The sequence below is a fragment of the Molothrus aeneus genome, chromosome W (assembly GCF_037042795.1).
Source record: "Molothrus aeneus isolate 106 chromosome W, BPBGC_Maene_1.0, whole genome shotgun sequence".
Lineage (NCBI taxonomy): Eukaryota > Metazoa > Chordata > Aves > Passeriformes > Icteridae > Molothrus > Molothrus aeneus.
The window spans coordinates 8253674-8325530 of NC_089679.1; the positions used below are offsets into that span (position 1 = coordinate 8253674).

The 71857-nt window shown below is 44.1% G+C and overlaps 1 protein-coding gene, 1 long non-coding RNA gene and 1 pseudogene across 4 annotated transcripts; 2 read left to right on the forward strand and 1 right to left on the reverse strand.

The window, feature by feature from the left end:
• Window positions 1–7046: 7046 nt before the first annotated feature.
• Window positions 7047–38133, reverse strand: LOC136568510 (transcription factor BTF3-like). 3 transcript variants are annotated; one of them, XM_066568519.1, is made up of 6 exons: window positions 38033–38133; window positions 37394–37462; window positions 16715–16828; window positions 16302–16503; window positions 8838–8900; window positions 7047–7421 (listed from the first exon to the last, which is right to left on the reverse strand). In XM_066568519.1, the coding sequence occupies exons 2-6, from the start codon at window positions 37460–37462 to the stop codon at window positions 7375–7377; spliced, it is 495 nt and encodes a 164-aa protein (XP_066424616.1). In that variant the 5' UTR covers window positions 38033–38133; the 3' UTR covers window positions 7047–7374. The 3 variants fall into 3 exon arrangements, with proteins under 3 accessions (XP_066424616.1, XP_066424615.1, XP_066424614.1); XM_066568518.1 differs by lacking the exon at window positions 38033–38133 and adding an exon at window positions 37797–37974; XM_066568517.1 differs by lacking the exons at window positions 37394–37462; window positions 38033–38133 and adding an exon at window positions 18162–18272.
• LOC136568511 (uncharacterized) lies at window positions 37842–47456 on the forward strand. Its single transcript, XR_010785228.1, has 2 exons — window positions 37842–38106; window positions 47131–47456. It is a non-coding gene; the product is annotated as an uncharacterized lncRNA (long non-coding RNA).
• On the forward strand, window positions 44467–47456 carry LOC136568497 (forkhead box protein D1-like; annotated as a pseudogene).
• Window positions 47457–71857: the final 24401 nt, after the last annotated feature.

The following is a 71857-nucleotide window of genomic DNA, read 5'->3' on the forward strand; positions in this document are numbered from 1 at the left end:
AAATCACAATAACATAACTATACATTAATAAAACTTCTCTTAACATACACATAATATTAATCTCTTAATTGCAAGAGCCAACCATTGCATTACCCATCTATAACAGAAGGCATGTTAAAGGGGAAAAAAAAGTAACTGATCTTGCAGTTGTTGGTGAAATCCATGCTACATTTAAGTGCCTATTATTTGTCTCTTAGGCTTTGATACTCTACTCATTTTGTATTAATTGATTTTTGGTGAGCAGGGAAGAAACCAGTCACGAAAGTTATTTTTCTAAGATAAGCTGCTAGCAGTTTGCTCCGTGCCTGACAAAACCAGTGACTAGTTTTGAATACTGACACCTTGTTAAACCACTAGAAAGCTGAACCCGCCTCTATGAACACACATGTTAGAAATGAATGAACCCCGGGAAACGCTCTCTTACTTCTGGCGTCTGAAAAGAGAAGTTCTTCCTCCCCCCGTGCCCAGTGGCTGGGTGGGGGAGGGGAGGCCGCTGGGCCCCCAGCCAAGGTAGGGCCGGGCCGCAGCTGATAATATCTTACCAACATTAAGTGCCGCCCTGCTGCCAGCCTGGGCCGAGCCAGGGTCCACCGGGCCCCAGGAGTGGCTACGGGCTGGGCCAGGCCCCCTCGGCCTCAGCCTGGTGGGGAGGGCCAGGCTGGGCCCCAGCGGCTTCCAAGCAGGAGGAGGGGAAGCTATCAACTCGCAGCTGAAATTTAATGAAGCAGGGGCCAGAGACCAGCCATGCGGCCAGAGCGGCCACCGCTGTTCTGGCCGGGCCCCTGAAATCCTGACACAGCCCCCACCCCCCCCCCCCCCCCCCCCCCCCCGCCATGCGTCCTGAAGATCCATCATCACGACTTCTTTGGCCACAGTCCGGCTGGGGTCACGTGACTATCTGCAGGCCCTGGGCGAGATAGTAACTCTTTCAGTGCACAGATGAAACTTACAAATATCAGTTCTCTCTCTCAAGTGAAAGAAAAGGAAAGAGTGAAGATACAGAGAGAACAACGTGAGACATGAAGGTCAGTACAAAGAAGTCAAGTCCCAGATGGGAGGTATTAAGGAGATGCCTCAGTCCTGGGCTGAAATCCTCTTGTAAGGCTGTGGAGAAGACATAATTGATACTTCAGACACTTTTCCCCTGTAACTCATTGAAAAGTATGGGGGATGGAGTGTTCAAATTGTAGATACGAGCAATGGCATCTATGTTAAAGCAAGCAAATTTTGAAGTAGCTGTGATCCCATAAGAAGTTTGAACAGAGAGAAGAGTGATGAAGACCCTTTGCCCCAGGGAAAGAAGAAGACCTCTGTTCCCAGAGATGAAGATGATCGCAAAGATAGACAAAGAGAACCTTTGCTCTTGAACAGCTCATACTTAAAATAGTACCCCATAAGTTGACATGGCCCATGAATGCAGATGTAGGAAGGCTGCAAGAGATGGGAGGAACTTCACAATTGCAGATTCCTGGGCATCTGCTATCTTTAAAAATTAAAAGCCACGAGAGAACTGTTTTCTTGTGGAGAAGTCTCCATAGCATGACAAGAGAGACTCCTCTCCCTAAGTGAACTGAAGAAAGACTATTCTAGAGGTGATAAACTGACTGAATTTTTCTGTATGTTGTTAGTGGGAAGGAAAAGGTTGTAGGGGGAGAAGTGTTCTGAAGGTTTTATTCTGATTCTTATTATTCTTTTGTTTAGTTTCTATTAATAAAGTTTTCTTTATACCCTTTTAAAGTTTTGAGCCTGCTTTGCCTTCCTCCTAATCCTATCTCACAGCAGTAAATGAGTAAATAATTCTAGAGGGTACATGGACATTTGGCCAGCACTGAACCCACCACATTAATTGGTGCATTGGCCAGGAAATCTCAAATTGGCAAACCAAAACCACTACAGTCACTTCCTGGTTTTATGTCAAGTTTACTCCAGTTTTATTGCCTCATATTTCTAGGTATGATTGAATCAGATGAAAGAAACAGTAAGTGTGACATGCCTTGAAATCAGTGAGGGAAATTGTTTCATAATCAAAATCAAGGGAAGAAAACTAACTGTATTAGTATAAGTAATTTTAAAATAAAATAATATAAAATGGCAATTCCTTTAAGTTGTCTATTGGAAATACTGAAATATAATGGTCTTTGGAAAAATAAATGTTCAACTTACAGGTTTGTTACAAATATAAAATGCAAACTGTTTTCTTGAAAAAATACAACCTGATCCATTTCTGATTAATTTTTAAAACATCCCATGTAAAACCATGCTATATTAGCATGAATGTCTTGGTTTGGAAAGACAGTAGTCTGCTAAGGAAGGCAGGAGCCTCCCCCAAAATGGAGAATGTAAACCCTCCCACCCCTCCGAATTGCTATAAATTTTAAATTAAGGGGCTCTCAGGCAAAAATATGGGAGCAGGAAATAACAGTTCTTTAACTGGGGAAAAGAAAAATAAAGAATAAAATAAACAATGCAGTACACTAGAACACCAACAGAGTCAGAACCCAACCTGACACCCTGTGGGGTGTTGGTAGCACTCCAATTGGAAATGTGGCTGCAGTCCTCCTGAAGTATCAGGTGTGGTTCTGTTGGAGCAAGGGGGATCTGTAGAGAAGGATGTATTCTTCCTCTGAAGATCCCGTGGGAGAAAAAGACAGCTGCTGTTTCTCTGGGGAAGCCCATGGAGAAAGCCGTGCCAGTGTCTCAAAATCTTCTGGATTATATCTGGGTAGCAATGCTTGGCTCCTCCCTCTGGGCGGAGCATCTCACAATGGGATGTTATAGTTTTTATCAGTCATGCAGTGACATTCAATAGTCTGTTATCAGCAATGTCCCCTCCCGAGGGAGGTGTGAATGTGGTCACTCAAAGAGAGAGATAAAGCAAACTGCCCACTTGACAAAGGTAATCTGCCATACAGATGGTAATGGAAAACAACTTGCATTGCAATCTTGCAATCTTCAACAATGAACAAGGAAAAAAATTTCCTTTTTCTGTACTAGTTGTCACAGGAAAGTACTTATTCTATATTATGAACATTCAATATTTGCTTGATATTGTCTTGAACTTCAGTCAGTGTTGAGTTTTATAGATAAGAAATAGTCCATTTGTTTCCTATATATAACCTGAAAAATGCATTTTCAAATTATATGGAAAGATGGAAAAAGAAAGGGACATAGATTAAGACAGCAAGATGTACAGTTTCTTCTGTCTTTATGCTATAAAATATTAAGCAATTGTCAGATAGTCATCACCATGCATCCCACAAAAATTAGTACAAAGGTGAAGATGGCTATCTTTCAGAAGCTGTTTCTAGCGTTAAAAGCCCTTTTTATAGCATAACCTTATGCTGCTAAAGCAATGAATATCAATGTTTTCCATGGCTCTTGAGTGCTTGTGAGAAACTGGAATGTTAATGTTTATTGACTCAAACAATCGACCATTTGCAAAAGCAGCAGAGTGCTTTGCTGATGATGTGCAAAGTAACTTCCCAGGGGCAGAGGGGGTGCACACCCACCACCACCACCAAAGAGGCTGATAAGAGGCAAATCCTTCGAGGTGGGATAATGCTTTTTATCATGCCAATGAGTTGCCAGATGAAGAAATGCTTGCACCTGGTGGGTTAATACAATAATAATTTTGCAAAATCATTAGCTTATCAAACTACACAATCAAAACTATGATAAACATTAACTAAGGAAAGGAATAAGAAACTACACTCCACTGATCTAAGGACTCAAATTAATGAACTATGCCAGTCATGCCAACTTTTCTTCTAATTTGGAAAGTAGCACCAAGTCCATTGAGCAGTCAAGTATAACTTTGGGGTCACTGACCACCAGAGACCACTGGAGGGAACCCCTGGGACAAGTGAATGCATGTGCTGATGGGAGGAAATATATGCTAATGACTTTGGGGAAATAGTTATCATATGTATCTTTCTTCTGGGAAAACCTAGAAGTATGTTTGTAAAATCTAGCATATAAACAGGAGCTTTTTCTGTACTCAGTATGCAAGACAGGTGGAGCTATCCCCCTTGCATCTGGCATTGCAATAAATAATGCCTGCTCCCTAATACTAAAATTATAGTGATGGAGAGTTTACTTTCTTACCATTTTTGGTAACAAATGTCCTTACACAGGTGGTTCAACTGTGAAAACTTCCCTCCAGGGAAGTACCTGAACATTCTCATGTAAGACTGAAGGTATTCATGCCTTCTGATGTGCCATAATTGACTCAACTGTGCTGACATAAGAGGCAAATGTAATGTCTTTGAAGGTGTCTAAAGTTTCCAGGAAGTGTCCCATGATCCACAGTATTACATCATCCAGTGCAAAACTCTCCACCCTAGGAGAGGTACCTGGGCATTCCCACCTAGCTTGAGTGTATATTAACCCACTGGACTTTGTATTTCATGGGCTTTCCCCCACTCCCAATGGGTCAAGACTGTGAGCATCACTTTGACCAATGAACATCGAAATTGCAACAATCAAGCCTTGTCACTGGATCCACGTGTGGTCATTATGTATCTTTCTAATCTTATACTTTCTTTCCCCTTATACATTTTCTTAAGTGTTATTTTTATGCTTTTATATTGAATTTCTAACCAAAATGGCTACATTTTAAAATTTGCCAAGTACCTCATTCTACCTTAATGTTCTAAAGTTTGCAAGTAAAGGTTTGTTATTGAACCTCCTGACAATGTTGTTGTTTCTCCCGTGCACCTCCCAGAGCAAATCAAACAACCCATCCCTAAACCTGCTAAGCAGACTGGGGCATAACAGTGCCCTACAGGGATCAGCCTGCAGTACTTCTTAAGCTATGATTCAGGCACCTTATGGAAAATTTAGAGCTAGCATGGGGGAAGGAGGCAGGGGAAGAGCGGGGAAAATCTCTGCAAAGAAAGAGCTTTACGCACTGGAAAAATCAGCATCAAGAAAGCACAGACAATTGATGATTATGAACTATTAACAACATACTTCACATACTTTGGTTTCTCTGAAACACAACAAAGAACTTTTATTTCTCTTGGTATAAATAATTATCAATATAAAAGTTTTAGGATTAAAAGACCCTAACCCCACATCACACACTTGTTTATAAAAATGTTAAAGGCCCTCATTCAGGGTTCATAATGTTCTGAAATGTCAGCCTGCTGATTTTGTTTGAGTGAACAATTTCTTTAGCCTCTGATGGCAGGGAGAAGATAAAGGTACTAGGAGCTACCTTTGAACCACACCCATGGATATGAAGGCAGCACAGCGCTTTCTTGCCCCAGCATGCCACAGGACTTGAGGAATTTGAAAATTCTCCAATCAAAATCTAATTCCAAGTTGCTTCTCTCCAAGCCTTTTGACAAAAGCACTTAGCAATGTAATTTCTTATGGGAGTGTTACTAAAATATTTTTACTCGTCCACAAAAGTTTAACAAAAGTATACTGTATTTCAGAGTTTAGCAAACAAGTTGCTTTTTCTGATTTACTTAATTATTTTTGCAAAATTGACTGTGCAGCATGTGATCACAGATGTAATGAACTCTGCCTCACCAGGGAGTAAGCTGGGGGTGCACAAGAAGTTGTGTGGGACAGCTGGGACACCTGACCTCAACTGATCAAAAGGGATATTTCAGACCATATGGCTTGTGCTCAGCAATAAAACTAGGGGGGAGGTTGGTGGAGGTACTGCTGCTTAGGGACTGGCTGGGCATGGGGCAGTTGGTAAGCCACTGTTTTTATTTGCATCACTTGTCTTTCTTGGGTTTTATTTTTCTCTCTCTATTTTTTCATTTTCCTTATTATTAAACTGTCTTTATCTCAACCCTCAAGTTTTCTCCCTTTTACTCTTCTGATTTTCTCCCCCATCTCACTGGGGAGGAGTGAGTGGCTGCATGGGTCTTAGTTGCTGGCCTGGGTTAAACCACAAGTCAGGCATGGAGGTAAATGAAATTTACAGAAGCGAACATCTCTATTCATAGAGAGTAATAATATACATGGGAAATATTTCTACCAAGGAGAAAACAAAACTTTATGCATCCACTTTCTAATTGCTCAAATTCTGGTTTCTCACAGCTAGGCAATGGCTGAGATAAAAACTGAACCAACAAAAACAACAGTGAAGAAACATAAACAGATTTTAAATCAAATATTAACAGAAGTAAAGATTCTGTCTTTAAAGCAATTCTTAAGGAACATAACTTTAAATCTACACATTTCCATCCAGACAGGCTTCAGTCAAAGGGTTACAGGTCCTGCTAGCAAACCTGCTTCAGCACGGGCTTCTCTCTCCACACGTCCTGCCAGAAGCCTGCTCCAGTGCGGGCTTCCCACGGGGTCACAGCCTCCTTTGAGCAATTGCACCTGTTCCAGGATGTGGTCCTCCATGGGCTGCAGATGCATCTTCTGTTGCCCCATGGACCTCAATGGACTGCAGGGGGGAGAGCCTGCCTCACCCTGGGCTGCAGGGGAATCTCTGCTCCAGTGCCTGGAGCACCTCCTACCCCTCCTTCTTCCCTGACCTTGCTGTCTGCAGTTGTTTCTCTCACATATTCTCACTCCTCGCTCTTGGCTGGTGTTACCCAGCTTCTTCCCCCCTTCTAAAATTTGTTGTCCCAGAGGTGCTACCACCATCACTGATTGGCTCGGCCTTGGCCAGCACCAGGTCTGTGTTGGAGCCGGCTGGCATTGACTCTGTCAGACATAAGGGAAGCTTCTGGTGTCTTCTCACAGAAGCCACTCCTTCAGCCCCCTCAACCTTGCCACATAAACCCCATACAATCATAAAGTAGTTGTAGAATACAGGTCTCTTTCTTAAATTCAGTACATTACAAAGTGTCTTAGGAACACAGTGCATGTGCTCTGACCCACAAACACTAGGAATTCACCAATGAAGTCTTAAATGCTCCATTATGCACTATAATTTTTTTAGAAGCCAGTTTTCTAATAGAGCAGAAAGGAAGATGCTCTGAAAAAAAAAAAAAGCAAGACTTTTATGATTGCTTAATAGTTATGGTCAATTTATTTTTCTTGCTTTTCTGACAAAAAGCCACACCAGAAAGTTCATTTTATATTCTTTATTGTATGGCAAAGTTCATTAAAGATGGGGCAGCTTGTAGACAAGATGCTCAATACTTGTGTCTAGGTAGAGATTGATTAGCAATCTGACTTATTTCGAAGCATAGGCTTGTTAAACTAGGCCACAAAAACAATACTGTGTACAAGCAATAACTGAATAAGAGCTGCAGGTTTAGGAGTTTCCAAATATTACACATCTTGAGATCTCATCAGGAAATAAAAATAAAATCAAATAAAAGTAGTCACAATATAAAATAGCAGCTCCATGTAGCTTTTTCAAGTTTTAATTTTATTCACAAAGTGTCACTTAGTTCAGTTTGCCTCATACTTTGAAGCTTCATCAAAGTTTTCAACAAGATCTAGAAAAAGAAAAATGTTGAAATTCAAGTCTGACCTACTTCAGCTTTGCCAATTCCCTCGCATTCCCCCCCCAAAAAAAAAAGTTTCAGGTTATATTAAGTGGTTACATGGTAAAAAAAATAAAATCAGCTTATAAAGTACAAACTAAACAACATTTAAGAGTTTCATGGTTCATTCTTCTTGTTCAAACAACTAAGTTTGAAATAGTTAATTATAAAGCACAATTTTAGGAGCATTTAACTTCACCATATCCACAACAGAGCAGTGATACTGAAAAGGCAGTTTCTTAGCAGTCTTCTTATTGATTATTAAATAATTATCTTAGCCATAGCTATTATTCCTACATGGGAAAAAAATACTAGCTCAAACCAATGATCCATCTAAGTCTCATATGGTATCTGAAAACAATGCTCACAGAAATTCTATAAAAGAATCACAGAATGGCCTGAGTTGGAAGGGGACCTTAAAGATCATCTCATTCCAACCCAGACATGGGCAAGGACACCTTTTACTAGACCAAGCCCCTTCCAACCTGGATTTGAACACTTCCAGGGATGGGGCAGCTACAGTTCCTCTGGGTAAGCTGTGCCAGTGCCTCACCACCCTCACAGTAAAGAATTTCTTCCTAATCACAGAATCATTCAGGTTGAAAAAGACTTCCAAGATCATTGGGTCCAGCCTTTGACTGAACACTACCTTGTCAACTAGACCAGAGCACTAAGTGCCACATGCAGTCATTTCTTGAACACTTCCAGGGATGGGGACTCCACCACTTCCCTGGGCAGTCTGTGTCAATGCTTAACCATTCTTTCTGTGAAGAAATTCTTCCTGATGTTCAACCCGAACCTCCCTTGGCACAGCTCAATGCCGTTTCCTCTCATCCTGTCACTTGTTACCTGGGAGAAAATGCCAACTCCCACCTTGCTAGAACCTCCTTTCAGATAGTTGTAAAGAGTGATAATGTCTCCCCTGAGCCTCCTTTTCACCAGGCTGAGCCCCCCCAGCTCCCTCAGCCCACTCCTCATAAGACTTGTGTTTTAGACCCTTCCCCAGCTCTATTGCCTTTCTCTGGACACACTCCAGCACCTTAAAGTCTTTCTTGGAGGGGTTCAAAACCAGACACAGTATTCAAGGTGCAGCCTCACCAATACCAAGTACGGAGGGACAATATCTAAATAGTATCTAATTAATATCTAATGCATATCTACCCTCTTTCAGTTTAAAGCCGTTCCCCCTTATCCTGTAACTCCATGCCCTTGTAAAAAGTCCCTCTCCAGCTCTCTTGCAGCCCCCCTTCAGGTACTGAAAGGAATGACCAGTCAATACTCTTACTGTCCTTGGCCCAATCTTATACTACATATATTATGTCTCAGCAAAATTCACTTCCTTTTCCTCTACTGCATGCATGTTCTTACCTGGAACTTCATCATCATCATCATCATCACCACCAGTAGCGAGTGGTGCTTTTCCATCCATAGCTGCAAGAGCAAGCAGTTCAAAAGCATCAGTCAAGCTCACCATAAGCATCTTGATTACAAAGGTGCTTTGCTTTTTGAAAATATTATCAAAGAGTCTGAACTAAATTTCAATTCTCTATCCAGTTCCCCTGCTAAATAAAAATCTACAACTAATTATATGTTACTAATAATTCTCAAACAAATCAGCTGAAAAATGAGAAGATTCATGTCAAACAAGTTTACTACTCACCATCTTGGTTCTAGATATATAGAGTGCTTTGCATGGTAATAATTTTCAGCTAAAAGCAAAGAGACCAATTTTACCAATTTCTCTTAAAAGCAGCTTGGTTTATTGATTACTCAGTGGTTCTTGAGGCTTATATATTTTACAGCATTAGCAAGGTATAAGGAAATCTTAGGATCTTATGATCCTAGGCCTTCAAGAAAACTAAGGTGCAATAGTGAAGCTGCAAGTAGACACATGACTAGAGACAATTAAAGATATTGTTCCCTGGCAAAGCCAGAGGAATATGGAACTGGATACACAATTTTATACTTCAGTGATTAAGGTAACCACATGTCCTGGTCCACATCTCTACTGACTCAGTAATTTCTTAACTATTCCCATTATATTTGCCAGTGCTAGTGAGACTTAACCCTGTCCATTGTAGTAGACCAATGAGCATCTGTGAAACTGAAGCAGTATAATGCTAAGAATAGATATCTCAAGTCCTGAGGTGTTTGTGCCACTACTTTTACTGCTATTCTTAACTGTACTACCTTAAGAATATGAGACAGCCCATGACCACCATTAAATCCTAATTAATCCTTCTCCGTTTTCAAGAAAAGCATGAGCAAAGAGATGGGTTTATACTAGACTTCTGGAATTGCTGCATCCTGATATCTAGAGAACGAAAATAGATGAATGCATAAGCTTTGTTCTGAAAGGGTTTAAGGACAAGGTCACCACTGTCAGTGACCCATGGAGGTCCATGATGGAACAGAGATCCACCTGAAGCCTGTGGAGGGCCCCACACCAAAGCAGGTAAATGCCCAAAGGAGGCTGTGACCCTGTGAAAAGCCTGTGCTGGAACAGGCTCCTGGCAGGATCTGCAAAGAGAGGATCCCATGCTGGAGCAGGTTTGCTGGCAGGACCTGTGACCCCATGGGGGAACCATGCTGGAAAAGCCTGTTCCTGAAGGACTGTACCCCATGGAAAGGATGCTGGGGCAGGGGAATAGTGAGGAGAAAGGAGTGGTAGAGACACAGCATTAGGAACTTAGCACAACCCCCATTCCCCCTATGTCACTCAGGGGTAGAAGAGTTTGAAGTGAAGTTAAGCCCAGGAAGAAGGGAAGGGTGGGGGGAAGGGGTTTTAAGATTTGTTCCTATTTCTTATTATCCTACTCAATTTGATTGGTAATACATTCAATTAATTTACCCAAGCTGAGTCTGTTTTGCCCATAATGGCAATTGGTGAGTGATCTCCCCCTGTCCTTATCTCAACCCACCAGTCTTTTATTGTATCTTCTCCCCATCTTGCTGATGGATGGGATTGAGAGTACATCTTGGTGGGTACCTGGCAGCCAGCCAGCCAAAGTCAACCCACCGCAGCAATCTGCAGGCAAGTTTAATGTGGCAGCATTTAGCCAGGCTTTTAGCACAGTTGAAAAATGCGCAAGCTATGGCTAAACCCTATAAATTCCTGCAACTGCATTTGTTGCCATTAAGATACACCTAGCTTATCTTAAGCATTATAACCTAAAGAGCTCTGTCCTAGGGTGATGTTATGATGCTTGTATCCCCAATCATCTGTTCTGTTTATGCTGGATGTTATAATCTGTGCCTTCAAGACTGGCTCTAACAGTGAAGGCGGGAAGAAGAAGAAGCACAGTTTCGTTATCAGCTGCACTCTCCCCCACAGTCTGCTGGAACACAGAACTCCACTGTTGTTGTCTGGGCATGGATGGGGCAGAACACAGTGCTCCTTTTGCTTTTTAGTTAGCTTAGCTAGCTGAGGCAGTCCGAATTTTCCCTGGACTGTTTTTCTTTCCCTTTTCTTGGAACCGTTCAAACCTGCTCCGGACTAGGATCCGGGGAAACACCGAGAGCTCGCACTTTGTAGCCCATCGAGGCCTATTCTGGGCAGCAGCCTTTCCCAGTGCCAGAGGGACTGATAACAGAGCGACCATCCCCAGGAGAGACTTTCTGAATCTGTTATCTCTTCAGAGTGGCGAATGAGTTTTGTCATCTGGTATTGTTCATTTCTTGTGCTGGGGAGTGCTTTGCCTGTTAAATAAGCAGGTTTTCTTCCACTTCTCCCCGAGGAAATTCTTCCTGAACTGATTGAGGGGAGGGGCCATGTGGGCTTGCTTTCTGGGGGGCCTTTTGGAGGTTTTCTTCCAAATTTGCCCTAAACCAGGACAGGCTCAAAGAACAGTTGCTTCCAAAAATGCACCACAAAAGCAGCTTGCCGAGCTAGTCTGCATATGTGGTATGATGTCTATCATTAACAGGCATAATAACATTCCCACTGTATCCAAAAAGGCTTTTGTTTAAAAGTGTTATGTTTCTTTGCTTACATAAAATGACAAGGTTTCAAGTAGATGTGCATCCTCCTAGAAAATATACTAGTGCATTTTTGTGCATTAATATATATATTTTGAAGCCACAAGTCCCCCTTGGAATTTAACTTACAGTCTGCTAACATAGTTTATCAAATATACTCTATTTCTTAATGAGAATAGAAAGCTACAGAAGTGAGACATAACTGAAAAAGAAAAGGTAAAAGCCCTTCCATATTTTGAAACAAATCCGTGTCTAATTTACAAGGTACAAATAATTTCAATGCTTTATATGTGGAGCAAATATAATGGGAGTAGAGGGTCTGTCTATTCTACAAATGTGAGCAGGCTGACACACTAAAGCAGAATGATAATCCATCTAGTCTACCGTTCCTGACAGAGGTCTGCCTAGACACCAGTGTAGATGTGCACGAGGTCACATCTAAGGAAGTCTGAATTTTGTATGCTGGTGGAAGAAGAGGACTCAGTGAATCCTGGAACCTGTAGGCTACTCCAGCTTCTACCAACAGTAAAAACCCACATAAAACATCTTTAAGGCTATCAGTCTTGGGTAGGAATTACTGGAGCATGAAATGCTGCAGATGTGCATGGGGATTGTTTATCTGAATGCCACCCCCAACATATGCTAATGGAAAACCCTGACTGCATGAGCTAGCTATAATGGTTTTACTCTACTCAGAAACTTCCCTAAACCAGAAAGAACTGTACCATCTCCTGATGCCTAACATTAAAAGGTGTAAGTCAGCCAGAAGGGGAATAAATTAATTTTCATGGGGCTCAAGTAACCAAGCAGGGCAAGAGTGTCCTGAGTAATAAGCCAGCTGGACTTATAAACAGAGCTTTAAACTAGATTTATTGGAGGAAGGACATGGTTTTCTAGGCACTTGAGAAGAGCCAGGGCTGCCAAGGCATGAGGAATAAACAGAAAACACCTGTGAATTGCCTCAAGGGAATTAGGGTGAGCTCCTCTAAAAAGGGGATGTGGCTGACAGCCCAGCTGAAGTGCTTCTATACCTGTGTATGCAGCATGGGAAACAAACAGGAGGAGCTGGAAACAGCTGCCCAGATGGAAAACCATGACCTGATTGCTATCACAGAAATTTGGCGGGATGAATTGCATGATTAGAGTGCTATGATTGATGGCTACAAACTATTCAGAAGGGACAGACAAGGAAGGAGAGGTGGGGGAGTTGCTGTCTATGCCAAAACCAGGATTGATTGCATGAAGTGATCTTTGAAGAACAGCAATATGCAGGTCGAAAGCTTATGGGTGAAAATTAGAGACTAAGTCAAGAAAATAAACTTAGTGGTTCAACTGCAGCCTTCAAATAAAGATCCCCTTTTATATTACCTCCTTACTAAAAATATCTCGAGTTTCATTTCCAGGTTGAGAAAAAGGCAACAGCAGGAAGCATCATGCTCGCATGCCCTGATCCTGATAGGGATCTTTAACCACCCAGATATCTGCTGGAAAAATGTCACAGTGAATTGCAAGCAGTCCAAGAAATTAGTGGAGTGCTGAAGTGAGTTGACTGTGGCCAGACACCAAGTGCCCACCAAGCTGCTCTATCACTCCCCTCTTCAGCAGGACCTGAGAGAGGAGAAAATAAGATGGAAAAAAACTCATGGGTCAAGATAAAAGCAGGTTAATAAAGCAAAAGCAAAGGTCACATGCAAAAGCAAAGGAAGAAAAAAATTTATTTATTCTCTACTTCCCATCAACATACAATGTCTGACCACTTCCTGGGACAAGGGATTCAGTATGTGTAGTAGTTGCTCCAGGAGACAAATATCTTAATAATGAATGCTCCCTCCTTCCTCCTCCTTTCTCTTAACTTTTGTTGCTGAGCAGATGTTAATATCCTTTTGGTCAGTTGGGATCAGCTATCCTGGCTATGTCCCTTCCAAAGATATTTGCCCACCACCAGCCTACTGTTCTTGGAGGGTGAAGAGGGGGTATTGTTGGAGAGACAGCCTCAATGACAAAGCACTGGTATGTGATCAACACCTTTCTAGCTACCAATACACAGAACTGTGAGAGCTGCTATGGGGAAAGTTAACTCCTTGTCAGCCAGACCCAATACAAGTGCTTTGAGGACAACTTTCTAGTACAGGTGATGAAGAGCCCAACCAGAGGAGAGGCACTGCTGGACCTGTTGCTCACTAATGCGGAAGAACTTGTGGCCTTAACCTGAGACATGAGATTCAGATAAGATATTACAAAAAAAAAAAAAATTACTGTTAGGGTGGTCAGGCATTGGAATAGGTTGCCCAGCAAGGTGGTAGAGTCACCATCCCTGGAGGTTTTAAGAGGCATCTGGATCTGGTGCTGGGTGATACGGTTTAGGGGTTACAGTAGTAGTGTTGGGTTAACAGTTGGACTTGATCTTAAAAGGTCTCTTCCAACCTTGATGATTCTATGATTCTAAAGTCTCTCTAACTTATTGGAGAGGTCAAGATTGGAGGCAGCCTGGGCTGCAGCCATAATGCCTGGATAGAATTCTCAATTTTGAGGGGTACTGGATGGGTAAAACAGTAGTCAGGACCCTAAACCTCATAGGGACAAACTTTCAGCCATTTAGAGCACTATTGCGTGGTATTCCTTGGGAAACTGCCCTCAGAGATAAAAGAGCTGGGAGCTATTTATGTCATGTTTATATCAGATTGCTGCCTTAATTCAAACCACAGGAGTTGTATGACTTGAACAAGTTTCTCCATTCTTTCCCAGCAGCAATGACTTACACCATGACAAACATGCTTGTCAAGTCAAACACAGCCCCACCCTTTCCCAGACAAAAGTACAACTTTATCATAACTATAGCAAAGCTATTATTTGGAACAGTATTATTCCACATAAAAAAATGTGATGAAGTGAAAAAAAAATAACAATTGTAGCAGAAGAGTGGCAGGCACATTGATTTGAGGCATCTGTTACAAGCGTTTGTCCCTGGGACAGGTGGCATCCAAAACAACAGGGAGGAATTAACATGAATCATAGAAACACAGAATAGTTTAGGTTGGAATGGATCTTAAAGACCACCATGTTCTACCCCCCTGACATGAACAGGGATACCTTCCACTAGACCAGGTTGCTCCAAGCCCTGTCCAACCTCACCTTGAACACTTCCAGGGATAGGGCAGCCACAGCTTCTCTGGGCAACCCATGCCAGTGCATCACCTCCATCTGAATAAAGAATTTCTTCCTAATATCTAATCTCAACTTGCCCTCTGTTAGTGTTACCCCTTGTCCTATTATACATTCCCTGATAAATAGCCCCTCCCTTAAATAAATAGTTGTCTCATCTTTTTATAAGAAGAGAGATCTTAACAGGTTCATTTTAAATCCTTCAAGTTTTCTTTCTTTCAAGCCCCACTTCTACCAGAAGGAAACCACACAGCTGACACTAGGAAGGAGGGACCTGAGCTTCATTGGGAAAGCAGTTTACCTCACCTCCTGAACACTACTTCTAGCAGAATTTTTTTCAGTGGGAAGTTGAGAGAAGAGAAGCATCATCAGCTTTAGGAATAGAGTCTATCTTTGCTGGCAGCAAAGCACAGAAAGAAAAACTGTAACAATCAAGTTCATAACTGCCACAAGAAGCAGAAAGTAAGTAGGAAAACCCTACATGCAGGACATGAAACATGGTCCTGATGCCTTGCAGTGGCTACCTAGAACAGAGGCTAGACAGAGTTAAAAGAAGAAAGTGGGTATTTATTAAAGGCCTTCAATAGATACACCTTGGGCAGTGCAAAAGCCTTGCAGAGACTACACCCCAGATGGGTGACGGTCATGAGTTTTTCAGACAGATATAAGTTTGGTCTATTTGCATATCAGAGGTTAATTCTCCAATTATAGCTTTAGGTAATGAAATCATATTGCTCCGGTTTGCTTCCCCCCCCCATTCACTTTTGTTTATACTTTTCGGGGCCTGAGGCAGAGGGTGTCCTTGGTTCTCAGGCCTGGAAGGATTGTTTTGTCTGACCAAAATGTGAAGAGAGCTTACTAACACTCTATATGGAGTTCAGAGTTATACACTAATGCAGTACAGGATCTGAAAAATATAAATGCTAAAAACTTAAGGCACCACTCCCAATATCAACAAGCCTGTCTTCTGCTCCCAATTCTTACCCTGTAGCAGCAGCAGCACCTTTTCCAAACACCAGATACTTAGGTCCCTCCTCTACTTTTCAAACATAGTTTTAGGGAGAAAAAGTGTTCAGGTTCTTTTACTAATCTAAGGATAGAATATGAAATTGGTGTATCTAGCTTACTGATCATGCCAGTCCTGTTTGCTACACTGTTCTACACACACAGAAATTATAACATATTTCCTTACAAATGCTGTATAAATGCCTCTTAGCTATCAAAAAGCCCATGCAAGAAATAATACCTTCACCACACCTGTGAGGGAACAAAGCAGTAGCAAGATGTCTGTCCTCAAGTCCCTCTCCCTATTGTTTATGTTTCCATTAAAAGTGTCAAAACAGACATACCTTCTTTTAAAACCTAACTTTCTCAGAGTAACTCTATCTAGCTTTAATGAACTAGGTATGCCAAATTATGGTAGCCACAGCAAGTAGTAAACCACCAAGAAATCAAGTCTGGCTACAACTTTCTAGTCCTGGACCAGCTGCAAGATATGCTGAGAAACAGGGGCCTCTGCTTTATTCTGTTATATTCATTGTTGGATTTGAGCTATAAATAAGATTTAAGTGTCTCATTTCTTCAGCATTTTATAATATGCTTGCAGACAGTAAGAGTGCACTGAATTTCACTGCAGCTATACAAATAAGCCCCATAGCCGCCAGCAGGAAATGCATTCAAGTTTTAACTTACATTGCTTGGGTAGGGCTTCTGCCAGTCTTCTCAGGCTAGTCAAACTGTCAGCTCCAAGCTGATTTAAGATGCTAGGAAGCATTTCTGTCAGCTGCTTTGTCTCAGCATGGCCAGTGATAGTGAAAGTGTTAGCAGCCAGGGATGCCTGGACTTTAGGGTTATTGAAATGAATGACTGTTCCTTGGTTGGTGAACATATTAACCTGCAAGGAGAGAAAACAAAACAACACCAGTATTTCAAGCAGTTTAGCGTGATTTTTCAATTTAACAGGAAACTAGTTGAAGTTCCTAAAGCTCAATTAAGCACCTATAGATAATTTACAGGCAAGTTTAACATGTTACTTTCAAGGAAATTATGTTTTATACATTTTATACTTCTATAGAGAAAAGCATTTTCCCCTTTTAAGCAATTACCTCTTCAATTCCAGAAATATTGTTGACACCCAGTTTCTTCAAAGAAAACTGAAGTTTCTTGTCATCTGCTGTAGCTGTTCTATGGACAACCTTCTTCTTTCTGCGGGCAGTACCCTTTGCAAAAAAAAAAAAAGGTTATGAATGAATATTTAATTAGTTGTTTGCAAACTCTAATTCTTGTGGCCATATAACTACTCTTCAGCCATCTACAAATCAACTTTGTATGCAAAGTTCTATTTCTGTGTTACAGCACACACAACCCCACTCCTTCAACTGTACTGCAACAGTCTTTTCCTTGCTAAAGCAAGCTGTGCTGGTTTTGCATTAATTGATTTGTAGTGTTATAGATACATACTATAATACTGAATTGTCACAAATATTAAAACGGATTTATATGTGTAGTGTTAAAGTAACTTTGATATAGTTTTTATTTGTTATTAATTAAGCTTAGACATAGTAGTGAAATAGCTATGCTTGTGTTAAAATGCCTGCTTGGATGGGATAACATCCAATGACCATAGGATAAGGACACCTGCTACAGATATGCCAACTATCAGCACTCACTGTCTGAACTAAGTATGGACCAAGGCCCAAACTGGAAGTGATAAAGAGAAGGAGGCAAAACCACAGCCAAAACCCATGCATGTTTTAAAAAGGCAGATCCAAGGAGGGGCCATGTAAAATAGTTCCTGGAAAATGTAGACTAGTTTGGGGAAAAAAGTTTACTATGCATAAGGGTCTATGAATATGCAACAGGCTGATGCAATGGAAAAGGTATTTAAAGGGTAGCCTGAAGATGTGTGGCCTTGGCTGAATGCCAAGATGCACCCAGCCATAATAACCTTTGCTCTATGGTCTTTGTCTCCTATTGTCCTTTATTAAACTTTTAAAATTTTCACAGGAGAGTGAACGTGTTTTTCACAGTAGTAAAGAGGGAAAAACGTCATCTACAGAAATTATTCTCTATGAGGAGCTACTAAGAACTTCCTCTGTGCCTGACAAAACCAGTGACTAGTTTTGACTATTAGCAACCTGTTAAACCACCTAAAAGAGCTGAATCCCCCTCTGTGATATACACATTCAAAGACGAACAAAGCCCGAGAATCGCTCTCTTGCTTCCGGCCTTGAAGAGGTAACTGGGTGCCAGTAAGACCGGCCCCGCTCTGCCGCGGCCCACGCGGCCTGGCTGGGCCAGGCCGGCCCCCAGCGGTGGCCGGGCGGGGGGAGGGGAGGCAGTGGGGCCCCGGGTGAGGCTGGGCCGGGTCGCGGCTGCTAACATCTTGCCGACGCTAAAGCCTGCCGCCGGCCCGGGCCAAGTGGGGGCCCACCAGTTCCCGGGAGCAGCTTCGGGTCCCCGTCCCGCCCCCCGCCGCCCCTCCCCAGCGCGGCCAGGCCAACCCACAGCTCAACTGAAATTCTGCCACTACTGAGTTTCACCAGAAACTACCAGGCAAAGGGAGGGGAAGCCGTCAGCCCGCAGCGTGCTACTGCTGAGTCCAAGCCTGGCTGCTGAGATCCTAGCTTCCCTCCAGCGCGGCCCCATAGAATCTTCCACCGTAAACAGCTCTAACCACTGCCCGGCAGAGATCACATAGCCCTCCGCAGGCCCTAGGCGAGATATTAAGTCTTTTAGTGCATAGATGAAACCTACAAACATCAATCCTCTCTCGAGTAAGGAAAAAAAAAAAAAATGAAGACACATAGAGAACAACATAAGACATGGAAATCAGTAAAGAAAGAGCCAAGTCCCAGATAAAAAGAAAATTAAGAGATGCCTTAGTCTTAAGCTAAAATTCTTTTGGTAAAGCCATGGTAATGAACTGTAATACACTAAAATATCCCTTTAATTAATGAAAAAGCATGAAGAGAGTGTTCAAACTATAGACATGAGCAAAGGCATCTATGCTAAAGCAAAGCAAGTGTTAAAGTAACTGATTTAAATGAGAAGCTTGAACAGAGATGAGTGAAGACCCTTTGCCCTTGTGAAAAATGCGTATTTTATGATTGGCTTTTCGCAAATATTAAAATGAATATTATATGTATTGTGTTAGAAAGTTATGCTGTATTAATTCTCTTAAGTACTGTGTTAAATATAGTTTTAGGTTATAACAAAATGTTATAATAGAAACTATGCTATGTAAGATACTTTTTTTCTAAAGAAAGGACTCACACCGAGATAGCAGCCACAGGACACCTAAATCTTTCAGAGAAAAAGAATTTATTGCCCCATTATCAGGTGAAACTAACTTCTTCCCGCCTTGCTCAGTCAGGACAATGCCATTAGGATTAAGAGGAAGAAGTTGATGATGACCAGACAGAATCCTGTGTTTGAATGGAATTTATGTATCATGTATGAGATGTATGAATATGCAACAGGTTATTGTTTTTAAGGGTTAATCCTCTGTTAACGTGTGTCCTTTTTCAGGCTTATGCTGCCCAGAAAAAGGTACTCGGATGTCCGTAACTCTTTGTTTCTATTGTCTCATATTGTCCTAATCCAAATTGTCCAAATTATTATTACTCTAATTATATCGCTATTTTTATAACCATTTTATTATCATTAAACTTTTAAAAATTTTAAAAACAAGTGATTGGTGTGTTTCACATCCCCAAAGAAAGAAGTAAAAAACCTCTGTTTCCAGAGATGAAGATGATCTAAAAGACAGATAAAAAAAACTTTTGCTTTTAAACAACTCATCCTTAAAATAATACCCCATAAGTTTAATATAACCCATATAGGCAACTGTGAGAAAGCTGCAAAAGATAAGAAAGACTTCACTATTGCAGATTTCTGGCCAGCTGCTATCCGTAAAAATTAAAAGCCATGAGATAACTGTTTCTTGTGGAAAAGTCTCCACAGCACAGTGAGAAAGACTCCTCTCCCTAAGTAAACTAAAGAAAAATTACTTGAACAATAGTAAACGGACTAAAAATACCAAATTTATCTCTTTACACTGCCAGTAAGAAAGAAAAGAGAGTGTGAGAAAGAAATGTTCTGAAGATTTTTTCTGATTCTTATTATTCTTTCTTTTAGTTCTGTCATTAAAGTTTTCTTTATACCCTTTAAAGTTTGAGCCTGCTTTGCTCTTCTCCTAATCCTTATCTCACAGCAGATAATAAATAATTCTAGTAAGTGCCTAGCAATTTAGTCAACATAAAACCCACCACATAAGCTTTGCACGTTTGTGAGAAGTGTGAGATTTTAGGACGCAATGCACCACAGAAGCTTTATTTCCCAAATCTCATGGGGATTCTGCAACATCCTACTTAGGAAAGAAAAACTTCAAGTGTATCCTTGTCTGTTACCATAGGCGTAAAATTGAAAACTGATCATCTCCTGAAGACTGACATACTCTACAGTCCCGTATGCCTAAAGAGTCGCAAGCTTAATTTGGTGACAAATCAACCTCTACAGAAAGATCTATTCAGACATCATTCCTAGGACTAACCCCTAACAATATCTTTGATCTTTAAACTTCCGAGTAACTGAATTCTTAATTCAACTGGTTATACATTCATTTCCAGACAAAGCAGTGTAATTCCTGAAAGTATATGTACTGCACAGCAGGAGGTGTATGCAAGCATAACTGCTACAGCAATACTAATGATGATCACAGTAGTGACAGGCCATGTCTGCACTCCAGTAACTTATACCATTGTGGTAAAGGGGGGGAGAAATCAGGTCCACAATGGTCAGGAAAACCTTTGCTGGAATGCCCCTAACCATCAGCTTCCTATTGAAGAATGTACAACAGATTTTAGTCTACCATCCCAGTAAATACAAATGATCTCTCTTTTTTTCTATCCCTTATTTTTTACAGTGTAACACAATATGGAGTTGCATCTGGTTTATGTTAGGGATTACCCAGAGCTCTGAATGCCAACTGTTTAGGTGGAACAAGTTACCTAAAATTAGGATGAACTTCCATTGTTATTGGAATTAAATACCAATATAGACGGATGGAACGTGCCTGGGCTCATCTGGCCCCTGGGACAAGTCCAGGCATGCAGGAGCTCAGGTTTACCTCTGGCGGAGAAGCTTCAAGGCGAGGTGAAGGAAAGGAGTCGGGTTCTGCTAGAGGGTTTCGATCCAGAGCTTTATTTCTGGCCTACAGGCCTCTGAATCCAGTAACAGCTGTAACAGAACTCCTCGAACCGTGTGGTTGCTGTGTCTTTTAACCCCGGGGAGAGGGGGAGGGAAGGGGTAGGGATCCCACCAACCAGGTAAGGGGGGGGAGTCTCAGGGGACAAATGACACCTGGATGGCCCAATGTCCCCCAGGGCTGAAAGGCATCTTTTAAACTCTGCCAATCATTCGATGCCCTTCTGGAATTTCTGGATTGACAGACAGCACTCAGCAGGGGGCAAGGGAGGGGGGAAAGGAATGGTGATTGGCACCTGGGGAAGGATCGGGAAACTGAGGCAAACCATGACATCACACCACAACAGCCCTCCACCTAAATAGAATATTTATCTTCTTTATAAGATCTGCAGTCCTGCAATGTTATCAAAATCTTCCATCAGAGGCAATGTGCAAACTTTTCTCACAAGAAAGAAGAAAAAAACCCCAAAACAGTAGTGATCAAGGTTAAAGCCCTCTGTAGCCAATACACACATACTAGTAACATGCACATAATCATCAATATAATACAGCAGTCCTCTGCTTAACTAGTAATCCATATAAAGAATACACAAAATCACCAAGCCAGTTAATTACTGGATTAATCCTGATTTAAAGCTGCTTAAATGTGAGAAATCATACTCACTTCCAAAATGTCAAGGTTTATTAAAACCTTTTCAAAAATACAACAGAAGACTGAAAAGAGAAAATATTATGGCACCAGGATCAAAGGATCTTTCCCACCATGTGCTAATCTACACAATGGATGTTCCACCTTTTAACCCTTTAGCCCCTTCTAAAGTTCTGTATATCAAATCTTTCTTTGCTGTTCAGTGGTGGAATTTACTTCCTTAAATTGTGATTAAAGATCAGATGTTGCCATAGTAACAAGCCGACCCTCCCAAATGTCCCAAACCTAGGCCACCCTCTGATAACAAGGCAAGGAGGTTAAAACATAACTATAAGTCTATAAAACTTCTCTTAACATATATACATAATATCTGCCTTTTAATTGTGAGAGTCAACCATCGCATTACTCATCTATCATAATCCCCCCTTTTCCACAAGTTATTTGGCTCAAACAATTGAATTCAATGAGTCACACTAGCATCTGTTGATGTGGGCAAGGACAGAGGAAACCAAATAGAAAAAAAAATCCCCAGTTCACCCTCAACACCCTTATCCAGAATGAACAAAAGGACATTACAGCGGTCGGGCATGGCTTTTTACCCCCATCTACCGTGCCTAAGGGGTTGCTACCCATAGTAGGCGTACCTTAGGTGTGGGTACAGAGGCAAACTCGGTCTTGCCCTTCAGTCTCTCTTGTTGAGGAAGACAGTTGAGGAATTATAGAGGTCCAGCATGGCCTTTTTGCCCTTACCTTACCATGCCTACGGGGTTGCTACCTGCAGCAGGGCTATGGAGTCTTCTTGGTAGTGAACAAAGGGGCCAACCCAGTCTTGCCCTCCTTCCTTCGTCTTATTTTCTTAAAGAAGCTGTCCCATTACCTTTTACGGCCCACTTGTGTCCCTCCTCTCAACAGATGCTGGTAATTCTCACCTATTAAAACAGTTCTCGAGGTGTCTGGTGGAAGCTTGACTCTACTTTTTGAGCATCTTGTTCTTTTTCTGGTTGTCTCTCGGTCACTGCTTGAAAATCAATCTTGTTTCACCCGGCCTGGATGTTATAGTCCATTCTTTGTGTTCTTCAACTGGGCCTTTGACACTGTTGGCATGAGTCCATCCCCGCTCTGCAGTTCGCACAGCCAATTCAGTGGTGACCAGTACATGAAAGGGACCTTCCCACTGAAGAGTTAGGGGCTGATCATCACCCAATCTCTGGGGTTAATATTATGGATTCTGATATCCAGGATGGTAGTTTGAGGAATTGTCCCTTTATGTCTCAGCCCTTCTAAGGTTTGTGCTATAGACATATTTCTTGGCATTGGTTTCCCCTTTCCTCATAGGTGGCAACCTTCTGAGGTGAGGTGAAGAAGGGTAACCCAAACATCATTTCATAGGGTGACACTCCCAGATATGACCGGGGCTGGGTTCTAATTCTTAATAACGCTAAAGGGAGATATTTTATCCATGACATTTGGGTTTCAATCATTAGCTTAACTAGAGTTCTTTTAAGAGTTTGATTAATTCTCTCAACCCCATCGGAACTCTGTGGATGCCATGGAGTGTGTAATTCCCATTTTACTCCCAGGGCTTGAAGAATTTTCTGCAATATCTTAGATGTGAAATGAGTTCCTTGGTCTGAATCAATCCTGTTTACCATCCCATATCAGGGAATGATTGATTCTAGGAGTGTTTTACACACAACATCAGCATTGGCTTTCACAGTACCGCCTCTACCCAATGAGTCAAGTGATCTACTATCACTAGCAAAAACTTCCACCGTTGTACCTGGGGAAACTCAGTAAAATCTACTTGGATGTTTTGAAAGGGCTGTAAGGCTAGTTCTCACTTTCCCCTGGGTGTTTTCCTCATGACCTTATTTACTTGTTGACATATCCCACACTGTTCAGTCATCTGCTTAGCTACCCCATAAATTCTTATGCAGCCCCAGTCCCTTAGAAATTGATCACTTAGCATTTGTGTACCCCAATGTGTTGTCCCATATATGCCTTCTAGCATTTTCCTGGCAAGGGGTTTATTCAACATTTGCCTCCCATCTGCTAATCTCCACCTCCCTTCATTATCTTTCTTGACTCCTATTTTAAGGAGTTCTTCCTCTTCTGCTGCACTAAATACCGTGACTTCTTGGCATTTCTCCCATGAGGGTTTACCACCATCATTAGTTTTTCTGTCCCTGATTCAGCTGCATTTTTAGCTTCTAAATCAGCTAAATTGTTCCCTCATGCCTCTTGAGTCTCCCCTTTTTGATGTCCTTCAACATGTACCACTGCTACTTCTTCTGATAATTGTAAAGTTTCTAACACTTCTAAAACAAGTTTTTTGTGAATCAGTCGCTTTCCCTTTGAATTTAATAGGCCCCTCTCTTCGCAAAATTTCTCCAAAGGTATGCACTACACCAAAAGCATATTTTGAGTCTGTATATGTTATTCCCCTTTTCTGTGCTAATATTTCCAGAGCTCATTTTAGGGCATATAACTCACATGCTTGGGCTGACCAGTTGGAAGGCAACTTTCCCTTTGCTATGGCTACTAACCTTTCATCTCCTATAGCATACCCCAATACCTGGTGCCTCTGGATTACTCTTAATGATCCATTAATGTACAATTGTTTCCCTCCTTGGAGAGGTTGATCTGTTAGGTCCTCTCTTACTCTAGTTTGATAGTTTATAACTTCTAGGCAATTATGTGTTAATTCCTCACCTGGTTCTCCACACAAAAACTCCGCAGGGTTGAGTTTGTTACTCACGTTTAGCTTTAAATCATTACCTATATAGAATGGCTTCATACTTTAGCACTTGGGAATCAGTGAGCCATTTCTCAGCCTTATGGCTTAGGATACTTTTCACTCAGTGTAGGGTATATATTCTCAATTTTCCCCCAAAGGTAAATTTTTTAGTTTCCTCTAGGAGTACGGTGGTCACGGCCACCGCCTGAATGCAGGTTGGCTGCCCCCGGCTAACAGGGTCCAGCAGTTTTGATAAATAGGGCACTGGTTTCCTGGATCCTCCCCAGTCCTGGGCTAGTACTCCATGAGCTACCCCTCTTTCTTTATCTACAAACAGATAGAAGGGTTTGTCTGAGGCAGGAAGACTCAGTGCTAGTGCACTGACTAATTTTTGCCTTAAAGCTTCAAGATTTGCTCATCATCTTCATCCCACCTAATCTCTTCTTCTACTAACTTTTCATACAAGAACCTGACGGCCTGCGTGTATCCTTCAATCCACAGCCTACAATATCCCAACAAGGCTAGAAACCTTCTAACTTCCCTCTTAGTATTTGGCCGTGGGAGTGAGACTAACCCCGCAATTCTCACAGGGTTCAGTCATCAGCGGCCTTGACAAATGACATGTCCTAGGTATTTTATTTCCCTCTCTAGAAATTGGAGTTTCCGTTTTGTTACTCAAAGTCCTTGGTTCCCCAGAAAATTTAACAATGCTTTGGTGGATTCCCGAACTTCTTTTTGTTCCCATCCTGAAAGAAGCAAATCATCTACTTATTGAATGAGTTTTATCACAGGTTTGATGGAGAAGAGTTGTAGTACTTCTCCCAGGGTTTGACCAAATAATTTTGGGGATTCGGAAAGCCCTTGGGGTAACCTAGTCCACCTAAGCTGTTGCTTCCTCCAGGAATTGGGGTCCTGTCATTCAAAGGCAAATATATCCCTACTTTTTCTCTGCCAGTGGATATGCACAAAAAAACATCTTTTAGGTCTATCACACTGAACCACTGGTGTGATGGGGGGATATTACTCAAAAGTGTATAGGAGTTAGGCACTACAGGGTATCGATTCACTGTTCATTTGTTTACTTCTCTTAAATCTTGGACAAGCCTGAAAGTCGCATCTGACTTCTTTACTGGTAATATGGGTATATTATGGGGGGACATACATGGTTCTAAGGTCCCTTCTTCAAGCAGGTCCTGGATGACCAGTTGCAGTCCTCATCTCCCTTCCAGGGAGAGTGGGTATTGTCATACCCGAACGAGATGGTTCTCATCAACTATTTTTATTACTATAGGTTTCATGTTCAATTTGCCTCAATTTTTTGGTTTTGCCCACACCATCTCATGAATTTTTTCCTCATCCTCTTCTCTTAATTGGAGAATCTTAACTACCATTTATTTTCCCTTCCTCTGGGAGTACTCCAATGTCTAACTGCACCTGTAAATCCCATCTTAATAACTTGCACCCTGCTTCTGGAATTAATAGAACATCCCCAATTCCTATTTTATTTGCCTCTTCAAACTTTACTTCCTTTACAACTAAGACTTTGAACCCTTCACCTTTTACACCTACTACTTGCATGGTATCTTGACCCTTTTTGCACCCCTTTGGGATTCTAGAAACACAAGTTCTTTCAGCCCCCATGTCTACTAGGAATTCAAATTCTTCCTCCTGGGAACCTATTTTTAAAGTTATCAAGGGCTTGTGATGGTATTCTGTCCCCAGGAGATAGAGCCCTGATATCCCTAATCTTCTGCTTCTCCTTTCTGCTCAGCCTCATAGGCCCTCAGGTCTTTTTCCCTCTGGGGGCAATTCTTTCTGATATGCCCATTATTTTTACAGTGAAAGCAAACTGGTCCTAGGTTCCCCTGTCCCCCAAATTTTCGTCTTTGTGTCCAGTCCAAGGGGGCGGCATCACCCCTCTGTCTATCTTCCCACATTCGGGGTCCCCCCCCTTACCTGGGTAATTCTTTATGTGCAGGTTTCCTTCCCTAATGGTAGTTACCATTACCTTGGCTTTCGCCTTGACCTTCTCTTCATCTCTCTTTACATACACCTTCTGTGCTCCCCCTAAAAGATCCTTTTAACCTCTTTTCTTGCCAACCATCTAATTTTTCTAACTTTCTCCGTAGATCTGGCCAGGCATGAGTGATGAAATTTATCTTTAGTAAGATCTGTCTGGCCAATGTGTCAGGGTCAACCTCTGAATACTGCCTCATATTTTTCCTCAATCTTTCTAACCACTCTGTTGGGGTTTCTTCCCACTTTTGCTGCTCATCGAAAGCCTTACAGGCATTTTGATTACGTGGCAATGCCTCTTTGATACATCTTATAATCAATGTTCTATATTCCTCCATGTCTTGCCTCCCCCCAGTGCTGTTGTGGTCCCAATTGGGGCACACTATGGGCATTTTCAGATCCCCAGGAGGTCCTTGCACATGCTCCCTTTCCCAAATCCATATCCCAGCTGCCCGGATCATCTGTCTTTCCTCTGGTGTGAATAACATGGTCATTATTGACTGCATTTCTTCCCATGTATAAATATTGGGCCCCAGAAACTGGTCTAACTGCTCCCCTAATCCAATGGGGCACTCTAATAGTCCTTTTAATTCCTTTTTAAACATTCTCACGTCAGAGGAACTGAGAGGTACGGTTACAAATCCAATTCCTCCTAGCAGCCCACCCAGTGGCATTTCCCTCAGGGGGTATAATTATAATCCTGATGCTTGGCTCCCATCCTCTGATCTGCTTTCCTCCCGTTGCGCTACCCTGTTTCTGGTGTTTTAGCTAGGCCCATCAAGAGGTAGGGGAGATGCAGTTGGAGCTACTGGAGGTGGGGGGGGTAAGTGGTCTAATGGGTGCCATTCTTTATGTTCTGCTACCTTAAACATGCTCACCTTTGAGGGTGCGGTTTCCCCTTCCCAGCAAGCAGCATAGTCATTCTCTTCCTGATTTGTAGCAGCCACAGGGCCTGCAAGGCCTCCCTGGCAGTCAGTTGCCTAAGATGAGTAATGCCTAGTCATGATGACTGGACCTAAGAAGCCCCTCTTATGCCTTCGGACCCTCATTATCTCTCTGTAAGACGATAGGTCATATTCGCCTTGACCCTTACTATTGGACTGTTTCCCAAAACCCCTATACCCTATATAAACTCCTATTTCTGTGCTGTTCAGCAGAAGAGCTGTCACTGTCACCCTTCGCAGAAGCTGCCAATAAAGACACCTCTGTGGAACCTCATACAGCCTTTTCCTCTTTCCCCCTCTGTCTGCCAAGGCACTTAGCAAGCAAAGAGCTGAAATCACTAAAGAGCTGAATTCACCAAAGAGCTGATCTCACTTAAGAGCTGAGCTGCTTGCTAAGATTACCTGCGCCTGGGAGCCTGCCTGAGGGACCTGGATAGGTTGTGCTTAGCAAGACTTCGCTATCCAGACACCTACGGCAGTCGGGGTCGGACAGACGCCGAAAACACCCTGCCGTAATACTGATTTAATGGTTTCTTAGCTCTTACATAAATGTTTAATGCCTGACATATCTATCCTTCGTCTGACCCATATCTGAGCCAGTATACATGGTCGCTCCTAATTTCCCTTCTGGTCCATTCTACTGCGCAGTACTGAATCATTTTGCTCTTGTCCTTATCTCTGGTGTTGGGGTCATATTTCCACTGGGCTAGTTTCTTTCCCAGTGGACTATCTGGCGGTATGCCTATTGGTTCCTCCTCAATTTTTGCTTCTACCCTTGGTGATTCGCTACTCATCCATGATCCCATCCTGACCAGCAGATCACAGGTCTTCCCTCGACAGAGCCCACCTTTCCAACCACAGGCCCTCTTGACAGAGGCTGCCTCCTCCAATCAGCCAATTACACAGTCTCCCAGTAAGGTCCGCCTCCCTAAGAAGGGAGGGAAAGGAGGAGAAGAAAGAAACCAGGAAATGAGGAAGGAAAGGAAGGAAAGGAAGGAAAGGAAGGAAAGGAAAAAAAACTTTACCTCTTCTGAAAAACACCTATGATCCTGGGGCTTTCATCCCAGGGTCACGCTCTGCTCCCCGCCCCATCTGTCTCAGCAGCTCCGCCTCCGCTGTGATTTGGTCCTGTAGGTGGCTCCGCCCTGTTGTGGTTCGAGGGTGCGCAAACCACCGCTCCACGCTAACTGTTACACCCACTCCTGGGCAACCAGCCCCCCCCCCCCCCCCCCCCGCTGCAAACCTAGGCAGTCGCCCCTCTCCCAGTCTAGTCCCGGCTGGCTCCAGAAATCACAGCGCTCTCTGCGTACTACAGTCAGGTGCTGCCACATGTGGGCTCACTGACTCCCTTTGCGTGTGCTGGCTGGGAACCCTGCCATGGGTCCCCGTCCTAGCACAAGCCTGCTGCTCAGGCCAGCGCTGGCACCATCGCCACTCGGCCCCCCCAGCACAAGCCTGCCACCCGGGCTAGCGCCACTGCCGCTTGGTCCCCCCTGGCGCCTCCCCCGATGCCACCACCGGCAACCGCCGCTCAGCTGGCCCAGGAAACCACAGCGCCGGCTGCGCACCAGAGTCAGGCAGTGGCGAGGGGGCTCCCCTTTTGAGAACTTGTAGTGCCACCGGGGCAAGGTGTAAATCCCAGGGAGAGCCCCCATTGTGAGAAATGATATTCACTTCCAAAAATTTAAAAGGTTTATTAAACCTTCTCAAAAATACAACAGAAGACTGAATAGAGAAAATATTACACCGCAGGGAGCAGAGGATCTTTCCCACCATGTGCTCATCCACACAATAGATGTTCCACCATTTAACCCTTTTGCCCCTCTCAAAGTTCTATCCATCAACTCCTTCTTCGCTGTTCAGTGGCAGAGTTTACTTCCTTAAATTTTGATTGGAGGTCAGACATTGCCATAGTAACAAACCGACCCACCCAAATGTCCCAAACCCAGGCCACCCTCTGATAACAACGCAAGCGGGGTAAACATAAGTCTATAAAACTTCTCTTAACATATATACATAATATTTGCCTTTTAATTGTGAGAGTCAACCATCGCATTACTCATCTATCACACTAAATATCCATTTAAAGGCAAAAAGTTTCAACGCATGAATAAACGCTACTGGAAACTGTCAACAAGAGTTCTGCTGAATAGAATCACAGAGTAGTTTGGGTTGGAAGAGATCTCAAATATCATTTAGTTCCAACCCCTTGCTATGGGCTGGGACACCTTCCAATAGACCAGGTTTCTCCAAGCCCTGTCCAACCTGACCTTGAACACTTCCAGGGATGGGAAAAAGGCAACTTCTTGGGGCAACCTGTGCCAATGCCTCATCATGCTCTGTCAGGGACCTAAATTATTCAGGCCTTAAACATTTTTATGAAGGAGTTTTGCCCATTATAGCAAAAAGTCTATAAAGAAGCTACAACCACAGAAACCTCCCTGAAGAACTTTGGACTGTGAGTTAAGCCACCTAGATAAGATAAAGGGGACACTATAGTTCAATCATCTCAGGTCTAAGGAGAAACAAACAAGGCTGAGGGAAAGGAATGCATTCACAAGAAAGCCAAACCCAGCACGTGCGCTGAGAATCATCTGTCTGGGTTTGGGGTGGGGGAAGACCACAGCCCACAGAAGTCAGGTTTACACAGACTCCCCCTGAAACGAGGGCAGGGGGGAGGAGGTTTCAGGTGCATGGTGTAACCTCTGGTCAGAGACACTGAACACCCATTCTCCTTTACACAAACTGGCTCAGCTGTAAAACCCCCAACCCCACAGGCCATATTCATGGGACATTCACATGAGAGGCAGCTGAGAGGGTGTCATAATCCATCATAGGCCTCCCAAAGCACTCCCCAGAAGCCTTGCACCACAGGACTGCATGAGATGCAAAATGATGCAACAGATCCAGAGTCTGCTGCAAGAGATTCCCCCCCTCCCCAGGGGGAGATACCTGGACATTCCCACCTGGCCTAAGTGTATATTAACCCAGTAGATTCTATCCTTTTGGGGGAACCTTCACCACCAAGAAGACCAGCTGGAGAAGATCAATGGAACATCATTGGGATCCACAGATGGTGATATTTTCCTTATTCTGTCTCTGTCACTCTCTTTCTGTCCCCCCACCTAGTTTCTCTTTCTTTCTCTTCTTTTGTCTCTCTTTCTCTCTCTCTCTCTCATATTTACTATTAAATAAAACTCATACTATTGACTTTGGCATATGGTCTCATTTGCACCTTAATTTGGGCAGAGGAATTTCTAAATAACTTTAAAACCAGACCATAACACCCTCATAGTGAAAAGTTTCTTATGTCCAATCTAAATCTACTTTCTTTCAGTTAAAAACTGTTGCCCCTTGTTTCATCACTCCATGCCTCTCTGTCCTAGATTGCAATGTAATGTGTGTATTCTATTTTCCATCTGTTAGAGGTGTGGCAGTTATCTTGTGTTCATTGGGCAGTTTTCTTTATCTCTTCCACAAACCAATCCTCCCTCCAGGGATACATCTGCTGTTAATGGGCCATTGAGTCTCACTGCATGACTCATAAAAATTACACCATCCCATTGTGAGATGCTCTGCCCAGGGGGAGGAGCCAAGCATTCCATCCTGAATATAATCTGAGATTTTGGGACACTAGGACAGCCTTTTCCCACTGGATTCCCAGAGGAGTAGCTGTCTTCTCCACTGGATTCACAGAGGAAGACCAGGCCCATCTACACCACTACCGGACCTTCAGAGGAAAACTCTACCTTTCTACAGGATCACTGCTCCAACAGAACCACACCTGTCACTGCAGGAGGACTGCAGACACCATCCAATCGGACTGTTACCAACACCCTGACCCACAGAGTGTCAGGTTGTATTCTGACTCTGTCAGTGATTTTTTGTTGATGCTTGTACTATTACATTTGTATTTTTAGTTTTCCTAATAAATAACTGTTCTTTGTATTCCCATATCTTTGCCTGAGAGCCTTTTAATTTCAAGATTATAATAATTTGGAGGGAGGGGGTTTACATTTTTCCAGTTCAGGGGAAGCTTCGGCCTTCCTTAGCAGACACCTGTCTTTTCAAACCAAGGCACTCTCTAAAAAGTCCCTCTCCAACTCTCCTGGAGACCCTTTAGGCACTGGAAGGGGGTCTAAGGTCTCCCTGAAGCCTTCTCTTCTCCAGATTTAACAGCTCCAATTCTCTCAGCCTGTCACCACAGCAGAGGTGCTCCAGCCCTCAGAGCACCTTCATCGCTTCCTCTGGACTCACTCCAACAGGTCCATGTCCTTCTTATGTTGGGGATGCCAGAGCTGGATGCAGTACTCCAGGTGGGATCTCACAAGAGTGGAGCAGAATCGTCTCCCTTGACCTGCCTGTCATACTTCTTTTGATGCAGCCCAGGATAACGTTGGCTTTCTGGGCACCAAACACACATTTCCAAGTCATGTTGACCTTCTCATCAACCATCACCCCCAAGTCTTTCTCCCCAGGGCTGCTCTCCATCCATTCTCTACCCAGCCTGTACTCATGCTTGGGATTGTCCTGACTCAGGTGCAGGACCTCACACTTGGCCTTGCTGAACTTCATGAGGTTCTCAGGGGCCCATTTTTCAAGTTTGTCCAGGTCCCTCTGGATGGGCTCCCTTCCCTCCAGTGTGTTGACTGCACTACACAGCTTGGTGTTGTCAACAAACTTGCTGAGGGTGCACTCAATCCCACTGACTATGTGGCCAACAAAGATGTTAAACAGTGCCGGTCCAAATACTGACCCCTGAGGATGCCACTAGTCACTGCTGTCCCCTTGGACATTGAGCTGTTGACCACAACTCTGAGTATGATCATCCAACTGATTCCTTATCCACTGAGTAGTCCATCTGTCAAATCCATGTCTCTCCAGCTGAGACAAGGATGTCACATGGGACAGTGTCAAATGCTTTGCACAAGTCCAAGTAGATTATATCAGTCACTCTTCCCTCATCCACCAACACCATAACCCTATCATAGAAGGCCACCAAATTTGTCAGGCACAATTTGCCTTTAGTGAAGCCATGTTGCCTGTCACAAATCATTCCTATTTTCCATGTGTCTTAGCATAGTTACCAGGAGGATCTCTTCCATGATATTGCTGGGCACCAGATAGGTGAGACTGATGGGCCTGTAATTTGGTCTTCCTCATTTTCCTTTCTAAAAACATGGGTTATATTTCTCCTTTTACAGTCAGTGGGAACTTCATTGAACTGCCACAATTTCTCAAATATTATGGATACTGGCTTAGCTGCTTCCTCTGCCAGGTCCCTCAGGACCTGTGGATGCATCTCATCAGGTCACCGGGACTTGTGCACCCTCAGGTTCCTTAAATGGTCTCAAACCTGGTTTTCTCCTAGAGTGGGTGATTCTTCGTTCTCCCAGTCCCTGCATTCACCTTCTACAACTCAGGTGGTGTGCTGGTGAAAACTGAGGCAAAAAAGTCATTGAGTACTTCAGCCTTCTCCATGTCTTGGGTAACCAGGTCTCCCATATCCTTCCAGAAAGGGCACACGTTTTCCCTAGTCTTCCTTTTATCACTGACATACTTATAGAAGATTTTCTTGTTACCCTTGACATCCCTGGCCATATTTAATTTTATCAGTGCTTTAGCTTTCCCAACCTGATCTCTAGCTGGTCAGATAATCTCTCTGTATTCCTCGTAGGCTACCTGTGCTTGCTTACACCCTCTGTGGGCTTCCTTTTTGTGTTTGAACTTGTCCAGGACCTCCTTGTTCATCCACACAGGCCTCCTGGCATTTTTGCCTGATTTCCTCTTTGTTGGAATGCATTGCTCCTGAGTTCGGAGGAGGTGATCCTTGAATATTAACCAACTTTCTTGGGCCCTTCTTCCCTCCAGGGCCCTATACCATGGCACTCTACCTGTCAGAACCCAGGAAATTCCTCTGGCTGCCCTGGAGGACTCAAGCCCCTGCCCAGGGGGCTCAGAGACCTTGGTACAGAGCCCAAGACCCCTGTGCCTTTGATTTAGCCCTTGGAAAAAACAATTACCAAACTTTATATGAAGAATTACAAGCCACGAAAGTTTAAGTAGAATGATAGTGAATTTATCATGGGGTGAAAAATAGATTTTTGAGGTTTTTAGAATGGGGGTTTGGGGGGCAAGATGGAGGAATCTGGGCATGTCCAGTCTTTCTCCTTCTTCTTGGCCTCCATCCTTCTGCTGTGATGTTGGCACTTTTAGATTGGTTTAGAATAAAAGCTCACTCTCTAACATAGGTGATAGGTATTGGAAAGTAATTGTAAATATTGTACATGTAGTTTTTAGTATAAAAAGATAACACCACCCTGGGGGCAGGCAGAGTGCCTCTGACTGACCTGCTGAGTGAACCTCGGCAGGACAGGAGAAAGAATTTTATAGATAAGATACAAAAACAACTTTGAGACCCAGAAATTAAGAGTTCTGACTCCTTCTTTGACTGCCGGGCTGGGAAAAGAGACTTTCTAACCTATCTCGGGGTCACTCTGACCAACTAGAGACCCCGAGATCTACCAAGCAGATCCTTGAACTGGCCTAAGTCTGCTCTCCTGAAGCCCAGGGCAGTGAGATTGCTGTGTGCACTCCTTGCTGCCCCAAGGATCTCAAACTCCACCATTTCATGATCAGGGCAGCCCAGGCTACCCTTGAGCTTCACACTCCCCACCAGCCCCTCCTTGTTGGTGAGAATAACGTCCAGCATAGCCTCTCGCCTCATTGGCTTCTCTGTCACTTGGAGAAGGAAGTCATCAACCCATTCCAGGAACCTCCTGGATTGCTTGTGCTCTGTTGTGTTGTCCCTCCAACAGGTATCAGGGTGGTTGAAGTCCCCCACGAGTACCAGGGCTTCTGAATGTGAGGCTGTTTCTATCTGTCTGTAGAGAGCCTCACCCACTCTGTCTTCCTGATCAGGTGGCCTGTAGCAGACTCCCACTATAATGTCACCTGTCCCTGCCCTCCTTATAATCCTGACCCATAAACTCTGTCAGCTTCTCATCCATCCCCAGGTGGAGCTCCATGCACTCCATTGACATAAAGGGCAACACAACCTTCTTGTCTCCCCTGCCTGTCCTTCCTAAAGGGCCTGTGTCCTATTCAAACACTCATCACAGGAGCCTCCCACCATGTCTCTGTGTTGCCAGTAAGATCATAGCCCTGGAGGCATGTGCTCATCCTGTTTATTCCCCATACTACATGTGTATGCATAGAGGAATTTAAGTTGGGTCCCTGATGAAGCTGATTTACTGGCTGGAATTCTTTGGTGCTGCTCTTCAGATGCTCTCCTGCTGACCTGTGATCCCTCTCCAGGCTTTGGGCATCTCTCCCTGGCCCTGGCATCTAACCAGTAGGAGTGGGATAGACTGAGTTTCCCCTCTCTCGGCAATTTTGGTTTAAAACCCTCTTCACCAGCTTGGCAAACCTATGACTGAAAAAGATCCCCTTCTCTGACAGATGGACCCATCAGCCCCTAGCAGACCAGGTTTCTCAAACCAAGTCCTATAGTCTAGGTAGCCAAACCCCCAACTGTGGCACCAGTACTGTAACCATTTGTTGATTTGCCAAATTTGACCAACACTTTCAAACTCCTTCCTTTTGATCAGGAAGACTGATGAAAAAACTACCTGCACTCCAGAGTCCTTTACCACTGCTCCCATTGTCTTATTTTAGAATAGCTTGTGTTCTAAATACAAGCCTGTATTGTGTGCACATTTCTCAGGTATAAAAACAAAAAAATTGCTAACAAATTCTTGCCTTAAAACTGAAACTGTAATTAACATGTTTACTAGCATACAACTATACTCAACATACTTTTTTATTTTCAGATTATAAGTAATCACAAAGCTACATAAATTCAGATGTTAAAATAAAAAGGTCTTCTACGCATGTTATTCTACAATGATAAGAGTATGAGAAATACAGAAACCCCAGCTTTGTTCTAAAAAGCAAGAAAACAGCCACAGGCATCTTAAAGATTTGTCATGAGAATTTGGAGTATAGCTCTCTAGTCTATTATGAAAACTATACCCAAGATCATTTACTGTTAAAGGTCTACTTACTTCAAAATCTTAATCATAGAATATCCTGAGCTGGAAGTAACCCACAAGGATCAGAGTCCAACTCCTGACTCTGCACAGGACAGCCCCAGGATTCACACCATGTGCCTGAGAGCATTGTCCAAATGCTTCTTGAACTCAGACGGGCTTGGGGTTGTGACCACTGCCCTGGGGAGCCTGTTCCAGTGCCCAACCACCCTCTGTGTGAAAAACCTTTTCCTACTATCCAAACTAAACCTCCCCTGACATAGCTTCATGCCATTCCCTCAGGTCCTATCACTGGTCACCAGAGAGAAGAGATCAGTGTCTGCCCTTCGCTTCCCCTTGTGAGGAAGTTGTAGACTGAAACTACAGTTGTAGCCTGAGGTCTCCCCTCAGTCTCCTCTTCTCCAGTCTGAACAAGCCAAGTGACCTCAGCTACTCCTCATATGGCTTCCCCTCTAGACCCTTTACCATCTTTGTAGCCCGCCTTTGGATGCTCTCTAATAGCTTTATATCTTTCTGTGGTGGTGCATACCCCCCTTTTTCCAGGCCACACTGCGATCTCAGAAATGCTTGTTAGGCCTCAGCCTTGACAAACAGCACACGGGCTCAGCTCTTCTTGAGCTTATCAGAAACGCTGTCTGCTCCCAGGAACTGCTGCTAACGAGCTCCTGTTTTCTTTATGAACAGCCTTGGAAACTGTTTTCCTTGCCTGAATGGCATAATATCCCTGTTCTCACAGTTTCAAAGAAAGTGCTGACCCAAACTGTGTCCAGGATGAAACACTGTTATGACTAAAGCCCACTCTCTTGCGACCCTATAAACAATGGTCTAAAATGAGACCCTTTGAGCTCTTCTGGACTGCAGCAGGCTGTGACCAGCAACCTCCCTCTGAGTGGGGCCTCTTAGACCCAGCAAATTCTCATGTTTGCTGTACTCAGAGGACTGCCGAAAAACGTCGAGTCCTGGGACAACACCCCCACTCCTCAAGGCTTGACCCTTCACCCACTGAGGAGATGCAAAGCCATCTGAAATGAATATTTCACTTACACTTGAGGGGAATTTTTCACAGGTAACTTGCACTGATTCTTTATGTCTGTGTGCATACACATGCACATGTGCTATAGGAAACCTGGGAGAAATGCTGCTTTCTTAGGTGTTTAAGTACCTTAGATATCTAAGTAGGTTAGGCCTGTAAGTAAGGTTAAGTCATAAGCTAAGTTAAATGCTGTGAGTGCTATTCCTCAGTTGTTATGGTTAAGGTATAAGTGTTGTTCCTTTGTTAAATTCTTAGGTTTCAAGTATAAGTTAACTTAAAGTACTGTTAAGTTTGAGTGCTGTTAAGCTTTTAGGCCGTATTCCTTTTTATCCTTGCCCTCACTATCCTTTTGTCACATGCCCACACACATGCATAGCCCTGCACCCCCCCCAGATAGTTCTCAGTTCATTTCTGTTTTGATTGCCTGGATTTTGTTTGGTTTTGTTGTTGCTTGTTTTCCTTGGTGTGTCTTAACTGTCTAGTAAGTAATAGAGTGAATTTTGCCAACAAACTTTGTCATGCTGTCGCTTAATATTAAATCTGGATTTTACCGATACCCTTGCAGCTGATTTTTTAAGCGATCTCAAACAGTTGTTCGTAACACTTTCTTATATTGTGGTGCTCAAAACTGCACACAGTAGTCGAGTTAAGGCTGCACCAGTGCAGAGCAGAGCAGGACAATCACCTTCCTTGACTGGCTGGCAATACTGTGCCTGATGCACCCCAGGACACAGCTGGCCCTCCTGGCTGCCAGGGCACTGCTGACTCATATCCAACTTACCATTGACCAGGACCCCGAGGTCCCTTCCTGTAGTGCTGCTCTATTTTTCATTCCTTAGTTTGTACATACGTCCAGGGTTGCCCCATCCCAGATGCTTTTTAATATAGCCTATATAAGAATATAGGCTACAAGTCAGCTATAAGATAAATCCAAACAGAAAAGGCTGGAGGTTCAACTCCTACATTCTACTTCTACTGAATTGACTAGAGATCACTGCAGCAGTGCAGCTTCCCCCAAGGACAGTCCAGCCAAGGCAGGAGTCTTTAAGGCTGCTCCCCACCCAAGTTTTCAGGATCCCACATCAGAGACCCAGTGTATGGACCGTGACACACAATCCTGAAGGCAGGGATGGGAGACAGTTCCTACCTTGCCACCAATGCGCACTTGGGCCTGGAGCTTAGCAAGCTTTTCTTGGTTCATGATCGTTTCTTTCATCTGTGGAAGCAACAAGAGCACCCATGCAAAACAGGTCAGGAAGCACTCGGCGGCCCAGGCCACAACCTGGGCTCGGCAGTAAGGTAGGTAAGCTCAAGGGGCTCCACATCTACCCCTCACTACACTTGCACACCCGACGGGAAGCCGTCCAAGCCCTAACGGAGCGGTCGGTCTACCACACACATTGCCATACACAGCTGTCCTGAGGCCCTGCCCGTAAATGCCATGCCATGCCATGCCTTGCCTTGTTCCAACCACAGCCGCCCACTAACCCGCAGCCCTTGGTCGCGCAACAAATTCCACGCTAGTCCCTCCCCCACCGTCTCCTTTATACCTTCTTAGAGCGGAAGCAGCGGTGCCAGACCGGGGAGAGATGAGGGTTGTGGGAGTGGGATGAGGATCGAGCAGAACACGCGAGATGGCGGCCGGAAGGGAGACCGGGCACGCCGCTCTGCCACTGCCTAAGTCAGGAGAGTGCGCCCTATGCGGCAGTGAAATCTGGAGAGGAGGAGCCGCCACCGCGGGAGGAGTTAAAAGCATGAGATGGGGAGTGGAGGTTACGCTACTTACAGAGCTATGGACTCTAGTAAGCGTGCTGTGCTGCTCAAAGTAAATTTATTTGTGTGGCTGAGCTGGGATGCAAGGTAAAGTCCGCGCCTCTTCCCCGCCGCCCCCCCTTCTCTTCCCCCTCTTCCCCCCTCCCTTCGGGCGTGTTCGTTTCTGTTTGCGATCTGGTTTGGGGTGTGTGGCCTATTTCCCTTCCCTCCCTGCTTCCCCCACCGTCATTTGCTTGCAGCCTCACCTGGCAGGGTTTTTTTTTTTCGATTAATGGATATGTCCTTGTTTTTTTTTTTTCCCTAGAAGATATTTAAATGCTGTATTTTCTCTCTTGGTGATACAATTCAAACCTTGTCCCCGTATCCATGATTTTTCTTTTAGATCCAGTTCTTCATGAGCTGCTCTGGTGTGGGTCCCCCATAGGGTCACAAGTCTGACCAGCAAACCTGCTCCAGTGTGGAGGTCCTCCTCTCCACAGGTCCACAGATCCTGCCAGGAGCTCGCTCCAGCATGGGCTTCCCATGGGGTCAAAACCTTCTTTGGGTGCATCCACCTACTTAAGCCTGGGGTCTTCCACAGGCTGCAGGTAGATCTCTGTTTCCCCAGGGACCTCCTGGGCTGCAGGGGGACAGCTGCTTCACCATGGTCTTCACCGTACACTGCAGGGGACACTCAGCTCTGGTGCCTGGAGCACCTCCTCCCCCTCCTTCTCTACTAACTTTGGTGCCTACAGGGTTGTTGCTCCCACATATTCTCAGTCCTCTCTTCTCTGGCTGCAATTGCTTTTGCACAATAACTTCTTTCCTTTCTTAAATATGTTGTCGCAGAGGTGCTACTACCATCTCTGATTGGCTTGGCCTTGGCCAGTGGTGGGTCTGTCTTGGAGCCAGCTGGCATTGGCTCTGCCATACATGGGGGAAGCTTCTAGCAGCTTCTCACAGAAGCCACCCCTGTAGCCCTCCTGCTACCAAAACCTGGCCTCACAAACCCCATACAATTCTTCAGATTCACAGCCTGACATCAATATAAAAAAAAAAAAATTTCAGAATTACAAGGCAAATTGATGATTACAAACATACAAAAGGTTTTAATAAGCTGAAATACTGAAGTGAAAATGAATCACAGAAAGATTATTCCAAGATAGAAGTTGTAGAAAGTGCAGTCCCAGCTGTCAGGCTAGGATTCACTGGCTTGGAGGTATAATATCATATTCTCTCGTGTGAGGTTTTGAAGACAAATTATGCTGAAAACCACATCACTGAGTTGAATCAACTGAAGCAATTGAAGAAGTACAGTTTAAGGGAGTCTGTAAAATTTGGTTACATTTCCTGGAACGAACAGCAGACCTTCCAAAAGCAAACTTTGCATCAGAGAAAATAGTATTGTAACATTCTAAAATGCTTTGGCTTCTTTTCTCCAGTCCTTTTTGTGTAATTGCATCATAGAAAACATAAACCTAAAACTGTTTTTACTTGTATCTGAAGAACTTCTGGTGAGAAATGAAATAGAGCCAAAGCCTGTAGTACTGAAACAGTGTGAGCTCAGCAAGCATCCTTTCAGTTCTGAAAAAGGATGAAACTTAGTATCTTAATCCTCAAAGAATATACATTGTTGAAGCAAAGTTCATTAGCTGCACAGAAGCATCATAGAAATGGAAAAAGACCATTCAAATGGTTAGTCATTGAGAGCAATGGCAGATTTGTCTTTACAAACAAGCTGTGGGTCTGCTGGTAGATAAAACTAGCACTGAGAGATAAACAATGGGAAGGATTCCACTGATTGATGAATGGAAAAAGATATTTGCTTTTACAAATAAACTTTAGGTTTGCTGATAAATGAAATTGGACATTGAAAAAAACAATGGGAGAAAACCCTAAATTTCATAAGAATTAAAAATTAAAAGGGAGGGTAATACATTAGAGGGAAATCTTTGGTATCAGGCATATCGGGTAGTCTGTACCTCTCAAGTACCTCAGCCAATGGGGAAAGAGAGAAGGGAAATGCGGCCAGGAAATTATGATAAAAAGGAGGCTGCGTCCGCCAAAAATTTGAGAGACCCCAGGGGAATGCTCCATGGCCTCTCTCTTTATTCGAATAAAGTAAAAGGACTCCTCTGTGTCCTTTTTGGACAGAAACCTCTGATGTTTGTGGATTAATTTTCCTGGCATCATGAAAATTGTCTCCTAAATTATGTGAAAGGCAGAATAATGACAAAAGTTGCTATTAAAGTGCCAGTGGAAAAGCTCTCCTGAAAGGCATGTCCAGTACTGTGTAAGTAATAATATGGTATGTTGAGGTGTTAAGTTAATATCATACTCAGGAAACAAATCACAGATCATAGACATAAGTGGTTGGGCTAAAGGGGAGTAATATTTGTCCTAATTGACAATGATCACAAAGATCACATATTCAATGTATTTTCCGGCAGTGAAGGAAATCTGCCCAACATTCAGTCTCTTTAGGGAATGTTTGTTCAAAAGAGTGCTGTATTCAACAGTCAAGAAAGCAGAAGTATATGGCACATCAACAAAGCACCACAGGAAATAATAATGTTCTCATTCCTAATGTAGATGCTCCAGGACATTATGGGGGAACTGCTATTTTTTTTTTTTTAAATATGAACATATGTTATTAATCTAGTGAAGGAAAATAGCAGCATTAGGGGGTCCAGGAACAAAGGTGTTATGAGAGATATGAACAGAAAAGAAACCATCTCTCAAAGTTGAGACATATGACTCACTAAAGAATTCTTAACTTTTGAAGAGATACTAAATATATAAACATTGAATGGGAGCCCAGGAAGAAGAAATTTAGGTACAGTGCTATTTTCATCTCATATATTAGTGTTGTACTATGTATTGGTGGGTTCTATGGAGTAATAGACTTCAGTGTCTAGGAAGAGATTGAGTTCCTCAGTAAATAGTTTCTTTTTTTCACCATGCCTGTAACACTTAAACTCAGCAACCCAAAATACCTGGGCTTCAAGCCATATCACAAGCCTTTCATGAGCTATGAGATGTCTCTATAACACCCCACCGAGGCAAATTAGAGAATAGTTAGAGAAATGCTGCTTGAAGAATCCCCTGACTTCTTTACCAAATACTTCAGAGTAGATGTTAATCAGATTGGTAAAGGCTTGCCTAGAAAAGCTTTCATGTTAGTCTCTCATGGTAGAAAGCAACAATTAAGATCTTGCTAGAGAATAGATAAAAGTTAAAAGTCACAGCATTCCTCACCGTCTATGTATGAAAAAGATGGTACCTTATATTAATGCACAGATGACAGGATCAAGCAAATAGATTATTCCTGTAGATGTCCTATACCCAGAATTCAAGAAAACTTGATTGCTTAAGCCATGATCACAGAAATGTTTTGACCATTGCTGAGTTGCATGTCAAAAAAGTTGTTAAGATGTGACCCCAAACCAGAACAGTCCTACCCAAGGATGGCAAATTTATAGCCCGGGATGAACCAGGACTAAATTTGCCACGCTTTCAGATGTGTACCTTTCAACATGCACCCTTAGACTAATGTCTTGGCAGCTGCAAGTGTGAAATTGATTCTGGATTTTGCCTTTGACTTTCTAGGCCTCCTGATCCAGTTTGATGTTCAATGGGAGGTAAATGATGAGTGCAGGTGGCCAGAGGTGGGGAGGCTGGATGGGGGTGAAGGTCTTTGTCTTGGTTTATAAGACAGGTGTCTGCTGGGGAAGGCAGAAAGCCTCCCTTGGAATGGAGAATGTAAACCCCCTCCCTCTGAATTATTATAGTTTTGAAATTAAGGGGCTCTCAGGCAACGATATGGGAATAGGAATAACAATTCTTTACTAGTATGTATAACAAGGCAAACAAAACAACAACTACAGCATTAATAATAACAGAACCAGGAACCCAGTAACAGCCTTTTCGGCTGCAGGCACTTTTCCCCTTTGGTGTAGTTACGGTCACAGTCAGCAGGGGTGCTGCCCAGTGGGTAGGGCAGGTGCGATGATCCCCACACGGCTGCAGGGGGCGCTCCGGCACGGGCCTGGGGAGCAGGTAGCAATGGCGGCTCGGCCGAGATGCGAAGGGGTGGAAAAGAGAATTTGCTTCACCAACCCTTGGGGCAGCCGATCCCGGTGCCCTTAGCAGGACTCTCGGAAGCAGCAGGCTGGAACGGCAGGGATGAGCAGAAAATCTCGGGGCGGTGGGCGAGATGTATCAGAAACTCCACGGCAATATCTGGAACCTGCGGGATGTCCTGGCAGAGCAGGGGGATGCGGGGCCCAGCAGCAGAAGAAAGGTTCTCCGCTGGGTGATGGTAGTGGCAGTGAATTCCTTTCTCCAAGCAGCAGGTCCGACCATACTCCTCCAACACCCAGCAGAGCGAGAGACAGGGTTCCCAACTCTCCAGCCCGCGTCTTTTAACTGCTTCTATTCTCTCGATATCTCTGTGTCGTCCAGTCCCCTTCCCCCCCCCCCCCCCCCGCTAGAGAAACTCTCAAAAAACCAAAGGAGTTCCCCCTCCCCGCCTTCTCAAGCACACAGCCATCAGGGCTTCTTAGCAACTCAATGGGGAAAAAAAATTCCACAAGTAACAAGGAAAGAAAAGAAAAAACCCAACCCCCAACATTATCCTCCTTCTGCAGTATTATCAATTAATTCTGCTCAAGCCCTGGCAGGAACCTGCCACCCCCTTAGTTTTAGATGAAAAATCAATCTCCTCTTTTATCACAGTATAGTTTATCCCCAAAGATTTATAAGTGAACAAAAAGCCTACCTGCCAGTCTTCACTGCATTTATGAATGGGATCATACTCCTTCAGGGCTTATTTGCCTTGCTACAGAATTAAATTGAAAATATCTGAAATATCTGAGACATTAGTTATGGAATCTTCCTCCTAATTTGCCAGAGCTTGTCTACAACAAAAAATTTGGGTCTGAAGAATGTTGGAAAGGTTTTCAATAGCTAGTGGAGACATGAAATCAAATGTAACCGAAACAAACATTTGTTCATATGATGAAGACCCTGCTGCATTAGCTACAAGGGCCAGTGCTTCATTTTGAAAATCAATGATCTCTCCACTAGTGTGAAAAGTGCATGTTATATGGCTCTACGCAGATATTTACTATATGTATTATGTTGTATTGATTAGTAGTGCTGTATTAACATTTTAATAGTATTGTAAATGTAGTTTTGTAGTCAAAAGGTAACTTTTGTAGTTAAAATAGGACCTATGTATGTGGGATATTTTTTTAAGAAAGGAATGAAGTACTCGCACCAGATAGCAGCCACAGGAGACCTAAATCTTTCAGAGAAAGAGAATTTATTGCTCACTTATCAGAAGAAACTAACTTCTTCCTGCCTTGCTTAGCCATGAAGACACCATCAGGATTAAGGGGAAGAAGTTGACACTGACCAGACATAATCCTTTGTTTTAATAGAATTTATGCATCATGTATGAGATCTATGAATATGCAACAGCCTATTGCTTTTAAGGGTTAATCCTTTGTTAACGGGTGTCCTTTTTCAGGCATATTTTGCCCAGAAAGAGGTACCCCAACTGTCCATAACTCTTTGGTTTTTATTGTCTTGTATTGTCCTAATCTCACTTGTTCAAATTTTTATTACTCTAATTATATTACTATTTTTATAACCATTTTATTACGATTAAACTTTTAAAATTTTAAAAACAAGTGATTGGCATTTTTCACAACTAGCATTGTGAATAGACACTATCTTAAAAGAGTATAAATTATACGTTAAAATAAAAACTGGAAAAGCAAACGTAGGCATCTTGTGCTCTTCTGGAGGATCATTTGGATGTGGCTCTTGTTGCAATCACAGATGCCTGGGAACACTTACAGCCTGAGGTGAACAAGAAGTCAGAGAGAAGAATGGCAAGGATTGTCAACAATACAGAATTACTTCCATGCTAATCCAGTGATTCTCAAGCAGAATGCTTCATCCTGAAAAAGAGCTGACCTAGCAAAGTGTGATAAAATCTACAAAATCATGAATAGTAGAAAGAGGATGGTTAACAACAGTTGTTCATTGCCTCCACCCTTCCTCTTCTCCAGTATCCTCCTTCTTCTCCCCCCTCCTCCTCACAGGACTAGGTGCTCTCCCTCCTGTCCCGCATCCATTAATGTCTGGGGATCGAAGTGAGGAGAAAGAAGGGGGAACAGATTTGCAGGCATGGTGGCACAGCCCTTCAACCCCCAAAAAAAGCTAAAGACAAAAAAAAAGGAGGGGAGAAGAGAGAAATTTTTCAAAGCAGCAAAAATATCCCAAAATAAAATTGAAAACAGCTGCTGCCTCTGAGCAGGTGGCAAGAGCGCTTTTGCATCGCAGTAGCAGCAACTGGCAGTTCTCTGCAGAGCAGCACAGGTACCTGGTGGTAGCTAGGAACACATCTGCTCGCTTGCTGCACCGGACTCTGCCAATGCACTGTCCTGTCATCATGCCATGACCCTGAACTTGGAGATGTCTAAAGTGTCGATGCTGCCTGAGGAGACTGATGAGGGGGATGACAAGGAGCCACAGTCCCACCACCCCTGCCGCCACTCCTACACTGAGGATGAGGAGGAAGACAAAGAGGGTGTGGGTGACCTCCATGACAACACTCTGCTACTACAGTCGCGCATGTGGGGTGGGTGACAGTTTGCGGCCTCCTTTCAGGATGGTCCACAGAAGGCAGAAGTAGTGGGGTGCACAGGGGTGGCAAGAACAATCTGGTGAAGCCACCCTACTCCCTACATTGCTCTCATCACCATGGCCATCCTGCAGAGCCTTGAGAAGTGGCTGACGCTGAGCAAGATCTACAAATTCATCAGCAGGCACTTCCCCTACTACTGGGAGAAGTTCCCTGCATGTCAGAACAGCATCCACTGAAGCCTTAGGTTTTAGCTTTTATATTTTTCAGATTCTGTACTGTGTTAGTGTGTAGTTCTGAGCTTCATATTAAGAGATGGTAAGCTCTCTTCACAGAGTAGGTAGACAAAACAATTCCTTTCCTAGCTTGGGACCAAGGAGAACCTATTCAAATTTCAGGCCTAAGAGCATAAGCAACGTGGACTGCAGAGAGAAAAACAACAAGGATGGGACTTCATAAGCTAAAGCTATAATTGGACAATTAACTCCAATATGCAAATGGACCAAAACTTATAAAAGTGAGAGACCTCGTGACCGGTCATCCATTTTTGTGGCCATTTTGGGTTCATCTTGGGTGTAGCCCTGTCCGGGCTCTTGTACTGCCCAAGGTGTATCCATTGAGGCCTTTTAATAAATACCTACTTTATTCTTTAACTCCGTCTAGCCTCTGTTCTAGGTCAGACTTCACAAGGCATCACTACCACAATCTCCCTCAGTGACTACTTTGTCAAGATTCCTCAGAATCCCAGAAACTCTGGCAAGGGCAACTACTGGATGCTGGACCCCATGTCTGTCAACATGTCTGACAACAGGAGCTTCCTGAGCTGCCAAAAGTACTTTAAGCAGTAACAGCTCTTGGCGCCCAAGATGCTGCTGCATACCATGAACCCTGCTGCTGCCTTCTTCCTTCAGCCCCTGCCCCCAGGCTCTGCAGCAGCCACCCTGTGTCTACAGACCCTATGGCTGTGGCTATGGCCTCCAGCTTCAGCCCTACCATCCCCAGTCCACTTTCTTTGCCTTCCATCACTCCTCCCTGCCAGCCCGCCAGCCCCTCACTACCCCCGGCAGTGTCCCTGGATCAGCACTGCCTGCTTTTGCTGCGCTGCTGGGCCCCTTACTGCCAGTAGCGGAACTGGCATGGACGCCCTTCTGCAACATGCACCTGCTAGGCCTAGTGCTGGCGGCCTCACTGCATGCTGCCAAGCCCAGCAGCGGCATGGTGCTGGCCCACTTGCCTTTCTCCATCAAGAACATAATTGTGAGGAGGCCTGGTCCTGGCACACGCAGGAGCTGCGCCTCAGTCGGACACACTGTGGAGCGCCAGCAGTGGCCTGTGCCTGACCACTGCCCTCCCTGCTACCCCTGGCTTCATGGCCCAGATCTCTAGCTGTTAAGAATTTGGGAGTTTTTCTGAATGTAGGAGCTGGGCTATCTTGTTTCTTTGCCTCCTGGATGCCTGACAGATGCTGTGAGCAGTGGAGATGAGGGATTTGTGGAGTGGGGCTCAGGGACCATCTTCCACAGCCAACAGGCTGCCCAGGACCTATAGTTATGCAAAGCCAGATCAAGATGCTGCATAGACTGACGGTCATGCTGTTGGAAAGTTCCTTGTTACTCCTTTAAAAAACAAGCAAGAAGAAAAACCAACCAAAAAGCACTTATATCTCTAAACTGTTAAAGTTCAGAGATTCTCAGGTCTAGGTGCTTAAAAACAGTGATGTACAGGTAAAAAATGCTTGATGGAGCACAGCAAATCTATTCATTTTAGTACATTTGTCTCATGTTTATTACATTACAGCCATAGTTGGAGACAGGCACATGACTGAACACACTAAGATCATGTGACAAACAGCACATGTTCATTATGGAAGCCCCCTTTTACAGAGGGTTCAAAATTCCCCAGCTTGAACAACTGATTGGTCAACGTGTCAGTACTGCCCAGCTCCCTGGCCAATGATATGTCTGCATTCAGGTTTGAATGGGATTGGCTGGGGTCCCCTGTTTGAGTTGGAATCCTACCTATTGCCTCACCCAGGGACTTGTTTACTTCTATGCTATGACGAACTAGTCTAGCTGAATTGGGTTTCTTATTATGGCCAAATTTGTACAGCCTCAGACCAGCTGTGGCTGTGACACATGAACTTTTGTCTTGGGGTGATTTTATGATGATGCTTTATGTGTCTGCTTTATGCCCAGAAAATAATGAGTGCTGTAGCTTTAAGATGGCCCCGGGGGAGGGCGAGGGGCAGGCAGTGAACCTTGGGATCCTGCACAGGCTCTATTCAAGCTCTTTTTCTCTCCACTGGGATGCAACACTGTTCCTTTTGTTGGATTGGGGTTTTTTTGCTAGCGTGAAGCAAAAAGGTTTTTTCCCTTCCCCTAGCCTGGAGGCTGTACTGGGAATACTCTCAGCAATTTGTTTCTTTTTTCCTTGAACTGTTTTTGCTTGGCTTTGTTTTTTCTTTTTGGCTCATCCAGGGAGTTGATGGGACCGCCTGGAACCCGAGACCTTGGAGGAGCTGAACTGACACGAGAAAGGACACTAAAACCCACCAGCTTCAGCTGCTGCAAGAAGATCCGCACCAAAAATCCAACAGGTTCCCAGCTGCTGTGAGCTCTTTTCTCCTCCCGTCCCCATAACAAAGAAGGGCGGTCGCCATCTTTGCCTCTCGGGCACGTGAGAAGGTGGGGGTGGGGTGTAAGGTTCATATTTTTTTCTCTCTTTTATTCTTTTTTTTTTTCTGTGCCTTGTGGGCCCCCTAATTTTATTTTTTTAATAAACAGTTTAATTTTTTTCACTTTTATCCCCTGGTATCCATTTCTCTCATTGGCAGAAGAAAGGTGTGAAAAATGACCAGATAATATTGGCTTTTGCATTTATGTATTAGCTTATGCATGTTGTTGTGCATAAGCTGATGGCCCAGCTGATGTGCATGTACACTAATGCATGCAGCATGGGTAACGAACAAGATCTGGAAGCCATGGTACAACAGCAAAGCTATGATGTAGTTGCCATCATGGAAATGTGGTGGGATGACTCACACAGCTAGAGCCCTGCGCTGAATGGCTACAAGCTCTTCAGAACAGACATGAAAGGGGGAAGAAGTGGAGGGGGGGGCCTTTATATTAGGGAGGCTTTTGTTGCCAGGGATATTGAAACTTATGATGATGAAGTTGAATGACTATGGGTAAAAATTAAGGGGAAGGCCAACAAGGCTGACATCCTACTGGGAGTCTGTTATTGTCCACCCAACCAGGAAGAAGATGCGGAAAACTTATTCTATAAGCAGCTGGAGAATGTTTGAGGATCACCAGCCCTTTTTCTTGTAGGTGACTAATGTACCAGACATCTGCTAGGAACTTAATACAGCAGAAAAAAGACAATCCGAGAAGTTTTTAGAGTGTGTGGAGGACAACTTTTTGTCACAGCTGGTGGGTGAGCCCACCAGGGGAGGGACTACACTAGAACTGTTGTTTGCAAATAGAGATGGGCTGGTGGGAGATGTGGTGGTTGGAGGCCTCTTGGGGCACAGTGATCATAAAATTAGAGTTCTCAATATTTGGTGAAATGAGGAGGAACATCAATAAGACTTTTACATTGGACTTCCGGAGGGCAGACTTTGGCCTATTTAGGAGACTTATTCAGAGAGTTCCTTGGGAAGCAGCCCTTAAAAACAAAGGAGTTCAGGAAAGATGGGTGTGCTTCAAATCAGAGATCCTGAGGGCACAGGAATAGACTGTCCCTGTGTGCCAAAAGATGAGTTGATGAGGCAAACGTCCAGCCTGGATGGGCAAGGAGGTTTTGAAGGAACTTAGGAATAAAAAGAGGATGTATCATCTTTGGAAGGAGGGTCAGGTCAGGAAGTATTTAAGGGGGTTGTTAGGGCATGTAGGAAAAAAATTAGAGGCCAAAGCTCAGTTAGAACTTAATTGGGCAACATTTGTAAAGGAAAATAAAAAATGTCCTTACAAATATATTAACAGCAAAAGGAAGGGTAAGAGCAACTGTTGTTCTCTACTGAATGCAGGAGGGAACCTAGTAACTGCAGATGGGGAGAAGGCAGAAGTGTTTAATGCCTTCTTTGCCTCAGTCTTTAGCGGCTTGTCCTCAGGAAAAGTGTCCTCCTGGGTTGGTAGATGGTGTCAGGGAGCAGAATGGTCCCCCTGTTATCCAGGAGGAGGCAGTCAGAGAACTGCTGAGCCACTTGGATGTTCGTAAATCTATGGGACCAGATAGAATCCATCCCAGGGTGATGAGGGAGCTGGCAGATGAGCTTGTGGTGCCATTCTCCCTCATGTGCCAACAGTCCTGACTCACTGGTGATGTTCCAGATGACTGGAAGCTGGGCAAGGTGATGCCCACTCACAAGAAGGGTGGGAAGGAGGATCCTGGTAATTATAGGCCAGTTAGTCTGACACTGGTACCCCATGGTTTGGACAGGTGCACTCTCTGCTGGGTTAAGAACTGGCTGGATGGCCAGGCCCAGAGGGTGGTGGTGAACGGTGCTGCATCCAGCTGGCGGCCAGTCCCTCGTGGTGTCCCTCAGGGGTCTGTGCTGGGGCCAGTTCTGTTCAATATTTTTATTGATGACATGGATGAGGATATTGAGTCTTTCATAAGTAAATTTGTGGACAACACTAAGCTGGGAGCATGTGTTGATCTGTTGGAAGGTAGGAGGGGTCTGCAAAGAGACGTGGAATGGTTAGATGGATGGGCAGAGTCCAATAAGATGAAGTTTAATAAGTCCATGTGATGAGTCCTGCATTTTGGCCACAATAACCCTCCGCAACGCTCTAGGCTGGAGATGATGTGGCTGGACAGTGTCCAGGTAGAAAGGGACCTGTGGATACTGGTCGACAGCTGACTGAACATGAGCCAGCAGTTTGCCCTGATGGCCAAGAAGGCCAAGGGCATCCTGGCCTGTATCAAGAATAGTGTGGCCAGCAGGAGCAGGGAGGTCATTCTTCCCCTGTACTTGGCACTGGTGAGGCTGCACCTTGAGTACTGTGTCCAGTTCTGGGCTCCTCAGTTTAGGAAGGACATTGAGATGCTTGAGCACGTCCAGAGGAGGGCAACAAGGCTGGTGAGGGGCTTGGAACACAAGCTCTATGAGGAATGTCTAAGGGAGCTGGGTTTGTTTATCCTGGAGAAAAGGATATTTAGAGGTGACCTTATCACTCTTTATACTCTCTACAACTTCCTGAAAGGTGGCTGTAGTTGGGTGGGGGTTGGTCTCTTCCTCCAAGCAGCAACTGACAGAACCAGAGGACACAGTCTTAAGCTGTGCCAAGGGAAATATAGGTTGGATATTAGGAAAAAGTTTTTAATGGAAAGAGTGATAAAGTACTGGAATGGTCTGCCCAGGAAGGTGGTGGAGTCACCCTCCTTGGATGTGTTTAAAAAAAGATTGGATGTGGCACTTGGTGCCATGGTTTAGTTGAGGTGTTAGGGCATGGGTTGGACTCGATGATCTTGAAGGTCTCTTCCAACCTAGTGATTCTGTGAGAATATGATGTTCACAGTCAAAACATTGTTAGCACTAGTAGAGAGTTGAAGACAAAAAAAGGAAGGATAAATTAAGGAGAAAAGAGAAATAGGTCTCTCTCATGGGAGTAAAGCTCAGTTCTGTACAGATCCAGTCAGGGGATTGATTAGGCAGTTTAAAACTATTTTTATGCTATTGGATGAATTCTAAGTCACAACCACATCACAGTTTTATTTCCAAGATGCCCGAATGAAAAAAATAATAAGGGATATGTACTGAACTTCAGTTCCTGTTATGTTTCTATGGAGATAATATGAATGTGTGTTTCTACATTTCAATACATATAATATTAAATGAGCATTGAAATAACCTTGTGTGATGAGTTGATTGAATGCACCAGCTATTGAAGTAATGATAAGTGTATGAACCAAACTGTGGAAAAGGCTTTTTTGATTTTGAACTCTCATCTTAACATGCATTAAATCAATAGATATCTATTTCATAGGCTAGAATCCTTTTTTAACCAAAAACTTCACCTAAAATATTCCGAGCTTAGACAGGAAAGGAGAATTATATATTCTAAGAGTTGTTGCTTGTCATGGACCAGAAACGCTTGTTTTTCAAATCAGGAAGCTGTTTTTCAAATATGACTGTATTTATAACAGTTTAGTAGATTGAAGGTTAAATCATGTGAATTTTCATAAAAGAAAAAAAAAGATTCCAGTGTTCTTTGGAGTGGGGAGAGAAAGGTTGTGTGGTTATATGCATATGTATGAAAAGTGATGCTTTTCTGTTTTGTTTGTAGCAGTGTGGGGTTAAAATAACAGTTTTCAATAAGCAGAAAGACTGGACATATGATCTCTTCTGAGTTTTATTCACAGTATGCATCTGGAGTGCCTCTTTGTGCATCCTGGGTCTTTTAGAGAACAACTGCATACAGTCCCATTTAATTTTTAGAACAAAAGGGAAAATAACCCAGAGATGTCACATAGTTCCCTTTGGGGAGAACACATCATTATTCACAAGGGAATGCTTAATTCACTTTCCCCAGGCCCAAGTGGGCTGGTATTCCACACCAGGGCTCACAGGGGAAAACATCACACTGCTGCGCCAGTCCAGCTCAGGGTTCTAAGTCTGATTAAGGCAACCCTCAGAGATTTATCTAAAATCAAGAAGGGAAAAGTTTTGAAAGGAAAAGGCAGGTGATATCACCATGGTGGTACGGGGCTCCCTCAAGGAGGGGTGCTGCTTGTGGTCAGTCTATTTTCTGACTGCTAAATCAACAGCTCAGGGTGAAAGGCCATGTGAATCTTTATGTTGTCCCCATGCAGTTAAATATGAAGAGCAGGTTCCAGCGACCTGTTTTTTGTTTTCTTGGTCTCCTCACAGCAAACCTTGGGGATCAAGGTGATGCTCCATGCATATAGGCATCCCCTGCCTGGACAGATGGTGGGGTCCAAGCATGCCTGCCATCCCTTGACTTTATTAAGAGGCAAACCTTGTTCAAAGGTACATGACAAGAAAACTGTTAGGCCACTTGTTCCTTCCATGTTTTATGCTAATCGTCTGTACAGTGTGTGGACAGGGCCTTCACCTGGAGTTGGTAGGCAAGATGGAAACTTACTGTCTTAGGCTGGAAATAAGGGCATTCTATTCTTATCTGTTAGAGGTGGCGTAGTTATCTTCTGTTAATTGGGTGATTTTCTTTATCTCTTCCACAACCAATCCTCCCTCTGGGGAGATAGCTTCTGTTAATGGGCCATTGAGTCTCACTGCATGACTCATAAAAATTACATCATCCCATTATGAGATGCTCCACCCAGAGTGAGGAGCCAAGCATTCCTACCTGGATATAATCTGAGATTTCAAACACCACAAGCAGCCTTTTCCCACTGGATTCCTAGAGGAAGACCAGGCCCATCTACACCACCACTGGATCTCCAGAGGAAAACTTCACCCTTCTACAGGATCACTGCTTCAACAGAACCACATCTGCCACTCCAGGAGGACTGCAGCCACCATTTCAATTGAACTGCTACCAACACCCTGACCAACAGGGTGTCAGGTTGAGTTCTGATTCTGTCAGTGTTGTTTTGTATTACTGCATTGTTTATTTTATTTTTATTTGCTTCCTTAGTAAAGAACTGTTATTCCTATTCCTATATCTTTGCCTGAGAGCTCCCCTTAATTTCAAAATTATAACAATTTTCGAGGGAGGGGGTTTACATTTTCCATTTCAGGGGAGGCTCCTGTCTTCCTTAGTAACACCTGTCTTTTCAAACCAAGACATAAATATATAATATACATTGGCTTTTCACAAATATTGAAATGGATGCTATATCTATAATGTTAAAATAACTTTTCTATAAAGATATAGGTTTTATTTCTGCTATTAACTAAATTTAGACATAGTAGTGAAATAGCTGATATAGTCATGTTTTTGATAATCGATCTGCCTGCTTAATTGGGATAATATCCAATGATGAAGACCCCTGCTACTGACATGCCAACTATCAGCACCTACCGTCTGTAGAAAGTATGGACCAAAGCCCAAGCTGGAGGTGATAATAAGAACAGACTAAAACTACAGACAAGAAATGTGCATGCACTAAAAAGGCAGACCCGAGGAGGAGCCATGCTAAACAGTTCTTGGAACATGTAAACTAGTTTGGGGGAAAGTTTAAATATGCATAATTGTTTATGAATATGCAATAGGCTGATGCAATAGAAAAGGTATGTAAAGGGGGGGTCTCTGAAATAGCAGGTGTGCTCTTGGCTGAATGCTAAGCACCTGGCCATTAAACTTTGCTTTATTTTTGTATCCTATTGTCCTTTATTAAACTTTTAAATTTTACCAGGAGCTAGCCCTGTCACTGAGTCTGGACAGTGGAAGGGGAGGCAAGGGCCTTACCTACTTTCAGCTGCTCCCTTTCTTGCAGTGTTGCTGGCAAAGGCAGCATGCATGGTCACCCCAAGGAAACAGTCCTGTGCAGGGGATCTGTTGGAAAGTGGGTCTGTTTTGGTGGCCCCTTGGTACAAACACCGCTCTGTATGTAATAATTTCTCTTACTTACAGTAACTACTTCACCGGTCCCTGATAATTTTGTATTTGACAGAAATAATGGAAATTATTATCATGGTCAAACACTCCTTGCACTGGAACTTGCTAACCAAAGCAGATAATTTTCAGCTTATTACTAGTGGCCCCCCCATCTGCAGTGAGGGTTCGTCTGCTCCCTTTTCCCTAGTGCAAGAATGGGCTAAACAGGAAGGAATTCAATGGGTATCCCATACCCCGTAGTACCCCAAATCAAATGGAATGATGGAAAGAGCTAATGGCTTATTGAAAAGGAACCTTAAGCCACATGAGGCTGTTACAAATGGAGATGAGAGCTTAGACAAGTCCTGCCTTTGAATCAGATTTCTGGTAGTAGCTCTGTTTGAGGCAGCCTGCACCCCAAATGGTTCTTGCTCCCAAGTTCTTAAGAATGGCCAATTAGATCTGTTACAAAATTAATTATTTATTGAATAGACACACAATTAACAGACATAAGACTTTAAACAGACTACTTACTACACAGGATAAATAAAAAAGAACTACTAGTACATAAAAAATACAGTGCACAATAAAAGGTACCTATATTACAGATAGAAAAGAAATAGTATAAATTAGGAGTCAATGTAGCTCACCACCAAATTGATGATGGAGTAAACATAGAGTCCTTTTACTCAGTTTCTGAAAAAGTAACCACAAAGATGCATCCAAACTTCGGGGAGAAGTCCTACACATTCCCTGGGTGTGTGTAGGAGACTTCTAACTTCGTGAAAATTTGTGTAGCTTTTATAGTTTGTAAAGTGAAGTGTTTGTCAGTCAAATTCCAGCAGCTTATCTCTGTACATATTTTTCTCAAGACAAAATTTTTATTGTCAACTGGGAGTTCCACCTCTGGTGCCAGACAGAGATATAACTCACTAGCTAGAGATAACTCACTACCAGACACATCTGGCCTGGATTATTGTGAGAGACGGTCTGGAGTTCCCCTCATTTGCCTCACGACCGTCTTAAGGACAGACATCAGAACCCTGAGGACCCTGATCGGAATTCTGGCCTGCCAGTGGTGGATGAACACCGAATAATCCTGAGGCCCCTGAGCAGAGTTCTGGCCTGCCAAGCGATTGTTCGCAGCTGTGTCTACAATGACTGCTTCTGGCAGGGCCTGCCAAGGGGGTGACACGCCCTATATGCTGGCACCTGTTTCGCAACAATAGCTTGAGAATTCCCCACCTCTTGGCCTGGTTGGACTTTTCTAGGGTAACCCCTGGTGGTCCTGCTTCACAGAAGAGCCATCATCTGCTTTTCAACCACCGTGACGGACTGAGATGGGAGAAACCTCTCCCTCAAGGACTGAGACATGAAACCCCTAACACGGGAGAGGTGTGTGGGGGAGCCGACCTGACCAAAAGCAAGATGTTTTCCTGCAGGTGTGGCCATTGGACCAAGAAGACAATGGTTCTCACCTACTGCTGAGAACATGGACTGTCTGTACCTTCTTTTCCCCTCAGCGATTTCAATAGACTCATTCTTTATTGTATCTGTTCCCCCTCAGTGATTTCAAGACCTGTTCCCCCCTCAGTAATGGACTATAATAGAACCTTGAGTTAACCAGTACCTTCCAAGATCTCCCCGACGTGACAGGTGGATTCCTTTGGCTGGACTACAAAGGACTTCGTCTCTATGTTTGGTAGCTATATTCCTCTCTCTCTCCCCTCTTTTCTATTCTTTTCCTTTCCCTAATTCCTTTAACGCATTTGCTGTGGTCATTCAATAAAGGTACATTTGTTTTGATTGATACTGCAATCCCCTTTCTGTGTTGGTTTTTTGCACTCTGAGATCAGTAAAACGAGTGATCATGACTCCCCGCTCGTAGAGCGGATCGTGACAATTATCTCATCAATTCATGTGAGGAGGAGAATGCCCAGAACTATTGAACTAGCTGATGGACAGATAAGCTCTTCTGTGGTAGGGGGAAATGTCCTGCCACAGAGGCTCAGTGGGATACTCGACTCTCCAAAATATTTCACCAACTGAATAATTGGTATGGGTCCACTGGGAGCCCGGTGAGTAGAGCATTCTTTGCAAAAGCTAAACGTGTTTCTCCACCTTCGGATGAAAAAGAAGTCCAACCATATTACCACCAGGACAACCCATTTTGGTAAATTTACCACAAATTAAGACTGCTTATGACTCTAATGAAACCCTGTGGTCCAGTTACTTGGGAAGCTACTGATAGCAGTGGGGCAAAACACAGAATTAGTGCATGGTGGACTTTTCCTTCTTCTTAGTGGGGTAACCTGTCTGGAAAAACCCCATCGAGACCAGTCTGGTTTACCTTTTTGTCTTGCAGCCTCCTTTAAGATGAAAGTGTAATATAACACCCTGCTGCTGTGGAAGATATTGGTAACACTTGCTTACCCACAACTACCCATATGTCTCAGTCTAATTGTCAATCAGGAAATCAGCTGTGATTGGGTCAATACAGATAGGAAAGCTATCTTAATTTTAACCAACTCTGACAGAAATGTGTCTGGTGAAACATGACCACCTGTTGAAGGAGATATATATGTTATGATTATTCACAACAATTCTTATATACCATATAGGGCATGCCGTAATATAAATTGGCGCTCATTACATGACATAGTATAGGGAAATTATATTAAAATATCGTGCATATGGAACACTAAGGGAGAACAACATAATACTAGGAACAGTACCTCAGAATCACTAAAACTTTCACAATGGTGTCAGTACCCATTTTGAATACCCCCCCCAGTTTTATTAAGAAGTCTGACTGGAGAAAACCTAGAGTGGCCATGGTTTCATGCTTGTATTAAATACACCAGAACAATGGTAGCAGACTCTTAAGAGAAAGAACTTGAATCTTGCCACTGTGGTCATGCATGGAACAAAAGCATGCTTAGAAATTGAATGAAGGTGGGGTAGAAGTGAAACATATTCTCATAAAGTTTTCCAACTTTGGGGAATGGCAGAACAAGAAATTAAAGTAAGATGCCAAATAATTAATGGGTCTACTCGTGAAAAGGCATCTCAGTTTTCCATGCACTATCCTACATCAAACACTGATGATTCTCAACTTTGTGAAACTCAAAAGTTGGACTGGTGGTACAATTTTGCCTAGGTACAACCTGTTGTCATAGACTCTCTGGGCTCATAAAAACATAGGACTAATGTTTATATTTAAAATAGATATTCCTGAACTCAGTACAACAACATCCACTCCACACTTAACATTTTCCCTCATTGTAAAAGATAAAAAATTTCCATCCTCTCAAATTTCTAAAACTGGAGCCTATGCCATCAGATATATAGACCAGTATCAAGTTCTATTTAATCCCTCATGGTTCCTCAAATGAGTGGAACTAACAGTGCAGGTTATATCTGCAGTTAAACCTACCTGCTCACCATTCCTGGATACATCATATATAGGATAGTTAGCATGGTTACATGGATGAACTGACACCTCTCTAAAATGAGTGAAGAGAGATGTGACTGGTATTTTGGGAACAGGATTAGAAATTTTAAATATCATGGATGCCAAAGTTTTAGCAAACAAAATAAGCTTGACCACAAGTAATTTATACCGATTAGAACATCCATTATCATCATCTCTATCAACATTAGGAACCAACCAATGGCTCTTATCAGATATATTGCCTCAGTGGGAGACGATTGACAAAAAGGATCACCAACTGATAATGAATGCTCTAGGTACCACCCAAACCAATGTCTCTTTTGCTCTTAGTTGTATGCAAGCTCAGTTGTGGATTCAATCTACGGTGGCAGCAATTATAAGACAAAGTGATGAGGCTACCTTACTCGCTGAGATTTGAAAGGTAATTTGGGATAGTGCAACTAAATTTGAAAGGGAATTCCAATCTAAGTGACATCTAGTAAATTTCACTTTTGACCCTAGTGACAGTAAAGCAACAGTTTTTGTTTTAACAACATGCAGTGCTTCGGTATACCTCATATACCCAATCTTTGCATTGTGAACTATATCCATTAGAACAGAGTATGGGCCCAACAAAATGGGAACAAATGGCAAACCGCTGATGTTGATGCATGTGTTATATGTCACCAACAGGGATTTATTTGTCAAAGTAACATCATTAAGGCCCAAGACATGTATCTTGACACTGAAGAAAATGTTTGTCATTTAAAATTTCCCCCTGATGAAACCCCTAAAACTGTACTTCTATACATTGGAAATGGATGTATTTGTATGAGAACCCTTTGTGATTCTATACTTACAAATAACACCACTGTAGAGACAAGCAATCACTCAAATATCTGTGTCTGTAATTTTTCAAGAATTGGGAAATGAGACACTAATTATTCAGCTCCTCTCACAACCCACAAATTGTTACTGTCTAATTAGACAGCATATCAAAATTTACTGCCTACCCCCATTGGAAGGAATCTTACATTAGTGAGGAAACTACTGAAGCATGACGACCTGTGTCAACTGCTAGAGCATGTCCGTAACAATGGGCACAGAACTCTAATCACCATTTATCATGATACAGAGAAGATACACCATGTCTTAGAAAGAGTAAAGAAACATGGAGAACATTGCTGGTGGGACACCTTATTTGGGTGATCATCACCACCAAAGGGAACTCTAAATCAAATGCTACATCCCATCTGTATTGGTTTTGCACAGCCTGGTTTTTGGTAGCAGGGGGGCCACAAAGATGGCTTCTGGGAAAAGCTCCTGGAAGCTTCCACCATGTCCAGCAGAGCCAAGCTCTGATGATTTTGAAGATGGACATGCTGCTGGCCAAAACTGAGCCAATGAGAGAGGTTGGTAATGCCTTTGTGATGACATATTTAAGAAGAAAATCAAAACAAAGTCACAGGTTTTGCTCCTAGTTGGAGAAGAGGAGGAGGTGAGAACATGTGAAGGAAAAAAACATGGCAACACCAAGGTCAGTGCAGAAGGAGGGGGAGGAGGTGCTCCAGGCACTGGAGTCAAGATTCCTCTGCAGGCTGTGGTGATGACCATGGTGAAGCAGGTTGTCCCCCTGCGGCCCATGGGTCCACAGGGAATGCAGAGATCCACCCGCAGCCCATGGGGGAGGTGCCCATGCTGGAGCGGGTGGATGCCTAAAGGAGGCTGTCATCCAGTGGAAGATCCAGTGGAGAGAGAGGGCCCTTGCTTCCAGGCTGGAGCAGCTTTTCCTTGGAAGACTATACCCCATGGAAAGAGAGACCCATGTTGCAGCAGATTTGGGAGGACTGTCTGCCTGTAAAAGGGACTCACATTGCAGCAGGTGGGGTAGGGCTGCCGCTCGTGAGAGTGGACCCACACCGGAGAAGTTCACTGAGAACTGTCTCCCATGGGAGGGACCCCACAGTCTCACAGGGGAAAGACTTGTCTCCCTGCACAGTGGAAGAAAATCTTGGTGATTAACTGACCAAAACCCCCATGCACTGTCTCCCTGCACTGTCGCTGGGAAGGAGGGAGGGGTTGGGGACAGTGAAGGCTAACCTAGAACAGAGACTCGACGGAGATAAAGAATAAAGTAGGTATTTATTAAAAGGCCTCAATAGATCCACCTTGGGCAGCACAACCCAAAATGGCCACAAAATGGACAACCGGTCACAGGGTCTACACTTTTATAAGTTTTGGTGCATTAGCATATTGGTGCTAATTGTCTTATTACAGCTTTAGCCCATGAAGTCCCATCCTTCTTGTTTTCTCTCTTCGGTCCACCGTTGTTTATGCTCTTGGGCCTGAGATCTGGATTGGCTGTCCTTGGGTCCCCAGCCAGAGAAGGAATTGTTTTGTCTACTGTGAAATACACCAATCACTTGTTTTAAAATTTTAAAAGTTTAATAGTAATAAAATGGTTATAGAAATAGTAAAAGTAGTAATACAAATTAGAGCAATAAGAAGTTGGACAATTAGAGTTAGGACAATAAAGAACAACAAAAGCAAAGAATACGAAAGTTCGGATGCTTTCTTAAAAAAACATGGCTTGCTAACAAAGGATTAACCCTTAAAAGCAATAGCCTGTTGCATATTCATATATCTCATACATGATGGATACATTCCTTTCAAACTAGGGATTTCTCTGGTTATTTTCAACTTCCCCCCCTTCATCTTGTAAATCATGGTCAGACTCCATGGAGTCTGCAAGGAGACTAGTTCTTCATGATAAGGAGGCAATAATTCTTTCTCTTTGTGATTTTAGTGTTTTATTGCTGTTATCTCTGTGCAAAGAATTTCTTGATTATCTTATCTCTTTCTTGAGCTAGCTAAAAAGTATCTTACATACCATAGTTTCTATTTTAACATTATGTTATAACCTAAAACTATATTTAACACACTACTTAAGAGAATTAATACAGCATAACTTTCTAACATAACACATATAATATTCATTTTAATATTTGCAAAAAGCCAATCATAAAATATGCATTGTTCACATCTACCTATTCTGTGAAGAGAGCTTACTCTCCCCTAATATGAAGCCTAGACTTACACACTAAAGCAGAATAGAATCTGAAAAATATAACAGCTAAAACCTGAGGCATCAGGAGAAGGTGTTTTAAGGGCTTCTTTTACTTCTCATTATCCTCCTCTGATCCTGTTAGTAATAAATTCACTTTGCCACCTTAAGTTGAGCTTGTTTTCCCCTTGAGGTCTTTTCTCCTGGTCCTTAACCCGTGAAGCCTATCTTTTTCCTTTCCTCTGCCCCTCTGTGGCAGGGGAGGGTGAGTGAGAGACTCTCGTGGGTGCCTGGCATTGGACCAGTGTCAAACCACAACAGCATCCTAATTTTACTAATTTTTATTATGCTTGCTACTGAACATTTTTCTGTATGTTAAAGTGTGTGGAACAGCTAGACTAGTTCACAGTGTTGCAAAAACCTCCTTGTATATATAATGTTAATTGCATTTGTCAACATCAGAATAATTAGGTAACCTACCCAAAATTTTCCCTCAAAATCTCAAATTACAATTGGAACATGACATTACTCTGTTTATAGGCTGTTCTGGGTTTGGTTTTTTCAGTGAATTTTCCTCCCATCTGCTACCTGGAAGGGCAATGTGTAGGGAGGGTGTTGCCTAGGAGACAAATGGGGCAATTAGGAAACAAAAGATGTAGCTGGGTGTCACAACATTTCCAACATTTTATTGAAATAACCCTGGCTGGGGGGGGGAGAAGGGAGGGGGTGGTGGTGGTTGTGGGTGATACCGTGAGAAGAAAAGTGAGGGGGACTACCCGAGGCTTGACTGGGGTTTGCTTTTTCTTATTTCTGAGTTAGGGGGCGAAGGAGCTATTTTGTCTGCATGCCTACCACCTCACTGCTTGGAGCTCAGAACCAGAGCGTGTGGTGCCAAAACATCGGGACCATCTCCTGCTGGATCCTCTGCCTGCGTCATACTTACACGGCTACTCCTGCGTGTTGGACTCCGAGATACCGGTCTGCTGCGGATTCCTGCACTGCATGTCTACTTAAAATTTTTTTGCTTCCTGGCCATTTGGGGGGCTCTGGGGCCAACGTGTACCCGTATGAGCCACCTCTCTCTCGACCGGCAATCATGACCAGTTTCCGCCTGTGATCTCCCATCTCAGCCAAGCAGCCATTAACCATGTGGAGAGGTCTTCGAGCTCTCGCTGAAGTGCCTGCTGCAGCCATGGGGGAATTATGGCACCAGTGCCCCTGCTGGTTGTTGTCGTAACTACACCAAAGGGGAAATTTGCCTAAGGGGCAACAAGAGGCTCTTGGTTTTTCTATTTTCTTTGCTATTGCTGTTGTTGTTATTGTTTGTCCATCTTGTTTTATATATATATATATATATATATATATGTGTGTGTTATAGACAGGTAATGCAATGGTTGGCTCTCACAGTTAAGGGATGCATATTATGTGTATGTTAAGAGAAGTTTTATTGATGTATAGATATGTTATTGTGATTTGTTCTCCCCATAGTCCCCTTTCCCCTCCCTGTTGTATTGTTATCACTGGACAGCCTTGTTAGTCAGGGCATTTGGGGGAGGGCAGGCTTGTTACTAGGAGGTGCGACATGACAACACCTGGCCTCCAATCAAGTTGCAAAGAAGTAGCTTCCACCAATGGACAGTGAAGAAGAGTTGACTGGCAGACTTTGGGAGGGGCTAGGGTTATCTGATGCAACACCAGGGGGTATAAAAGGCAGAGCAGCCATTTTGTATGTGAGTATGTGGTGGTTTAGTTCCATGCTTCCAGTGCTGCTCTTTCTCCTTATTCAGTCCTTTGTTTTATTTTTTAAGGTTTAATAAACCTTTGAAATTTTAAAGTGAGAGGTCATTTTCTCACTATATATATATTATATATATTCTAGTAAAGAACTGTTATTCCTTTCCCTATATCTTTGCCTGAAAGCCCTGTTATTTCAAAGTTATAATAACTTGGAGGGAGTGAGTGATCTTATCCATTCCAGGAATGTTCCCTCCTTCCTTGGCAGACACCTGTCTTTCAAACCAAGACATAGGCACAGAGGCAAGAGATGACCACACCGCCACTCTGGGAGAGAAAAATTGCTTGATTTTAGTCACAGGGTAGATTGTGGTGGTGCATCCCCCTTCTCCCCTTCATACTTTCTTAGGTACTTTATGTCTTGGAGTTCCTGTTAGCCCCTGAACTTTGTGCAGAGTTGGGTGGTGAAGCATCCCTTGACCTGACCACAAATATTTGTATAGATAAAGTTAGAATGGCACTGTGGGGAGAAAAGGGTTAAAATGGAAGATTGGCAAGGAGAAAGAGTTGGTTTTAGGATTGTTTTTGCTCAAAGAACAACCTTGCACCAGGGAGATGCTAAAAATAGTGTGAAAATTTCACATATTTGTGTTTGCTTTGTTTTCTGTTTGCTGAAAGACAAGGAATTCTCTCACCAAAGATAACAGGATGTTGTTAAAGACTTAAAAGCATTTTTCCCATAGGCTTGGGCCTCCTTATAAGGGGGGAAGGGATATAAGAAGCTTGGAGGTTGTAAAACACAGCCTTGTAAAGCATTGCACCTGTGCCAGGGCTTTTTTGATATGTGAGGCCAGGCACAGCCAGAGCACTTTCTGTTCCTGTGTCCTGGGTAACCCAAAATGTTATTGTATTCCATAGTGTGATAGATGATTGACTCTCACAATTAAAAGGCAAATATCATGTATATATGTTAAGAAAAGTTTTATAGATTAACAGTTATGTTTTCCCCCCTGCGTTGTTATCCGGAGACTGCTTGGGTTTGGGACATTTGGGAGGGTTGGCTTGTCACTATGGCAACACCTGACCTCCAATCAAGATTTGAGGAAGTAAACTCCACCACTGGACAGAGAAGGAGTCGATGGACAGAACTTTGAGAGGGGCAAAAGGGTTAAAAGGCAAAACCTCAATTGTGTGGGCGAGCACATGGTAGGAAAAATCCTTTGCTCCTGGCGCCATAATATTTTTTCTATTCAGTCTTCTGTTGTATTTTTGATAAGGTTTAATAAACCCTTCTACATTTTTGGAAGTGAGTAGCATCTCTCACAATATGGGTGCTCATCCAGGAGTAAACACCTCACCCCGGTGGTGCTAGGAGTTTTTGAAAAGAGGCACGCCCATGCTACATTTGGTGGATTCTATTGGACTCTCCCAGGGCCACCAGTGGTCGCAGGCTGGAAGCCCGGAGACATTAGGAGGCTGGATAAAGAAAAGAAAAGAAGAGGGGTGAGTAACATTTTCATAACTATTTTTGGCCAGATAATTACTCCATAATTCCGGTATAGGAAAGTGAACTCTATGCCAGTACTATACTAGATCCGTCCTGGTCCATTGAAGTTTTAGGATATTGGATGGTAGGAGGGATCAGCAGGACATGTGGTGAAGAGGAAAGCGGGGATTTCCCCCGTGGCTGGTGGGATGCGTGAGATTGAAAGGTTTGTGAGGGGTATTGCACCACCGAGCCAGCACACAAAAAGGGGGTCGGGGAGGGGGGGCACACATGGGGCACTGCCAGGCTCTGGTGCACGGCTGGCACTGTGGTTTCCTGGGCCAGTCAAGCGGCAGTAGACTGAGACAGTTTCAGAGGAGCTGGCAGGCCGAGCAGTGGTGGTGGTGCCCACGCCCTGAGCGGCAGGCTTGTGTCGGGACAGGAACCTGTGACGGGCCCTCCCATGGTGCAGGGGGTTCACGCAGAGGAGACAGTTGGCTCCTGTTGTGATGTTACATTTTAGTTAAATAGTATGCTCTGTCTCGCCTGTCGAAAATGTATGGTTTATTCCAAGCCTGTGATCCTCCCCTGAAGTATCATGTATCTGTAATCACATTGGCCCAAGTCTTATTCCGCGCCCACTTTGAATCTCCCTGTTAAGCTGTTCGAGGGAGATGAGAAGCTCTCTTGGCCTTTCTCCCTCTTGGTCCTTTGCTCTCTGTTGGCCCCTTTTCCCCCTAGGCTCTCCCTCTCTCCCCCTCCCTTCCCCTTCCCCTCTTCTCCCTCAGAAACCATGCTGCTCCCAAGGTTGGGACCCCCAATAAACCCTCATCTAATTAGCACCCCCAGAAGCCGTGTGGAGTCTCCTTGCTTGCCTGCTGCTACCAGCAAACATACAGCTTAGGGGGCCCCCCGGGGACTGCCCGGGGCCCCCCTCCCCGAAATGAACTGCATCAGGCTCCCGCATCCCTCAGGCAGGAGCAGCTCCTGGGCACAGCCAGCACTTCAGAGCCAGCTGAGATCGGGCTGGAGAGTGGGGCGATAGCTGAAAGGTTGCGGAGGACTGGTCACCCAAGGAGTGAGGGTGCCACTCTGCATGGCGCAGAGGATTTTGCACAGAGGAGAGATCAGCTCCGGGCTGCTCGGGTGGGGGCGGCTCCTGGGTGCAGCCAGCACTATAATTTCCAGAGCCAGGCGATCCATGCCAGGCCAGGGGCAGGCCTTAGCCGAGCTGAGCCGCGGCAGGCAGAGCTGCCGAGCTGAGCTGTGCCAGGCCAGGAGCAGGGATCAGAGTGTGGCCCTGGGATGGAAAATGGAAACCCCCAGGATCATATGTGTTTTTTGGAAAATAGATAAAGCTTTTTTTTTTTCTCATTTCTTTCTTTCTTCTTTTTCCTTTTCTTTCTCTCTTCCCGTCCCTTCTCCTTCCTCCTTTCCTGATTTCTTTCTTCTCCTTTCCCTTGCCCTTCTTAGAGAGGCAGGCCTTGCTGAGAGACTGTGTAATTGGCTGATTGGAGAGGTGGGCTCTGTCAGAAGGGCCTGTGGTTGGAAAGGTGGGCTCTGTCAGGGGAAGACCTGTGATCTGCGGGTCAGGATGGGATCATGGATGAGTAGCAAATCCCTAAAGGAAAAAGGAGAGATTGAAGAGGAACGAATGGGCATACCCCCAGATAATCCACTGGGAAGGAAACTAGCCCAGTGGAAATATGACCCCAACACCAGAGAGAAGGACAAGAGCAAAATGGTTCAGCACTGTGTGGTAGAATGGACCAGAAGGGAAATTAGGAGTGATCATGTATACTGGCCAAGATATGAATTAGATGAAGGATGGATATGCCGAGCATTAAACATGTATGTAAGAGCTAAGAAACCATTCAATCAGGAAGAGAGTGACTATGCTGCCTGCTGGGAAGGGGAAACCACACGCTCAAAGGTGAGTGTATTTAAAGTAGCAGAACATAAAGAGTGGGACCTCTTAGATCACTTACCCCCCCACCTCCAGTAGCTCCGACTGCACCTCCCCTACCCCTGAATGGGCCTAGCCAGAACACCTGAAGCAGAGTAGCACAAAGAGAGGAAAACAATCGGAGGATGGGAGCCAAGCATCAGGACTGTACCCTCTAAGGGAAGTATGCCTGGGGGGGTGCAGGGAGGAATTGGATTTTAAACTGTACCCCTCAGTTCCTCTGACGTGAGAATGTTTAAAAAGGAATTAAAAGGACTATTAGAGGACCCCATTGGGTTAGCAGAGCAGTTAGACCAGTTTCTGGGGCCCAATATTTATACATGGGAAGAAATGCAGTCAATAATGACCATGTTGTTCACACCAGAGGAAAGACAGATGATCTGGGCAGCTGGGATATGGATTTGGGAAAGGGAGCATGTGCAAGGACCTCCTGGGGATCTGAAAATGTCTATAGTGTGCCCCAATTGGGACCACAACAGCACTGGGGGGAGGCAAGACATGGAGGAATATAGAACATTGATTATAAGATGTATCAAAGAGGCATTGCCACATAATCAAAATGCCTGTAAGGCTTTCGATGAGCAGCAAAAGTGGGAAGAAACCCCAACAGAGTGGTTAGAAAGACCGAGGAAAAATATGAGGCAATATTCAGGGTTTGACCCTGACACAGTGGCCAGACAGATCTTACTAAAGGCAAATTTCATCACTCATGCCTAGCCAGATCTACGGTGAGAGTTAGAAAAATTAGATGGTTGGCAAGAAAGGAGGTTAGAGGATCTTTTAGGGGGAGCACAGAAGGTGTATTTAAAGAAGGATGAAGAGAAGGCCAAGGCAAAAGCCAAGGTAATGGTAACTACCATTAGGGAAGGAAACCAGCATGCAAAGAACTACCCAGGTAAGGGAGAGGGACTCCAAATGCGGGAAGATAGATGGAGGGAGGTTGCAGGCCCCTGGGACTGGACACAAAAAGGCGAGAGTTTGGGAGATGGGGGAACCTAAGACCAGTTTACTGTAAAGAGAGTGGGCATATCAGAAAGAATTGCCCCCAGAGGGAAAAAGACCTGAGGGCCTATGAGACTGAGCAGAAAGGAGAAGCAGAAGATTAGGGATATCAGGGCTCTATCTCCTGGGGACAGAATACCATCAGGAGCCCTTGATAACTTTAAAAATAGGTCCCCAGGAGGAAGAATTTGAATTCCTAGTAGACATGGGGGCTGAAAGAACTTGTGTTTCTAGAATCCCAAAGGGGTGCAAAAAAGGTCAAGATACCGTGTAAGTAGCAGGTACAAAAGGGGAGGGGTTCAAAGTCTCAGTTATAAAGGAAGTAAAGTTTGAAGGGGCAAATAAAGTAGGAATTGGGGATGTTATATTAGTTCCAGAAGCAGGGAGCAATCAGTTAGAAATGGATTTACAGGTGCAGTTAGACATTGGAGTACTCCCAGAGGAAGGAAAAATGGTGGTTAAGCTTCTCCAGTTAAGGGAAGAGGATGAGGAAAAAATTCATGAGATGATGGTGGCAAAACCAAAAAATTGAGGTAAATTGAACATGAAACCTATAGTAATAAAAATAGTTGATGAGAGCCATCCAGTGCGGGCACAACAATATGAACTCTGCCTGGAAGGGAGACGTGGACTATGGCTGGTGATCCAGGCCCTACTTGAGCATGGTACCTTAGAACCATGTATGTCCCCCCATAATATACCCATATTACCAGTAAAGAAGTCAGATGGGACTTTCAGGCTTGTCCAAGATTTAAGAGAAGTAAACAAAAGAACAGTGAATCGATGCCCAGCAGTGCCTAACCCCTATACACTTTTGAGTAATATCCCCCCATCACACCAGTGGTTCAGTGTGATAGACCTAAAAGATGCTTTTTGGGCATGTCCACTGGCAGAGAAAAAGTAGGGATATCTTTGCCTTTGAATGGGAGGAGCCCAATTATAGAAGGAAGCAACAGCTTCGGTGGACTAGGTTACCCCAAGGGTTTTCCGAATCCCCAAAATTATTTGGTCAAACCCTGGGAGAAGTACTACAACTCTTCTCCATCAAACCTGAGATAAAGCTCATCCAATATATAGATGATTTCCTTCTCTCAGGACAGGAAGAAAACAAAGTATGGGAATCCACCAAAGCATTGGACTTTGAGTATCAGAACGGAAACTCCAATTTCTAGAGAGGGAAGTAAAATACCTAGGACATGTCATTTGTCAAGGCAGCCAAAGACAGAACCCTGAAATAATTGCGGGGTTAGTCTCACTCCCACGGCCAAATACTAAGAGGGAAGTTAGAAGGTTTCTAGCCTTTTTGGGATATTGTAGGCTGTGGATTGAAGGATACACACAGGCCGTCAGGTTCTTGTATGAAAAGTTAGTAGAAGAAGAGATTAGGTGGAAAGAAGATGATAGACAAAAGTTTCACGCTTTAAGGCAAAAATTAGTCAGTGCACCAGCACTGAGAAGGGTTTGTCTAAGGCAGGAAGACTATCTGTTTGTAGATATAGAAAGAGGGGTAGCTCATGGAGTACTAGCCCAGGACTGGGGAGGATCCAGGAAACCAGTGCCCTATTTATCAAAACTGCTGGACCCTGTTAGCCAGGCGTGGCCAACTTGCATTCAGGTGGTGGCAGTGACCGCCGTACTCATAGAAAAAAGCAAACAATTAACCTTTGGAGGAAAATTGAAAGTATATACCCGACACTTCGTTAGAAGTATCCTAAGCCAAAAGGCTGAGAAACGGCTCACTGATTCCCAAGTGCTAAAGTATGAAGCAATCTTAATAAATAGTGATTTAGAGCTAATCGTGAGTAAACAACTCAACCCTGCCCAGTTTTTGTATGGAGAACCAGGTGAGGAATTAACACATAATTGCCTAGAAGTTATAAACTATCAAACTAGAGTGAGAGAGGACCTAACAGATCAACCTCTCCAAGGAGGGAAATGACTGTAAATTGATGGATCTTCAAGGGTAATCCAGGCGCACCAGGTATTGAGGTACGCTATAGTGGATGAAGGGTTAGTAGCCATAGCAAAGGGAAAGTTACCTTCCAACTGGTCAGCCCAAGCATGTGAGTTATATGCCCTAAAATGAGCTCTGGAAATATTAGCACAGAAAAGGGGAATAACATATACAGACTCAAAATATGCTTTTGGTGTAGTGCATACCTTTGGAGAAATTTTGCGAAGAGAGGGGCCTATTAAATTCAAAGGGAAAGCGACTGATTCACAAAAAACTTGTTTTAGAAGTGTTAGAAACTTTACAATTATCAGAAGAAGTAGCAGTGGTACATGTTGAAGGACATCAAAAAGGGGAGACTCAAGAGGCATGAGGGAACAATTTAGCTGATTTAGAAGCTAAAAATGCAGCTGAATCAGGGACAGAAAAACTAATGATGGTGGTAAACTGTCGCAGACATCTTTCATGAAAAATCCTTTCTTAGGATTTTTCCTTGTGACAAGCTGCAGTTCAGCAACCAAAGTAAACAATGGTTATCTGCTGCTGTGGAATGCAACAGGTGATTGGTCTCCTGTGGGTGTTTGGATTTCTTGACCACTCATGGCAGAGCTGGCTCTTGCTCTGTCTGAGACACAGATCTTTGTTATTCATTCTTTTCTATTCTTAGCTTAGCTAGCTTCTCAAGAAACCTTTTCCTTTCTATTGCTTTTTAGTATAGTCTAATGTAACATATATCATAAAATAATAAATCAAGCCTTCTGATCATGGAGTCAACATTCTCGTCTCTTCTTCATCCTGAAAACCCTTGTGACCGCAGTCACAATTGGTGACCCCCGACTGAGGAGGACAATCATCACTTGGTGAGACCACCAGAGGAGCATTGCTGCACTGGGTAAACCCTGAATGTGTGGCATTGATGGTTGCTTCACAAGTGACCACAGAAGTGGATTCTAGCCAGGAGCTGAAGAACTGAAGATCCGAATTTGGACAGAGTTCACAGCAAGGCTGACCACAAAGGGAACCTTCTGAAAAGCCTCCAGGAAGATGTTCGGAAAGCTCAGCAGAACCATGCAGATAGCCAGAGAGTCCTGGACACTGTCACAAGGTACTGTTGGTTTTTCCCCTCCTAAAGATGAGGTCATTCATAGTTTGTGGCTGCTCATCTGGAGGACTCCTCCCCTAGAGGATGAGGTTCCATTCTCCCCTTCAGAGGAGAAACTTATTGCCCTCTGGCAAAAATGGGGTGAAGAGGACAGAATTCTCCTGTTGGAGGTAGATCTCTATGAGTTTTTTCGATGGGCAAAGCTCTTTGGTTTTTTTTACGAATGTGCTATATGCCCTCGATATGTTTGTCTGGGAGTGTATGGGCTCCATTTTCCAATTCTTTTTATACCGGGGGTTCGGATGCCCCTCGATTTATCCAACCTTTTTGAAGCTCTTTCTAGTCTTGAAACGGAGAGCAGCTGTTTTTCCCTGGATTGCTAACTGCAAGGGGAAAGCCCCGTTCCCCCCAATTCTGGGGGAAGACCCTTTGGAGGGGGACGATCTGCTGCTTTCCAGCCCCCCCGAACCACAGTGGGGGGGCGAAGTTTCGCCCGCAGCCGAAGTTTTTTTTTACTGCGTCTTCGGAGCATGCTCAGACGGAGCCGTTTGTTCCCCCCTCCGGTTGCTCTCAGGGGGGATGGGAGTGGGCGGCGCCGCCCCGGCCAGCGCCACGGGCGCCGCCCCGGCCAGCGCCACGGGCACCGCCCCAACCCGCCCCGCGGGTGCGGGCGGTTCCCCCCGCGGCTCGTCCCGCGGCCGCCCCTCCGGGGGAGCCTGTGGGCGCTCCAGCCGCGGTTCCGCCGGCTTCCCTGCCTGCATCTATCTCAGAGACACCGCTTCCCGCGGCTGCGCCGATGTTGCTGGGCAACAGCGATCCACCGCTCCCCCCGGCCGTCCCGCCGCCTTCTGCGACTGCGGTTCCGCGGCCGATGTCAGAGTCCGGCGCAGAAGAAGCTGCCGACCCCGTGCCGCCCCCGCCGCCCCCGCCGCCTCCCCAGGCGGCCCCGCTGCCCGCCCCTGCGGGGACTCCGTTCTCCATGTCCGCGTCAGAGGCTGCCTTGGAGCCGGCGGCAGCAGCAGAGGCGCCTCCTGCATCCAGCGTGACTTCCTCCCCGAGTTTTTCGGGTTGTCCCGGGGCTGCCCCTACGGGGGGAGCTGGGACAGGGGAAGAGGGCGTCAGCCTGTCCTTCCGTGGAGGAGGCATGGCCCGACAGCTGGCTGTGGGCGCAGCGCGGCTGCCTGTTTTCAAGATCAGCATTCTTGGCGGGTTGGGGGGTGTTTGGTCCGGGTTTTCCCCCTGGGGGATGCGAATCTCTCTGCCGCCCCTCGCGCGCCCCAGCGGCGAGGGGGAGGTGGGTCCCGAAAGTTCTGCCCCTGGTCCCCAGCCCAGAGGGGGTGGCGGTGGTGCCGTGAGGCAGATGGGAGGAACACCTGGTGCATTTGCATTGCAGAGGCAGAGGGCACAGCAGGAAGCGAGCATCGCTTGTCTGCTGTGGGGAAAGGACATCCCCAGACCCGAGACGAAGTTTCTCGGGACAGCTTCTGTCTTCCCATTGCCGGCATGCCTCGGTGATTTTGGGGAAAGGAAGCGTTTGGTCACCCCTTCTGCCATTGTACTGGCAAAAGGGTGCGGGTCTGTGCCAATGCAGAGCCTGCCTCGGGGGCTGGGCCTGGGCTGTCTGCCTTGGTTGCTTGGGCCAGGGCCACCTCCCAGCCTCCTGTTGGGTTTGGGGGCTTTGCTTCCCCCTTCTGGTCCTGGGCCACCTTTCAGTGGGCCAGGTCTGGGGTTCCTGATCCTTCCACATGGGCCAGGGCCCCCAAGGGCCTCTCTCTGGCTCCTCTGCTGCTGCTGCTGCTCTTTCCGACAAGACAAAAAAAAAAAAAAAAAAAAAAAAAAAAAAAAAAAAAAAAAAATTTAAATTGAATAAAAAAGGGTGAAAGAGCTGGCAGCAGCTCAGAGGCATTGAGGAGCCAGGGATTGGCTTCAGCCCAAGTTGTTCAATGAAGGGCTGTGGCAAGACATTTCAGAAATTTTCTAATTTTCTCAAAATTGTTTGAAGACTGTCAATGGACTTTTGATAAATATTGATGGACCTTTTTCTGTAGCAAGCCTGTTTCAGGACCAAAAGAAACTTTCAGATATGGCAAAGAGGAACATCTTCAAGCCATGGACTTTTCCTGAAACTCAGCTGCTTGGACTTGAATTTTCTTTGCATTGTTTTTGCATTTTCTTATATTATAGAATTGTTTTAGTAATATGATAGAATTTTATGTTCTACAGGTGAAGAAATTCCCAGTGCATTCCACAGGAGCACTTGAGTGGAGTTTGATTGGCAACAGATAACCTGTCAAGTGTTTGTCTTTTTCTTCGGCATGAGTACAGCAGAGAAAATTACAAACACTTTTTCCTTTTAATTTAACTAAATAAAAAAAGGTGACATGTCGCAGACATCTTTCATGAAAAATCCTTTCTTAGGATTTTTCCTTGTGACAAGCTGCAGTTCAGCAACCAAAGTAAACAATGGTTATCTGCTGCTGTGGAATGCAACAGGTGATTGGTCTCCTGTGGGTGTTTGGATTTCTTGACCACTCATGGCAGAGCTGGCTCTTGCTCTGTCTGAGACACAGATCTTTGTTATTCATTCTTTTCTATTCTTAGCTTAGCTAGCTTCTCAAGAAACCTTTTCCTTTCTATTGCTTTTTAGTATAGTCTAATGTAACATATATCATAAAATAATAAATCAAGCCTTCTGATCATGGAGTCAACATTCTCGTCTCTTCTTCATCCTGAAAACCCTTGTGACCGCAGTCACAGTAAACCCTCATGGGAGAAATGCAAGAAGTCACGGTATTTAGTGCAGCAGAAGAGGAAGAACTCCTTAAAATAGGAGTCAAGAAAGATAATGAAGGGAGGTGGAGATTAGCAGATGGGAGGCAAATGTTGAATAAACCCCTTGCCAGGAAAATGCTAGAAGGCATATATGGGACAACACATTGGG

Bases quoted from the DNA above. Each gene is read 5' to 3' on its own strand.
- LOC136568510 (XM_066568517.1), bottom strand. From the start codon at position 18,257: ATGGGGCCGCGCTGGAGGGAAGCTAGGATCTCAGCAGCCAGGCTTGGA. The intron at 16,829-18,161 runs GTAGTTTCTGGT...TTTTTTGCAAAG, and splicing joins GCTTCCCCTCCCTTTGCCTG to GGTACTGCCCGCAGAAAGAA. The intron at 7,422-8,837 runs GTAAGAACATGC...TTCTTTTTCTAG, and splicing joins TGATGATGATGAAGTTCCAG to ATCTTGTTGAAAACTTTGAT.